Source organism: Zalophus californianus, chromosome 8, assembly GCF_009762305.2.
Source record: "Zalophus californianus isolate mZalCal1 chromosome 8, mZalCal1.pri.v2, whole genome shotgun sequence".
In the NCBI taxonomy this organism is placed as follows: Eukaryota; Metazoa; Chordata; class Mammalia; order Carnivora; family Otariidae; genus Zalophus; species Zalophus californianus.
Genome location: NC_045602.1, coordinates 92286152 through 92357971, shown reverse-complemented (window position 1 = coordinate 92357971; position 71820 = coordinate 92286152). Strand labels below are relative to the sequence as shown.

At 44.7% G+C, this 71820-nt stretch overlaps 1 protein-coding gene and 1 long non-coding RNA gene across 3 annotated transcripts; both read right to left on the bottom strand.

Annotated features, from left to right (window-relative positions):
• Positions 1–29466: 29466 nt before the first annotated feature.
• Positions 29467–61879, bottom strand: LOC118357266. Its single transcript, XR_004820251.1, has 4 exons — positions 61750–61879; positions 43443–43680; positions 32982–33061; positions 29467–31490 (listed from the first exon to the last, which is right to left on the bottom strand). It is a non-coding gene; the product is annotated as an uncharacterized LOC118357266 (long non-coding RNA).
• Positions 61880–64725: 2846 nt separating this feature from the next.
• FOXA2 (forkhead box A2) lies at positions 64726–69157 on the bottom strand. Of its 2 annotated transcripts, XM_027622406.2 has the most exons (3): positions 68901–69157; positions 67805–67874; positions 64726–66759 (listed from the first exon to the last, which is right to left on the bottom strand). In XM_027622406.2, the coding sequence occupies exons 2-3, from the start codon at positions 67871–67873 to the stop codon at positions 65452–65454; spliced, it is 1377 nt and encodes a 458-aa protein (XP_027478207.1). In that variant the 5' UTR covers position 67874; positions 68901–69157; the 3' UTR covers positions 64726–65451. The 2 variants fall into 2 exon arrangements, with proteins under 2 accessions (XP_027478207.1, XP_027478205.1); XM_027622404.2 differs by lacking the exon at positions 68901–69157 and having other exon boundaries at positions 67805–68250.
• Between the last annotated feature and the right edge of the window lie 2663 nt (positions 69158–71820).

The following is a 71820-nucleotide window of genomic DNA, read 5'->3' as shown; positions in this document are numbered from 1 at the left end:
CTGTCTTCTGACTTTCAAAAGCCTGCTGACCTCCACTCTGTGGACACCAGAACTCCACCCTATGGACACCAGGACCCCACTCCCTCTCAGCCTGGAGTGAAAACCTCTTTTCTATCCCCCTCATTGTCAGGTACATGCCACTCCCCCTCCTGGTGGCAATGATGTTCTTTGGGAAGGGGGGATCCTGTTGAGGTATCTGCACATGCAGCCTTTTGATGGTTTCGGGAAATGCCAGGAGGGCCTGTGGAGGGCTCCAAAGATCCTTCCAGATGACAAATACCAGAGGGTGCATACCCTTGTCCTTGAAGTTCTTCCAAGGGTCATGTGGACAAAGATGATTCCTGGAATGTGCAAATCAAAACCACAATGAGATATCACTTCACAACCCCTAAGAGGACCATAACTGTTTTTAGAAAAAAGAATATAAGTTTTGGCGAGGAGGTAGAGAAATTGCAGCTCTCATACATGGCTGGTGGGAAAATAAAACAGTATAGCTGCTCTGGAAGTCAGTTTTGTGGCTCCTCAAAAGTTTTAGCATAGAATTCCCATATGACTCAACAATTTCACTCCAAGGTATATACCCCCCAAAACTGAAAACAGCTACTCAAATACATGTATAGTCATGTCCATAGCAGCATTATTCACCACAGTCAAAAGGTAGAAACAGCCCAGATGTCAGATGAATGGATACATTCATGAATGAAATTATACATAATATAGGGGCGCCTGGGTGGCTCAGTCATTAAGTGTCTGCCTTTGGCTCAGGTCATGATCTCAGGGTCCTGGGATGGAGCCCCGCATCAGGCTCCCTGCTCAGCGGGAAGCCTGCTTCTCCCTCTCCCACTCCCCCTGCTTGTGTTCCCTCTCTTGCTTTCTCTCTCTGTGTCAAATAAATAAATAAATCTTTAAAAAAAATTATACGTAATATATATACATATTTATGTAGTTGTGTCACTATATATAAATATATGTAGTATAAATTATTCTATATTGCATAAATATATATAATTGTTTAGTGAATAATACATATATTATAATAAAATATATTAATTCAACAGGTACTTACTGTTAGATTACCTTACAAAACATAGAACAGACACCAAAATTGAAACTGAAGGATATGATTAAAAATATAAAGGAATTCCTCTTTCTTCAAGCCCCCAGTGGGGACCACCAATATGCTAGACAATTCCCACAATTGTTTCCCCTTGCCAAGATATTCTGGAAGTTAAAATCTGAAGAGATTTCCCAACTTCTATCTTTGCTTTCCTTTCTGGCTTCACTGAAGATTTAGATTTAAGGACAAGATGTGTTGTGCTGCTGTTTTTAAGGTAACTGTTTTGTTTTCCAAATTTCCTCTGGAAATACAGCATGGATGTTTGGATTCCTTCAATTCCATCTGTCTGCTCTGAAGACAAAACTGTGTTTTGGATGTGCCCATGAGCACAATGAAATAAAGGTGGGGAGCTCTGGTGCTAGAACATGAGTGCAGATACATATGTTTGAAGATCTCCAAACACAGAGCTATTTTCAACTTCTTGGAGCCCCCACGCATCTAACTCGTTGTTCGCCTCTTATCAAACCCAGTCCCCTTGATAGATAAGAAGCGTGTGTCCTGAGAGTCCAAGTGAAGGCTGGAGATAAGGTAGCTGGGCGGTGACTGGCATCCAGGCCTGAGGTCACACCCGCTGGTGTGAGGGCTTGAAGGGTGAGTTTCAAGGGCGGCATCACCCTGAAGCTGATTTCTACAGTTGCCATTGTGAAGATGTGCCTGAGACAGTTGTAGCTAACAGTTGACCCTTGAACTACATGGGGGTTAAGGGTGCCAGCCCCCCATTATGACTTGACTCCCCCAAAACTTAACTACTAATAGCCTCCTGTGACTGGAAGCTTTACCAATAACACAAACCATTGATTAACACATATTATGCATGTTGTGTGTATTATTACATTGTCTTCTTAAATAGAGTAAACTAGAGACAAAAGAATGTTAGTAAGGAAATCATAAGGAAGAGAAAATACATTTACAGTCCTATACTGGTTTTATAAAAAAAAAAAATCTGTGTATAAGTTTATCTGCACAGTTCAAATCATCTTGTCCAGGGGTCAACTGTGTGTCTCCAATATGACATGAGGAAAATGAACATGGGGACATATTACTTCTGAGCAGGGCAAGGCAGAGCAGGAGAAATCAATTCTGAAAAGAGAATTTTGCTTGATTAAAAAATTTTGTTTACAAAATAAAATCTATGAACTGCTTTAATTATCTTCTTACGCTTCTACTTGAAAACATAATGGGCAAGTTGACAAGGAAATCTATATATGTTGAACCATATGAAAATGCCAGTGTCTGACTGCTTTAGACCTATGAAAGCATAAAGTTCAAATAGTTCAACCTAACCCTTAGGTAACATAATCAGTAAGGTGTGATATTGAAGCAGAAAATCTCTTACTGGGGTATAAAAAATATATCAGGGAGGGTCTAATTTAAGAACAGTTATCCAAGAAAGAAAATTAAATCAGCAATAGTTATATTTGAACAAATACAGAAATGCCTCCTAAAAGAAGAAAAACCAGGGAAACATCAAATAGGCAAATAAGGCTTTTACACACATATCGGTATGTAAAGTAATAGATGGACAGCCAGAAAATCCATATCCCCTTTCAAAACTGTTTTCTGGCTGCAGCCACTCCATAGAAGGACAAACCATCATCGAGAGCGTTGAGAAATTGATCTAATGCAATGAGAAGGTGCAGTGTCCCTTGTCGGCAAGCCGACAGCAGGCAGGCTGGATGGGGCCAGGGTTCAGACAAAGGCTCCTGTTCGGTGGGAACAGGTACAAGACAGATGGTTGGTTAAACATTGCCAGCATACTTGAGCAGTGCCATTCGGCGGTCAGAGCCTGGATAATGGTCACAAGGACATTGTGTAGCAGCGCGTTGGCTAATTTCAACCCAGCTAAAGCTATTGCTTATCTTTGTTGGTTTTGCAAAGATTAAGGCCGTTTCTCCGCTTCGAATGCACCACAGCTACCTGGCAAAGCATTCCTGAAGTTTTGTCTGGATCCCTGCTGTTAAGAGGGGCTGAGCAAAACTTGGCACATGCAAAGACTTGTTTTGCTTGTCATTGGAGTTGCTTCTCCTCCAAAGACCTGGCTCAGTCTTTACACTTCTGTGGCGGGCCGGTGGGGGTGGGGGGCACTCTGGAGTCACGGTGGCCTCCTCAGTGAAATTTCCCCTGTGGGCTTCAAAATGCATCTGCTATGGATTTATATTTCCTATTAGGATTGATTCATTTGCTACTTTTGTGGAAAAGGGTAAACACCATCGTAAATTCCATCCGGTGAATCATGGGGAGGCGGTGGTTCAAATTAAACGTGTTTGCTTTCGGAAGGGGGCCCTTGGCTTCTTATCTTTATGTACAGAAGAAAATAGAGCTCACCCTGTCCCTGCAGCCAATAGAAACGCACCTGGCCCGGTCAGCTGGCGAGGCTAGGCCTCCAACCTGCAGCTCCTCTGTGCTGTTTGCAGACAGTGAGGACGTAATGCAGACGGGCTGGCCTGGTGGTTGTGCCCACAGCCCCAAAGCCAAGGGGTTACAGCCACTATCTGGGCATGTTAGGAAAAAGTGATGCCTTGATCAATTGGGTATTTCTGACAGCTCAGATGGCTTTATCTTCTTTTATAGGTGGTATGTGGGTACCCCAACCTCACTGAACAAGTGTCATGTTTACTTTATGCAGCCTCTTCAGACTAAATTAGATCGATTCCAGTTATAAAATTGAGATACTGTGCCCAGGGGATAAGCCCTAAAATTAGCCTTTTTGACTGCATCTATAGAATCCAAGAAAAAGCCAAGAAAAAGATATCCTCCCTCTCAATCTCTCTCTGTCTCTTTCTGTCTCTGTATCTGTCTCTGTCTCTCTCTCTCTCACACACACACATGCACATGCACACTCGGCTAGGCCTCAGTGTCTGCACTTAGTATCAGGTGCTGTCATGAAGAGTCAACCACCAGCGGCAAAGCACTACTGATTTTGTGATCAGGGTGATCAGGTACCCACTGTAGGACAGGAGACCCCAGTGGGAAACAATGTGCTAAATTTTGTGTTACCATATTTTTGGAATTCAAGAAAGGAGAAAAGCATGGGCAGGGAAGAGCACCCCAAAATTCTTTACAACATTTAAAGGGACTTTGTACATCTCCTCAAGTGCAAAGAATTGAAATAACACTCAGGCCATGGCACATGATGTTCACACAAGACCCCTCTTTTGATTTATTTTACTTTGTTATCTCCCCTTGACCCTCCCTCTGTATTCTGGTTCCCAAACCACTTGATCACAAAGGCACCACCCAAATGCATTTCATCCACAGGTTGGGGTCTGGGCAGACCCCTGCAGGTTGTGTGGGGCTCTCTATTCTGACAGTGCTTGTTTGAGAGTGGAAGGACTTCTGTCAATTTCATGTCAACTTCTTTCCTTGGATTCCTCCAGTAAAGGAACACTATTTTTCTCCATGCTATTGTTCACTCAGCCTGGTTTCAATATGCAGTGGTGTATAGAGTGTCATACCCATCCTTTTGTCATCTTACTTTTTAAAGATTTATTTATTTATTTGAGAGAGAAGGAGAGTGAGCACAGGAAGGGGCAGAGGGAGAGGAACTAAGTATGGAGCCTAAGGTGGGTCTTGATCCCACGACCCTGAGATCATGACTTCAACCAAGATCAAGAGCTGGACGCTCAACTGACTGAGCCACCCAGGTGCCCCTGTCATCTCACTTTTGAAAGAATCAGATTTTAGGGGCACCTGGGTGGCTCAGTTGGTTAAGGGTCTGCCTTTGGCTCGGGTCATGATCTCAGGGTCCTGGGATCGAACCCCATATCAGACTCCCTGAGCAGGGAGTCTGCTTCTCCCTCTCCCTCTGTTCCTCCCCACTGCTCGTGCTCTCTCTCTCAAATAAATAAATAAAATCTTAAAAAAAAATCAGATTTTAGTAAGGATTTGGGGCTGTCTTATTGATTTCTCTTCTTACCCCTTTTATGTTCTTCCTATTGTTTTGGCTTTACTGTATTTATTCTTTTCTCTTTTTTTCTAATATGTTTAGTGATGTCCTTAGGTCTTCGGTTTTTCATATATTTTGTTTGCTGTTAATGTATTCAAAATTGTGCAAAACTAAGTGCTACTTTAGCTATGGGCCACAATATTTGACATTTGACACTATCATTCTTGTTCCTTTCTAGATATATTGTAATACGTCTTAAAATTTCCTCTTAACCAATCGCTGTGTAGTATATGTTGTTTTATGGTCCAAGGAGATGTTTGAAGCTTTCTTGTTGTTACTGATTTCTTATTTACATCATTATAATCAGGCAGCACAATCTGTGTATAGTGATTATGTGGTACTTATTGAAGCTTCCTTTGTTCTGTGAGAACTTAAAATGAATAATCTGTGGATATATGTTTGATGTATATCTATTAGATTGGTGCTTCCCAATAGAAATAAAATGCAAGCCACATATATAATTTTATATATTTTCTAACAACCATATTAACAAAGTAAACATATATAGGTGAAATTCATATTAATTATATATTTTATTTAACCCAGTAGATCCAAAATAGCATAATTTCAGCATATAATTAATATAAAAGTATTAATGAGATATTTTACATTCTTTTTTCTGTATTAAGTATTAGAAATCTGGAGTGAATTTTACACTTAAGGTATATCTCAATATAAACACTAAATTCACATCAGATACAGATATATACTTAGGTTTCAATTTAAAATTGGAAGAGTGGGTTCACATACCCAAGTTTTTCCAAACATACTTAAAAGTTTTGTAATACTTCAGTCAAATATTTTTTTATTTAAATTTAAATTACTTAAAATTATGTGAGACCTAAAATCACAAAGCTCCTAAGAGAAAACATAGGCAATAATCTCTTGAACACTGGCCTTCACAATACATTTATGGATATGTCTCCTAAGACAAGGGAAACAAAAGCAAAAATGAGCTGTCAGCACTACACCAAAATAAAGCATCTTTTGTATGATAAAGAAAACCATCAATAAAACATAAAGGCAATGGGAGTAAATGGGAGAAGATATTTGTAAATGATATATCTGATAAATGGTTAATATCCAAAATGTATAAAGAACTCATACAACTCAATACCAAAAAAAAAAAAAAAAACTGATTTAAAAATGGGCAGAGGAGCTGAATAGACATTTTTTTCCAAAGAAGCCATACAGATGGCCAACAGACACACAAAAAGGTGCTCGACATCACTCATCATCAGGGAAATGCAAATCAAAACCACAGTGAGATATCACCTTATACCTGTCAGAATGGCTAGTATCAAAAAGAAAAGAAACAACAGGTATTGGTGAGGCTGTGAAGAAAAAGAAACCCTTGTGCACAGTTGGTGGGAATGTAAACTGGTGCAGCCACTGTGGAAAACAGTATGGAGGTTCCTCAAAAAATGAAAAATGGAAATGCTATATGATCCAATAATTCCACTACTGGATATTTACTCAAAGAAAATGAAAACACTTATTCAAAAAGATATATGGATCCCTATGTTTATTGTAACATTATTTACAATAACCAAGATATGGAAGCAACCCAAGCATCCATTGACAGACAAATGGATAAAAAAATCTATGATATATGTATACAATGGAATGATATCAGCCATAAAAAATAATGAAATTTTGCCATTTGAGACGTGGATGGACCTAGAGGGTATTATGCTAAGTGAAATAAGTCAAACAGAGAAAGACAATTACCATATGATTTCACTTATATGTGGAATCTGAAAAGAAAACAAAAGAACAAACAAACAAAAGACAGACTCAAATACAGAGAATAAACTGGTGGTTGCCAGTGGGGGGATGGGTGGGCAGTTGGGAGAAATAGGTAAAGGGGATTAAGATTAATTATAACTTCCAGTTATAAAATAAATAAGGGACAGAGGTGGAAAGTACAGCATAAAGAATATAGTCAGTAATATTGTTATAATGGTGTATGGTGACAGATGGTGACTACAATTACCATTGTGAGCCCTGCCTAATGTATAGAATGGTTGAATCTATATGTTGTACATCTGAAACTAATATAACATTGTATGTCAATTATACTTCAATTAAAAAAAGATTTTAAGAAATAGTTAAAATTAAATAGAATTAAAATTCAGTGCCTCACTTGCATTACCCACCTTTCAGATACTAAAGAGCCACATGTGGTTTTCTGCTACCATATTGGACAACACAGCCATAAATTATGCTTATAACTGCTTTTCACACATTTCAAATCTTTGCTATTTTTTGTCTCCTTGATTAGATAGTTTTTATTATTTTTTAAAGATTTTATTTATTATTTATTTGAAAGAGAGAGAGAGAGAGAGAACATGAGCAGGCAGAGGGAGAGGGAGAAACAGTCTCCCTACTGAGCAGGGAGCCTGATGTGGGGCTCGATCCCAGGACTCTGAGATGATGACCTGAGCCAAAGCCAGATGCTTAACCAACTGAGCCACCCAGGTGTTAGTTTTTTTTTAAAGATATATTGGCATCTCCTGCTAAACTGTCTATCTGTGAGAACTTGGTATCTGAAATTACATATATTTCCACCCCTGTTTATTTTGTCTCTTTTAGGTGTTGTTTTATGGATAGTGACACTTCCATTCTCCATATTTTTAACTTTTCTTTTGTATTTGTCATCCCTTTAACTTCCTGAGTTCTTCAGAGGTTCTTAATCTGATCTTCTGCTCCCTAATTTGTACTTCCACTGTATCCATCCAGCTATTCAGTCCCTCTACTGAGCTCTTTATTTCAACAATTTATTTTATGTCTATGTGTTCCTGTTTTGTGCTTCCTGATCTCTTTGAGGATATTTATTAAGCTTCTGACCTACCAGTGCTGTGTTATCAAGCAGGGGTAACTTAGTTATCAAGGATGCTCCCAATAAATATTTTTATTTTCCTGTGAGCCCACCTACACTTGGGAGCACCAGCTTCCTTGGTGGGTCAGATGTCCTTTGAAGATAGAACAAGGCCCAGGCCCAGACTTTCCTTGCTTCCTGGTGAGGACACAAGTCAGAAATGGTCTCAGAGAGGAAGACTTTGATGCCTATAATCAGCCAGAGCACTCCCAGAATGACCCACCCATGCCAGGAGACTGAGCTGCTCTAGAGAGGGGGCCCAATGCTTTTTCCACAACTACCTCCTTTGAAGTTATCACCCACCTGGCCCATGTGGGAGCTGGAGTGGAGAATGTGCTTAGGGACCATCCATGTGCTGCCTTCTGTTATGGCCTCTGCACCCCAGCTGGTGCTGTGCTAACACCAAGCTGGTGGGATTGGTTCCCCACCAAGATGATGGGGTAAGCAGTGATCCTCCCCAGGCAAGTGTGGGGAAAGAAAACCACATGATGGGGAAACCCCAACCAACCTCCCTTTGGTACGTGGCCCTCTGCCCCTAGGTTGCTGTTTCCTTGATTCACTGAGAGAACCAACAACCTTCTGCCTTCCATCTGTGGCTCACCATGTTTAAGATTGATCCCCATTTCATTAGTTCTCCATCTGGCCAGAATCTCAGAAAATGATATTTTAAAATACACATAAAAGTGTTGGCAAAAATGATCAACTTGATATTATTGTTATCATTTTGCTATATTTCCTTTCACTATGATTTTCAACAAATTCTGGGAATTGAAGTCAGTATCAGATCTTGCCAAGTTCTTTAACCTTCCCAAACCTCATCAGCAAAATGGGGAAAATAAGGGAATCTCCTTCTTTGGGCTGGGGGAGAGTCAATAAAATAATGCAGATAATAAGTCCTCATTAAATAAGGAAAACGGCCCCAACTGTCTAGGCCTCACATTCCTTTAACCCATTGACTTGTTGAAAGGATTAAAGATTAAATGCCTAGCACCATGGCCAGTTCAGTAATGCTTCCCTAAAAAAAAAAAAAACAACTCAGGTAATCAATGTATTAAGTTTTTAAAGCCATGATAACACATGTTGCTCACAATTTGACAATTAAGAGTAAATACAAAAAAGTGGTACGATTATTTGACCTAAAGCTATCAGGAAATTTCCCAGGTTAATACCAGCAATCCTTAATCAATGAACCATGCACACTTACAAATGGGTAGGAGGGAAGATTTATCAAGGAAAATCCTTCTCGTACATTGCTTCTCAACTTTGAAACAATGTATGAGTGATTAACAAAACTTACATAGGCTGCTCTAAAAACTACTCATTTATGGCACTAGAATTTAGGGTGTATTTCCCGTCACTTTTTCATTACAAAGGCAAATAAACAAAGTCAATCTTTCAGACAAGACCTTAACCTAATTGGGAACTGTTTAGACCTATGGTGTTCAATATGATAGCTGTGACCCACATGTGGCATTAAGCACTTGAAGGGTGATGGTCCAAATTGAGATGTGCTCTAAGTGTAAAATACACACTAGATTTTGATTATTTAATATGCCAAAAATAATGTAAAATATCTCATTAATATGTTTATACTGATTAACTGCTGACATAATGTTTGGATATATTAGGTCAAATAAAATATTATTAAAGTTAATTTTACATGTTTTTTTAATTTTCTAAAGGTATAATTATATTTTTAGAATTTGGCTCATTGTATAAATCTCTCTATACTTATCAAGTATGTATCAAATATTTACATTTATTTGTTCAATGAAAAGACCATTTTAACCAGGATTTTAACAAGGTACCATGTTTCTGAGGCATGTCATTTGCAATCAGTTCTTAGAAATCTGGGATGACATTCAAGTTATTTCAAAGAGATTGTACCCATTCATTGATTTATTCAGTTGGTAAAAGCTACTGACCACCTTCTGCATGACAGACCACTCCTGGCCCTCAGTTCTCTGCCACTATGAGTTTTATCTTCTCATGAGCAGAGGCAGTGAGTAAGCAATAAAAGTAAGAAATAAGTGAATTTTAGAGCATGCTCAAAGTTAGAGTACTACAGAAGAAAAAATAGAGTGAGGGAAGGAACCAGGAAGGTGCAGGCAAATGGATTACCATTGTAAATGTGGTGTTTTCAGTAAGCAAATCATATTGGAGTAAAGACATGAAGGGGGTCGAGGGTGTCAACCATGCTGGAAGAATATTCCAGATGGACTGGAGGCCTATGGAACAGGAGCAGATGACCAAGGGGAGAGTGGTAGATGGTCTCAGTGATGTAGTGGGGCTGAGCATGTCAGAACTTTTACTTTAATCTCAGGGAGATGGGGATGTCACTGGCAAGTGCTGAGGTGACATGTGGTTTTAAACCACTTTATACTTTTAGAGGATGACTCTTCCTGCTTTGTTGAAAATAGACTGTAGATGGGCCAGCGTGATATCAGTGAAGAAGTTCCTGCAATAATCCAGGAGCAAGGTTGTGGACAGTCACATTGGTAAAACTGTAAGTGGTGGGAAGTGGCAGGATTCTCAATGTACAGTCATGCACTTTTGAGGTGGAACTAACAGAATGTCTTGATGGATTGAATCTGTGGGGTATAAAAAAGAAGAGAAGAATCAAGGATGAGTCCCAGCTTTGGCCTAAGCACCTAGAAGGACACAACTACCGAGTTGTATCTTCCAAGTTGTAACTTCCACTGTATCCATCCAGCTATTCAGTCCCTCTACTGAGCTCTTTATTTCAACAATTGACTTTATGTCTATGTGTTCCTGTTTTGTGCTTCCTGATCTCTTTGAGGATATTTATTAAGCTTCTGACCTACCAGTGCTGTGTTATCCAGCAGGGGTAACTTAGTTATCAAGGATGCTCCCAATAAATATTTTTATTTTCCTGTGAGCCCACCTACACTTGGGAGCACTACCGCTCTTTGTGCCAGGTAGCAATTAATTCAGGGAATACAAGAATCCAAATGTTCCCTGCACTGAAGGAGCCCACAGCAGAGTAGCAAGACAGACACAGGCATATGAGGATTTACTGCCCTAAAGTGGTACTGCACATGTGAAAGGAAAGAGAGACGACCATTTCTATGTGGCTGTCAAGGGAAGGCAAGTGAGGTTTCAATTTGGTTATTCTGGGATGTATAAAAATTCATCAAACCAAAAAAAGATGTGAACAAGCGTTCTAAGGTCAGGAAATAGCATGTGCAAACCCCAATGTTGACAAAGAAGGTGGATTATTTGGGGACTTGCAAGTAGAATGTGGATGGTGGGCTGGCCATGGGAGGGGGACCAGCTTGGAGGAGACAGAGCTAGAACAGGGTCCTGATCATGAGGATGTGCGCAGAGCTTGGGAGCTTGGACCTTCTGCAGGCAGGGGTGAGAGAATCAGAATTTTCAACTCAGCATAGTACATGGTCACAGTACACCACTTTCCAAAGAATAAGTCATGTAAACCTATGAAGATATACAGAACAGTTAAGAAACTATGAAAATTGTCCAAGGTTTTGTGAAAGGTTTTAACTAGAGAGAATTGGAAGTAAAGGAAGGACTGACTAGGGAGATTTTTGGAGGTTTAATTCACAGGCATTGGTGACCAATTAAAAGGTGGGCTTTCCAATATGGAAGAATGAGAATAAAAATGAGCTCTTGGGGTGTTGTTATTAACTGGGATGGGAAAAACACAAGGAAGAGAAACATGTTTCAAGCATGCTGAGTTTGAAGTACGTCTTAGTTTGGGTTCCCCCAGAAACTGACCCAGAAAGAAGAATTCATTTGTAAGCAGTGTATTTGGAGGGTGACATGAAAAATTGTAGGGCATTTGGGGAAGCAAGCCAGGGAAGGAATGGCACCAATACAAGGTTGTGGATGTTCCAGCTGTGTCTGTTGGCGGCTCGTCCTTTTGGACCCTTGCAGAGAAGCAAAGAGCTTGCATCAGAATTCTCCACCTGGGAGAGAGGGAGCTGGAATATTTATTCACCAATTTTCAGAGAAGCCTTGATTCCTGATTTCCATGTGATGCCAGAGGCCAAGAAATCCCTGAGGCAGAAAGGAAGGTGCTCCCCACCCTGAAGGAAGCTCTGGTGCTTTGTGTATGTGAATGGGAAGGCAAGTGCCAAGGGGATGCTTGTGGGACAGACAGCAGTGAAAATGTGCCCCTTGAGATGTTGAGAGGGATCTGCATGAGGAGATGCCAATACATACCCCACAGAATACAAACATGAAATTCCAATGAGAAGTCAAATGAGAGAGTGATTTGGGGACTTCAACGTATTTGGCTAATATTAGCATAAGCCTTTTCAAAGTAGCTTCTTCTCCAAAAATCCCTTGTAGGGAAGACACGTATCTGTAAGACTTACTGGTGTGTACCCCATCTGCCGGGCCCCAGCAGCAGCAACTTGGGTGAGACTGGATTGAATTTGTGCCCCAACTCCCCTCCTGTGATAAAATTCCATTTTGTTGGACAAGCGGCCATGGGATTTTATTCCTAACTCTCTGAGAGGAGTATTTTTCCAAGATTTCATGTCTTAAAGGCAACTTCATTCTATTACACAAGTAGGTGTTCCAATGATTGAGTCCAGCAACTGTCTCATGGACCAGTGTTATGAGCACTCCTGAATTTGAGTTGGAATTTTCCTTTTTGAAGAAAAGCTACAGACTTGATTATAGAAAAACAAAGAATAGAGAAAGTTGAGAAACTCATCTTTTATAACAGGACAACAGTATTGAGTAGAAATAAACATGTCTGCACTTTCCTTTTGTGCCACCTCTATCTAGCCCCACCTATCAGCTGCTACCCTGGAGCAGGAAGCTTTCAAAGTGTTTGAAGCACACACATTGAATTCCCAGTCTGTCTTACATAGATGTAGGATCCATATGTCTAAGAAGTACCTTCTACAGATTAGAAGTAGAGCCTTGCAACCATCTTAGACTCTGGGCTCAGTTCAAATTCCATCTCTTTCCAGTTAATAGTGAGCACTTGGGTGGATCATTGGGTCTTTCAAAGTCTCAACTTCCTCATCTGTGCAGTGGCAATAGACCTACCTCACAAATTTTTCAGGATTGGATGGGATGGGGAATGGGAAATTCTCCAAAACACTAAAAAGCTCTCAATAGTATTTAAAATTTGGCCTAGAATAGCATTCATTGTTATCATAGCTCTGAATCATTCTTAGCCTTCCTATGGTGCTGGTTGGAGAGTATAGGCCATGGTCTAAAGGCCTGAACTGTGAAAGGCAGATATCCACCACTGGGGTCCCACAGCACCTGGTTCAGAGTGATTCAAACACTGGAGGCCCCACTGGATTCTCTCTTTCACGGAAAGCACTGGATTATTGAGAGACCCTGAGCTCTTGACCCATTTGGATCTCCCATTACGGTATGACCCTAGATGGATTACTCTGTCCCTCTGCATGAAGGAAAGGAATTAATTGGATGGGTCTAATTCTTCCAGCTCAAGGCTTCTAAGCCTACATTTAAGACTCTGACCTTGACTAACCCATATTCCCATTACTCTGGTTGACTAAGAAGCACAAGTGATGGGAGTTTCATGAGCTATTATTTTCCTAATAAGCAAAGCGCTAAGTGCCCATTCTCAGGAAGTTGTCAGTTTTCTCAGCTCCTGAGCAGGTGACTCTAAAACCCTCATCCTCAACCTTCCCCTTTAGGTTCTCCTCCCGGGCGGGGGCGGGGAGGGAGGCTCTGAAGGTGTTAGAAGGAAGGGGCATCCTGTTGGATGCCACTTCCAAATCTCACCAGGAGATCTTTAAACTAAACTAGGGTTGACTTCATTTTCAACTCAGGGTGAACTTGCAGACTGGTAAACAAAGAACACGAATTAGGAATGCAACCCTTTGATTCAGTTCACATCCCTGAGGGCCTGCAATGGCCAGTGTTGTGCTGGACCCTGGAAGAAGTGATTGGAGTAGAACACTATTGAAAACAAAGCACATTTTAAAAATAAATGTCATTTAGGATATTACTAACAGATTCACACTCACTATATATGTCTTTACGCTTTTAATCATTCTGCTTTCAACTGTAAAACAAGTTCCCTCTGACCAACCCCCACCTTGGCCCAGGAAAGCATATGTCTTGTAGAATGATGGTGATTCCAGCAAGCACGATGAGTCAGAGACATATGGTGTCCCCAAGATCTCTGTTTACTCTTGTACCTGGGGAGATTAGTCAGCCAGAGGCACAGAATCAGCCTGAACGCCATCTGGTCATTCCCTGGTGCAGGCTGAAGGTGACAAATCAGCTCTACATACCTGGATAGCTAGGTGAGGGCTTGGATCATTCCAAGTGGGAACTTGAAGGTGCAGCCCTGAACTGAAGGCAAGGCAGAGGTGATGTGCCCACCTCAGGCCATTATTTCTCACTGAGCAACGCAAGAGCTGCACTCTGGAGAAGGAAGACTAGCCCTCAGTGGTGGTTCCAGTTCATTCAGGGATCCGATGTAGACCTCTTCCCCACCCCAAGACACTAGGTGACTGCCATCACTCCTTTCCCTGCCTGTCTACAGGCTTTAGGAGTTGGTCTAAGAGTTATAGGTATTCTGTTTTCAAAGATGGTGCTTTGTAAGTGGAAAGATTCTAGACTTTGGTCCTGTGTCTGCCTGCTTTTAAGCTCTGGTCTTGAGGTCTTGGGTGACTTTTTCAACCCCCTTAAATCTCTCTTTCTTTGTTGAATGGCAATCCTTATAGGGCTGTTGGCTAGGATGAACTTATCTGAGATAAACTATGTAAAGTACCTGGATTTAAGAGGAGTGCAATAAAAGTGAGTGTCCTTCCCCCTTCCCCGGATTATCGGTTTTATGCCCCTCCACCAGAGATTCCTTGGTGAGCAGAAAGCTGTTATGTTATTTGCCTGTAATCCTAATGATGAAACAAAATTCTCATCAAAATGATGTTGATGTCTCATTGGCATGTCTGGGCCACAAAAATAACGATGTGGTGAAAACAAAGTTGAGGCCATTGGCTGAAGGAAGAGGTTAACAAGTCTAACAGATGCACAGTGTAAACAGAAATAGGCTGGCACTCGGGGCTCCTGGATCCTTCTTCGGAAAGAGTAAAGTTGCACCTCACTCTCTGGGGAGGTGCTGGAATTTCTGTGGGCCTCCATAACATTTGTTTTGGATAAAATTCTCCCTAGTTTCTAGTATTCCGGATTCATTTCTTGGGGATTCTTCAAACCTATCAGAATTGATGGCACTTTCCAGCCCACCAGCTCCAGAAGGAGGCCAACTTGGCAATGGATTTTATAACCAATCCTGTTTGGAGAACTTCTCCATCATTTAGCTTGGGACAAGATGATAAGTCACAAGTTATGAAGTTCCAAATTATGAAGGCACTGCCACTGGATTTCTACTGGCCTGATGGCTTTTGTTACAGGATTTGCATTTGTTTCTGAGAAGAGACATATTGTCTTAGAAAAAAAAAAATTCTCTGCCTGTAATAATTGTCCCATCTGCGGCCACTTATTGCCACGAGCTCCCAGGTGCTGTTCCTACTGCAGAACTTCCCCAGGCCTGTTATGGGGAAATTGTGAAACATCTGGCCAACTTTAGAGAAATCAATGAGGGCTGGAAGGGTGGACTTTGCTCACTCGTGGTGTTCCAATGAATATTTTCAGGCTTAAGGAACTGACCGTCCAAAAATCAAATTCATTGATTTTTCCAAAGGGCAAGTACAAGCAGATGGCCCCGTTAAAAAAAAAAAAAAAAAAAAAAGGTCTCCCCAATGGATTTCCAGCACTTGCACTTTATTCTTTACATTGAACAGATGTTCAGCTCTTATGGAGGCTGAAAAGAAATACACACACACAACCTAGGTTTGGCTACTGTGGAATATGCCCCGGGCAGAGGGCATTTTTCTACAGAAAAAAGCTGAGTGGTTATAGAGAGCCATTTCACAAAGCTCATGCCCTGAGTGTAGTCTCTCTGTGTACTCCTACTCCTTGTGGACCTTCTGGCTTTGACTTCTGGTATGTATTTCTGCACCAGCATGAGACTGCTGCAACCAGGATAGCTCTGTCCCCACAAAATGGGAGCAGCCCCAGAGTCCAAAACAGCGCAAAGCTAGAGGAATGCAAACTGCATAAGCATAGCCTCTCCTCATGTGCACAAAATGGGACCTGTGACCCATAAAAGAAGAAAGGGCTTCAGAGCAGGAGGAGTGGGTTCTGGCCTGGCTAGACCACTTCTGAAATGAGTCGGTCTCTCCTGAGATGGTCACATTCTTCGTTTTTCTCAGGCTTGGTTTCTTCATCCACAAAGTGGATTAATGTTGCCTCTGGTGGCAGTGGGCTCCCAGTGTGGGTGAAATGTGGTACTTGAGCAAGGATGAAGCAGCCTGTGAGATTCCATGAAGATTTCCCCCTGCTCCAAACCCAGGGGCACTTTTTAGTGTCAGATGGAAGCACCAGGTCCCCCCTCTGGTTGTGTTCTTAAACAATGAAGCCTGCATTCCCAAGGTGGGAAATGGAGAGCATTGAGCTGTCCTGGAGAAACCATCATTAATGGTGAAAATCCACATTTGAGCTGCAGGCAAGGATGTTGGTCATTGCTAGTCTCTGGCACAAAACTTGGAAGGATGATGGTGGTTATTTTTCCAGAATGAACCCTTTATTCCCAAACTATCCAGATTCTTTCTTGATTCTTCTCTCAAGGGAAAAACACAGCATATGCATACACTTGTTTTTTGGGTCTAATTATTGTGTTGGCATTAGGCAGAGCTTTTGAACTCCCTTTATAGCTGGTCGGTAATCCTCATGTTAGCATTTCTGGTGGCTGGACTACTTGGGACACATGCCCCTGTCTTTATAACCTAAAAAGATCCAAAGTGGATACCTGGGTGGCTCAGTCAGTTAAGCGTCTGCCTTCTGCTCAGGTCATGATCCCAGGGTCCTGGGATGGGCTCCCTGCTCAGCAGGGAGTCTGCTTCTCCCTTTATCTCTGCCCCTCCCCCCCACTTATGCTCTCTCTCTCTCTCAAATAAATAAATAAAATCTTAAAAAAATAAAATAAAAAGATCCAAAGTCACAGACAAGCAGAATCAGGGAGCTGAAAGGGCCATAGAAAACCTGTAATTAATTAATTTATTAATTAATTAAGGAGAGACATGTCTATAGGAGTATGGTTTGACTGAGAGCTCAGGACTGGTGTTGCAGTGGCACCTCTCCTGCTGTGTGATGTTAGGCAGTCCCCCTAACCTCTCTGATCCTCATTTATCGATACACAAACAACACCTGGTAACACCTGCCTTGGCTATATCTTGAGGATGTCAAGGATCCAGCAAGAAAATAAACTTGAACATATTTTGAAAATACTAAAGACTATAAAATATTATAATAAATTGCTATGGTTAGTATGTCCAAGGACAACTAGCTGGAAGTTGGCACACATTTCTCTATCTACTGGTTAATTTCTGCTTTATCTACTGGTTAATTTCTGCTCATCATCTTCAAATTCCTATCTTTGTGCTCAAAAGTCACCTGAATCAGTATATGGGTATCCACTACAAAATTCTTTTAATTTTTCTGTATGTTTCAAAATTTTCATAATAAAATGTTGACAGATTAAAAATTTAAAAAAAATTCTAACTGAAAGCTACAGTCTCACACATGTCTAAAGGCAATGAATTTAGAGTTTACATTTTGGGGAAAAGAAACAAGGAGGGAAGGGAGGAAGGAAGGAAGGAAGGAAGGAAGGAAGGAAGAAAAATTGGTGTCATTATTAAATGCAAAACAAAATAAAAAAGCCATAAATTCTGATCCAGCAAAACATGCTATAGTTCCTGGATATTCATTACAATCTTATTTATAATAGCACATCATTCTCCAAAACAAGTAAAATGTTTGAATTTGTTCTGGCACAGTACTTTGAGAAAATGCCCATCAAAACAATAAAAGATGATATAGCAGCTTTCTGCCTACTATAATGCTAAGTAAAACAAGCAACAGAAAGACAAACTCTTACATGCTCTTACACCAGGTGGAATAAAAAAAAAAAAAAAAAAAAAACAGAAAGACTAGAAGTAGAGGCACCCAAAAGATCACCGTGATTGGATAAGGGGGCTAAGAATTCCAGGGAGACTTTTCGTTTTATGATTTTTTTTTCCTTTGATGTGGTGATACAACATTTATTTTTAAAAGAAGAATAAAAGAAATGCTTTTATTAATGTCATTTAGTATAATTCTTTTTGAAAAAAAAAAAAGAAATGGAAGCTTTTATACCAGGACCCTCCAGTTTGGCACTGTTGGCAAGAGTAACTTTGTTTTGAAAGAAGACCTCATTGGGTTGCCAAATGCATTGTTCACCTGTAGCTACATAAATGACTTTGAACACAATAGTTGCCAGGTTAAGGGGCGCCCGCTAGGTAGCCCTACCCAGTCCTGGTTCAAGTCCATTGTTGCTTCCAGTACTTCTGCAAGGAGCCCATGTCGACAAGCTTTGAAGTTGGGTTCACAGAGCCTGTTTTCTCAGAGCTTGAAGTTTATGTTGGAGCCAGATTTAGGGGTGGGGAACAAGATGTTCCAAAATGATCCCCCGAATCAACAGGATCCCCCAGAAATGTGTCAGGGAATGTTGGGGACCATGGGCTGGGGTATTACTGATCAGGACATTGGGCAAAGGCAGGACCTTTATTTTAGAAATCAAGCCCATGATCAGGCTAGCCTTTGGTGAACCAGCCTCTTGGCTTCCACTTAAACTGCCTTTCACAAAAGAGCCATAATTGCCCTTTGTTCTTAGGCAGCAAGAATCAGGGTCACATCTCAGAAGATCACATCTAAAGCTCCTGGTTTCCCAACCAGGGCTGGGCAAGGCTGAAAGGTCATAATTCAAGGGCACCATTGTGCTGTGACTTTGTCTGGTCGCAGACCTAGAATTCCACCTCTGCCCTTCTCCCTGGTGCGTTTCCAGTGGCCTCAAATTCCCAGAGTTGGCTCCAGCCCCAGTCATTTTGTGGAAAGGTCCCAGGTGCCCATTTTGTTTTAGAGAACCTTAGATTTTTTTCAGGCCATTCAGCTCAATGAGACAACAACAATATTTCTTGAGGAACTTCTATATATAAGGAGCTAAGGTGGTAAATATAAAACAGGATCCATTCTGGCCCTAAAGGAATTCATAGAGATATATAGGCTATGCAATAATAATAGCTAATGTTTTAAAAATAATAATAACTAATATTTGTTGGGCTTTACTACTTACCAAGCACTCTTCTAGGGACTTTGCCTATATTAACTCATTTAATCCCCACAACAGCTCTGTGACATTGTTATGAGATCTCCATGGTATCATGATTATGTGCATTTCACAAAGAAGGAAACAGAGGCACAGGGAAGCAAGCACAGGCAGTCTGGCTCCAGAGACTGGGGTCCTAGCCACCTCTACCCCCAAGGCTGTCTCTCATGCCACAGGTATCATTAACTTTGGACAGGGAAGCAAGTGTACCTTTCCAGGTGTTTGGGAAGTTTGCTACTCCAATATGAGCTTTTCAGTATTGTCAGATCAAGGGTTCAGAGAATAAAAGTCTTTATTTATTTATTTCAAATTTTCTGATTAAATATATATATTTATATGTATTTTATTTTAAACGTATATAAATATTTCTTCATCATTTTAAAAACAGTATAAACAAATGACAGAATGTTCTTAATTCAAGAAAAGGCATATTCCTGTAACTTCAGTGCCCTAACCTATGCAGAGTGATGTTTTGGGTGCTTTACCTTTGCCTTCTCCCCACCATTTAGCAGGTGCAATAATACAACATATTCCAATTTGCCTCCTTTATGTTCATGTCACTTAAATACGTAACAGGTACAAAGTTGCTACATCATTTTTATATTCATCACTTTAACATATTCCTTCCAGTGGATGGTCATTAATTGACCAATATCCTATTTTTTAGAACATTCTTTGTTTTAAATACATTGTGGTGGGCATCTCTAGGTCTAAAGCATGTTTCACATATTATTTCCCTAGCCTGAGTTCTCAGAGGTGGATTTACAGAATCAAAAGGTAGGAACAGTTTTGTTTTTTGGTTTTTTTTTATACAGACTGCATATTATCCACCAAATTGTACTACAAAGCTGAATGTTTTGTCAACATTTGACCACTTGTGAGGCAGAATTTTGAAGAATGAATAAAGTATATGTGTGGACAAGAATATAGGAGAGTCCAGGCTGAAGGAAGGGAGATTTTGAAGTCCCTGGAACCACTGGCATATGGTCAGGTTGGCCTGGAAGAGGAAGCAAGGGGAGGCAGAGGTGGGCTTGATTCTGGAGATAATAGGGAGCCCCTCCAAAGCCTGTAGGGTCAGATTTGAAGGTGTGAAGGTCTCTGTTGGTAGCAGTGGGGAAGATGGGTAAGATGGTGGGTGATGAGAAAGCAGAGCTCACAGAAGGCAGACAGAGGATCGGGTGTGCTATCTAATAAAAGAAAGGGAAGGCTTGAGGAAGGGTCTGGAAGAAGGTGATCAGTGTAGCTTGAATATGAGGCCCTGAGTATCCACGGAGGGCTACTGAAGAAGAACTGTACACAGGGATCTGAGCCCGGGCGAGGGGCCTGGGGAAGAGAGCTGCACTTGAATGTCCCCACTGCTCAGGGTAAGCTGAAGCTCTCTGAGCGAGGTGACAGATGTCAAAGTGGGTGAAAGGGAGAAGATCAGCAGAAATGCTGACATTCTAAGACAAGATGGATGATAAGGATTCAGAGGAGGATGAGAATGAGGAGTGTTCTAGGAAGAGAACATGACATGGTGCAGCCAGGTCAAAGGAGGATTTGTTTTATTATTTTATTTTATTTTTTAAAGATTTATTTATTTATTTATTTTAGAGAGAGAGAGAGAGAGCACAAGCGTGGGGCAGGGAGCGGGAGAGAGAGTACACTGAGCGTGGAGCCCTATATGGGGCCTTATGCAGGCCTCACGACCCTGAAATCACAACCTGAGCCAAAACCAAGAGTTTGATGCTTAACCGATTGCACCACCCAGGTGACCTTATTTTATTTTATTTTTAATAATTTAAAAATACATATCTCCTCTGATCCCAGGAGAAATAAAAGGAAAAGGGAAGGAAGGAAGGAAGGAAGGAAGGAAGGAAGAATGGAAGGACTGGTTAACCACATCAAATATTGCAGAGATCAGCCACCACCCAAGGATAAATACCGTTTGATGATGATTTCACAACTCCTTGACTCTCAGTCTTCCTATCTGTAAAATGGAAAATGTTACTCTGTCGTTACAAAATTGTTGTGAGGTATGATTTGAAAAAATGCAAGTGTGACACTTCCTTTAAACCAACATTTCCCAAGGTGTATTTTGTGGAATGTTCCTCAGGTTGCAAGCGGTGAGATAGGTTAGTGTGTCCATGGTCTGATGGGATTAGGACACATGATGTTAGAAAACATTCAGCAGGCTTCCCTGGTGCAATTCCTCTCTACCTTAATGGACTCATGTGCATAGTGAGTGTCTAAGACAGGGGTACAGTTTTCTCAAACATGGAATACTTTACACAGAGCTCCTTGAGGGATCAGTGCCTGCAAAACCCACTGTGGAAAAGCCAATACCTTGGGTACAGGGATACCAACTCTACCACGCTGGGAGGATTGGGTATGCTAATGTGTGCAGAGTTCCTGGCAAGTTGGAAGTCAGTAAGCATCAGTTCCTTCCCTACATCAGGAAATGAAAGCAGGGAAATCATTCTTGAAAACTGGAGCTAAAATGGATAAAGGAAATTATAGAGGCAGTCTGGGACACTACATTCTGTAACCTCTTCTGAGAAGTAATGATGATGTGGGTTCAAGGACTAGGTCTACCACTTCGTAGCTTTGGGATCTGCCAGGTGTTATTTCACCTTTCTGAGAAATGATGCAAATTTGAAATCAGATAATCTGGTGTGTGTTATTCCTTACCTCCTGCTGTGTAATGAATTATCCCAAAATTTAGTGGTTTAATCAATACACATTTACCCACAGTTTCTGCTGGTAGGAAAGCAGGCATGGTGTAGCTGGATTCTCTGCTTCAGGGTTTCTCATAAGACTACAGTTGAGACATTGGCTAAACTTGGGGTCTCATCTGAAAGCTCAACAGGGAAAAGATCTGCTTCCAATCTCACATGTATGGTGGTTGGTGGGATTCAGTTTCTTTAGGGTCTTGGTTTCTCTCTGGCTGGTGGCCCAGAGGCTACCCTCAGTTCCTTACCATGAGGCCCTCTCCAACATGGTACCCCACCAAAGCAACAACACGGAGAGACCACTGGCAAGATGGAGTCATAGTCTGGTGTAACTTAGTCATGGAAGAGACATGCCCTCCCTGTGCCCACACTCTGTCAGAGGCAAGTTACTCAAGGGGAAAAGATTACACAGGACCATGAATACCAGGAAGTGGGTCAGTGGGGGTCATCTTAGAGACTACATGCTACATAGAAGCATCTTTAAGTTCCTATATAATGTTTGGTTATTTTTACTCTTAAAAAAAAATCTTGTTAAAATTGAATAGTCAGTGATATTAGCTGATCATCACCTTAGAGAGACAAAACATCTAGGAAACATGCCAGTGGGGAAAGAAAAAGGAAAAACAAATAAAACAGAACACGAGATTCACACGTGGCCAGTAATTGTACATAGCACCTTGAAATGATCTTCAACCACTTTCCCACTGCTGCTCTACAGTTTTTCCTGACAGGGACAAAAGTTCTTGGATTTTTACCACTAACATCCTTTTTGTTTGGTTCCTTTTTGAAAGGCAAAGATAATGAAAATTCATTATTTTACACTTTTTATTTTTTTTAAAGATTTTATTTATTTTGTTTGAGAGAGAGATAGCATGAGAGAGGGGAGGTCAGAGGGAGAAGCAGACTCCCCGCCGAGCAGGGAGCCCAATGTGGGACTCGATCCTGGGACTCCAGGATCATGACCTGAGCCGAAGGCAGTCGCCCAACCAACTGAGCCACCCAGGTGCCCTATTTTACACATAATAACTCATTTAATCTGCAGGGCAACTGTGCAAATTAGGTTCTTTTATCTCCATTTATAGATGAAGAAACTGAGGCACAAACAGGTCACGGATGGAGCCAATCATCCTGCATCTAGTGAGTGGTAAATAGGGGCTCCCAGCCTTCTGTGTGACCCCACACCTCCATCTTAACTTTCACAGTTTATGGCCTTGTAAGAGTGGGGTGTGGTGTCTCTGGTCACTCAGTGCAAATTAATTTAGGAGAAACCAAGCTCCAGACAAACACTAGGGATTTGGGAAAAGGGGTGGAGGATGAGAGGTGGGTAGGCAACACTAGGTTTGCCTAAGGTTCTTGCATCTACTCTGCATATCAGCAGGCGTCAGCTGGCCAAGGCTAGCTGGGTGCCTGCCACAAATCATAGGGGATCAGGGTCCTAGTTACTCTGCTGTGAGCTCCGATGAATTTCTTAGCCTTCCTGAACCTCAAGGTAAGAAAGGATGATACTTAAACTAAACAATCTCTAAGAGCCTTTCCTATTATCAAGAGTCCACAAATAAACAGGCCTGGGTGACCTACAGAGGCAGTGCTGGGGAAGGGGCCATGCCCCAGCTGGTAAAGATCACAATGGACCTTTTTAAGATTGATGATTTGTGTGAGTGTAGCACAAAACTTGGAAATCTGACAACATGAGAGCATGTTCCTGCACTTGGACAAGTCCAGGCCCCACCACACCAGCTTTTAGGGACATTATGAGATAGAAGATGTTATCATGGGGTATCTGGTAGACCCCGCTGGCCCCTTCCCTCTTCCATCCCCACAGAAAAAGGCAGTTCCTCTCCCAGGAAAAAAGAAGAAAAAACTTTAGCTTTCTCACAGAGGAATCCTGGTGGTGACAGGGACAGTCCATGGTTGTGCTGAGGCTGTCACAGCACTAACAGGTAAGTTTAGAAGGAGCAGTTAACACACCATGTGACTAAGGAAATTGCTTGGAAGAGCAGCTGAGAATGTGAGACCCCCAGCCACAATTACCCACCACCTAATAAATGAGAAGCTGGGGTGGAGGGGGCTGGCTAGAAACCACCAGTACCTCTGCCATTGTTCTCCTTAACTTTGGGAACTGCTAATCAACCACTGAGCCAAATTAGCTGGGCCAGGAACAAAGATCTATGAGGGCAGGGACTAAAGAACAAAGCACTCTCCAGGGACTTGAGTTCATTCTTCAGGCCCAATGCTTAGAAAGCTAACCAGAGAGATGCCTGCAGCCTGCAGCACTGGCATCCAGCTCCTTTGAGGATCCTGCCTTTTGATTCTCTCCAAACTCACCCCAGGAGGAGTTCTCCACAATACCCTTTGAGAATAATGCGGCCAACACACACACACTCACATGTACATACACACATCACCTTCACCACCATCCCACCATTGTGAGACATGTTCCGATGATTCCTAACATTGACATCTGGGAGTAATTCCAATCATACCCAGAGATGCGGTGGGGTTATTAGAATCTGGAATCAAGGAACAAGATCCATTAGACAAAATCTTTCTTCCCCTCCAAATGAGTTCCCCTGCAACAAAAAGATTGCCTTGATTATGAATCAATGTCTTTTCTCTGGTGTTGATATCTCTAGAGAAGATGGGAATTTTAAGTTTTATGACCTAAGAAATTCTCTTCCCTTTTCCTACCCCTAGGAGGGCTTCATGCAAGCTCCCCATTTCCTCGCTGTGTGATCCTAGACTAGATGCTCAACCTCTCGGGATTTCCAATTATTTCCATGTAAGTCAGGATCATTGAACAGATTTGGTTTATTGGCTGTGAGCAAAGTCATATAATGTATAAGACAAGCCTTGTTTCTGACCCTTCATTTCCAAAGCATTTCTGAGATGATTCTCAAAGGTACTCTTGCCTTGTCTTGTCCAGGCAGATAAGTAAGGGTCTTTCACTTCCTTCTCAGCATCCCCAGGCAACCAGTACTTTTGATCACTCGGGATTCTTGAGGGTAACTGCCAACATGGCACAGCCCCTTGTAGTCCAAACCACTGACCAGCTTATCCCACAAAGCAGAGACTAAGAACTTGATTGATTCAAGGTCAACCATCCTCTGTGTACTGTGTACTATGACTCTGCTCCATTTTGGGACCTGCTGTTAAGGTAGATGTTTCTAGTAAACCCTTTTTGTGCTGAGTCTCTACGTCCCCCCGCCCCTACATTTCCCTCTGGTTTTTGTCCCTGAACTAGACTTCTGGATTTGGGTCTCTACCTAGTTCCTTCTTATCTTGCTGGTGACTGCTTGGCTCCCATTTCCAGGCTCCAGTGCTCAGAGCTGACTCCCATTGGAGATTTCATAATTGCAGCTCAGAGAATTCAGAGACTTAGACCAGGGAAGGGTCTCAGAGCATAGATATTGTGTCTAACCTCTTAGTATGAGAAGTCCTTCTACAGCCAGCTGGCCAGCAAACCTTACTGAGTTCCCATTATATCCCAGGCTTTATAGTATGTCAGGATATTTTTAAAAAATTAATAGAATCTCAAGAAACTCATCCTCCAGTGAGGAACACAAGCACATAGACATATACACACAGCATGAAGTCATCATTCCTCCTGGGGGCTATTTATCCAGGCTATGACTGAACATCCCCATGACAGGGGACTCCATTTATGACAGGGTTTAGTCCATCATCAGGTGTTTGTAACTCCTAAAATGTCCTTTCTAATTTTGAGTCCATGTGTCCTCCCTTCTACCTCCACCCATTGGATTTTGAGTTTGAGCCCAAGTCAGTCTGAGATCAGACTCCATTCTTACCAGCTGTGTGAACTTGAACAAAATTTTCAACCTCTCTGAGCCTCAGTTTTCCCAGCTATAAAGTGAGGATGATACCCATCTGGATGTGCTATATCACATGACATGGTGTGTTTTGCCATATGTCATTGTTTTAAATAGTTATCAGTACAGATATCATCTTCTCTGTCTTGTCTAAGCTAAGCATTCATTTGACTTTATTCCCTTAGTTCTCCCTTCCCCCTCCAGCTTCTGTCACCAGCCTTCCTCTCCCACCAAAGATGCCAATGGCCTCTTGGCTCTCTAATCCAGTGGACTCTTCTCAGCTTCTCTTTGGAAATTTGGACATCGTTCGGCTCCTTCTCTTTCATCAAAGAGTCTGCTCACATGGCTTCAATATCACCATGTTCTGGAGAGTCTCTTTTTTTTTTTTTTTATGGAAGACTCTTCTTAGTATCTGCCATGTCCTCTCTTCCTCAGCCTTTCCTTCATCACCTGTGGCTGCCCCCCTGGTGCTTCCCTCAGCCCTCAGTCTTTCTTGTAAAAATGCAGTGAAGACTTATCAAATACTCTGTGTCAGACACTACTCTGAGCACATGTATACATTTCATTCCCAGGTAAGGCCACATGTACTTGACTTTTAGTTTGCAGATGAGGAAACTGAGGCTCAGAATAGTTAAGAAATGTGCCCAAGTCAGGTCAATCTGAGAAAGCATGCTAACATAGACGGACTGGCTGTCTCATGACTAGTCTGTCTCTGAGTGATTCTGTCCCTGCTGAAGGTTCTCTCTGCCAATCTGTTGGCATCGATCATGTGGACGTCTCCAGGAAAGATCCTTCTTTTAGGCTCTAGACCCAAACGTTAACTCTTCACAGGGTCTCTCCAGCTGATGGCCTGCAGCTACCTCAAAATGACTGTGAACTAATTTTCTTTCCCTACAAGCCCATTCCATCCTGTCTTCTCTCATCTCACCCAAGTCAGACACTGGGAAGTCATCTGCCTCTTGCAGTGAACTAGGTGCTGGCGCTACCTCTTGAATGCTCCTCACCTCTGCCCTCTACTCTATCCCCCGTGCCATTGCCTCACTTCCTGCTGCCTTCATTCCTTCTCTAGATTTCTGCAAATCTCCTAACTCCTCTCCCTGTCTCCAGTTGGACCTCCTCCAATTTGTTGTCCTGTCCGATGTTCTAAAATTCCATACTCCTGGCTTAGGACCCTTCCCTGGCTAATCATTACCTTAGAGATAACATCCACATTCCTCAGCATGAAATCCCAGCCAATTTATCCTCTGTTCTGCTGCCTCCCCAGTCTCGTCCTCCACCATCCCTTGCTTCACCTTCTGTTCTGGACTAACCAGATGGCTTGAAGTATGAGGAGAACTGTGAAAACTATGCAGAGTAGCAGTGCTCACCAGGGGCTACACAAATGTTTCTTGTAATCTTTACAACTACCTGGGATGAAGAAATTATTGATGCCTCACGAGTGAAGCAACTAGAGTTCAAGAAGGCTGTCACTTGCCCAGAATTTTCAAAATTAAGTCTGTCTATGTTCTTCACCACCATGCTCTAGTGAACTGGCTGACTGCTCAGTGTGGACCACCTTCTATATTCACCTCCACCCCCACTCTAGGTTGGCTGATTCCTTTAGGTCTTAATTCAAGGGTCAGCTTTCTGGAAACCCATGGTTGGCCTCTGGCCTCCACGCTGACTCATTATTCCTTTACGTATCATGCTTCTTTCAGATAAAGATTCCATCATTTATAGGATCCATCCTTGGCTTAATATTATCTCTTCAAGAAGACAAAAATCCTACCATGGTAAATGTATACATCTTCAATCACGTCTCACACAGTATACACCATATACATACACACAAGATAACTCCCATACAAACAACTAGGTTCATCTCTATTAGCCTGGCTACATTGGTCCAATTTCCAAATCTACTAGGCTAAGCCTCTTGAGGGCTTGTTTTCTCATTTTGATACCCCAATGATTGATACACAGTAGGAGTTCAGTGAATGAAACCTGAGTAGATAAATAATACGCGGCAAGAAAAATAGCTAGCATTTTCTGAACACATATAACACCAAGCATTGAGCTAGGTATTTGGCATGGATTATCTCCTTTTATTTGCTCACAATAAAAATTATGATATAAGGAGTTTTCTCATCTACATTTTATGTATGTGGAAACAAAAATCAGAAAAGTTAAGCAAGTCACTTGACGTCCACAGCTAGAAATGATAAAAGATAGAGATTATAAACCAGATTGGCTGATGTCAGAGTTTGAGTTCTGAACCCTGCCTTTCCAAAGACAAAAGACTATTACTGCCCCTTGGAAATGATGTTCATTCCGTTTCTTACTTCTCTCACCTTCTTGTCCCTCCTACCTGGGGCCGAACCCACCAAGATCTTGCTCATTCTTCATTCTTATATCAGTACCTCTCTTTCAAAAACTACACAAAATCTTTTTTTTTAAGATTTTTTATTTATTTATTTGAGAGAGAATGAGAGAGATAGAGAGCACGAGAGGGAAGAGGGTCAGAGGGAGAAGCAGACTCCCCGCCGAGCAGGGAGCCCGATGCGGGACTCGATCCCGGGACTCCAGGATCATGACCTGAGCTGAAGGCAGTCGCTTAACCAACTGAGCCACCCAGGCGCCCAAAAACTACAGAAAATCTTAAGAGCAATGCAAACATAGCTTGGGCAGTATGGAAAACAATACGACTAGTGCCTCCTTTTACCTGGATGCCATGATTTTGACCTATCTTAACAGCTGAGATACACTGTCCATTTAGGGTAACATGTGATTCACCTTCACATCTAGGTTTTTCTCACAAAAATTAAGTTAGGCTGCATTAGTCTTACATTTTTTTCAGTTGAAGTCTCTATTACTGAAGATATATATCTTTGATTCAATATTATCTTTGCAAGAAACCAAACAAACAGAAAAGTCATCATGGCAAATGTACACTTCAATCCATACCTCATGCCATATATAAAAATAAATTCAAAATGGATCATAGACCTAAATGTAAAATTCTAACACTTCTAGAAAAAAACATAGCAGAAAATCATTGTCACCTTGGATTAGAAACATATTTCTTACCTATGACACCAAAAATACAACACATGAAAGAAAAAATTGATAAAATGGACTTCACCAAAATGAAAAACTCTTCTTAAAAGGTACTGTTAAGAAAATAAAGAGAAGCCACAAATTGGGGGTCAATATTTGCAAAACACATAAGGAACTTACTCAGAATATGTAAAAAAATATTCTAATTTAATAAAAAGAAAACAAATAATCCAATAAAAAGATTTGAGACACATTTCACCAAAGAAGATGATTTATGGACAAATTAGCATCTGATAAGATGCTCAGCATCATTTGTCACTAAAGAAATACAAATTTAAACCACCATGAGATACTAATATGCTTACATTTGAATTTGTAAAATATGCTGGCAATATCAAAATGCAGAATTCTCATGCATTGCTGCTGGAGTGCAAACCAGTACAGCAACTTAAGAAAACAGATGGGCAGTTTCCTAAAACATTAAACATATACGATATGGCTAACTATTTACCCAGGAGAAATGAAAACGTGTTCACACGAAAACTTGTACTTGAATGTTCATAATGGCTTTATTCATAATAGCCAAAACCTGAAAACAGCCTAAATGTTCATTAAATGTTGAATGGGTGAACATTGTACAAGATGTCCATGCTGTGGAATACAACTCAACAATAAAAAAGGAGCAGTCTATTAATACGTACAACAACATGGGTTTATTTCAAATGCATCTCCAAAAGAATCCAGACTCAGAAATTCTAAATAAAATATAATTAAGTATTTACATTTTACATTTATATGGCATTCTGGCAAAGACAAAACTATATGGATACAAAACAAGTTGCTGGGGGGAGGTGTGACTACAAAGGTTTGACTACAGGGGAAGCTTTTGGGGATAAAACTGTTCTGTACATTGATTTTGGTATCAGTTATATGACTATGTATATTTGTTAAAACTCCTGGAACTGTATAATAAGAAGGAAACACTTTAGTGTACATAATTATACCTCAAAGAAAATTTATTCCACCAATGGTGGAGAAAACCAGATGGCAATTAGTTGGACCTTCATCTGCATACAGACAGGTAGGTTTTCTACTTACAACTCCCTTTACTATTACAGCTAGTTGCCTTTGACATAGATTTTAGGGGGCATCTAAAGTTCAAAAACAATAAAAGATAGAGAAAAGTCTCTTAGAACCTAGGAAATAATACAGTAGTAATTTTGTGCTTATACAATGTACACTTTATTTTTTTTAAGATTTTATTTATTTACTTGAGAGAGAGCTAGAGAGAGAGAGCAGAGAGGGAGAGGGAGAAGCAGACTCCTTACTGAGCAAGGAGCCCAGCTGGGGTTCGATCCCAGGACTCCAAGATCATGACCTGAGTGGAAGGCAGACACTTAACTGACTGAGCCACTCAGGTTCCCCTATAATGTACACTTTATATTTAATCTGGTAAAGGTCCAGTCTATGAAGATCTTTTCTGACCCAGAGACTATGTTAGCCACCCGTTCCCAATCAGTATCCCTGAAGGTGGTGGGGCGGGGGGGGAGTGGAGGGGGTAAACATCCCTTCTGTTTCTTCATCCAATCAGAACATGAAAATATTAGACAGGGCAGCACCCATGGCAAGAGAGCAGACGTCTCCCTATGTCCTTCTATGTGGGAATCTTTCAGCCAACATTCCTCTTCAGGAATATCCTAAATGCTGGAGAATAAAGGCAGAACCTGGGCTTCCATTTCCCAAAGCTTAGTGCCAGATATTCGGCCTCGCTCTGTGTCTAAGACCCCAGTTTGGGATACATTTAGGAGGAAATAGGAAATATTTAGGAGTAAAAAGCCATGATGTGTGCACCTACCTTACTCTCAAAAGGTTCAGGAAATAAATATTACTTTTTGAAATGATCATTATTATTGTCAAAATTATTTCCAAATAGAAAGTTTCCTAAAATGTAGTCCTCAAAGCATGTCATTTTAAATATACATTTAACACTGTAAGCATCATTTAATTACAGGAGATGGGGAGAAGGAAGAATGAAAAATGTGGTTTTCCAAGCCCTGCAAAAACCCTCTATAGACTGGGTCCTTATGAAAATGTCAGTTCCAAATATCACTTGACAGATGTTTTTCCCAGGCTTTTTATTGGGAAGGATGTCAGGCACACCTTCTTCTCCAGACAGTCTTCCGTGATGTGGGAGGCCCCTGCAGACATCCACCTGCCAGTCATTTCCAACACAACACTCTCCTTTTTCCCCCCAAAGAAGGACTGAATATTTACTGCATTCATGTTAACATTTCACCTTTTCCACTGTTTGGCTTGGCTTAGACCTTTTTGGACACAGTCAGTGATCCTGCTGCTCAATGATTTAGGCAGTCCCATGACCTCCTTCTTCTCCTTCCCAGTCATTTTACTGCACACTACAACTTGGAGTGGGGGGAGGTGCACACATAACAATAAAGAAGAAGAAACTAACCCCAGTTCCTTGCTTTCATCATAGGTGTGTAGTCCTGATAGATGTGCTGATGAGACAGGAAGAAGAATCTAGTGGCTCAGATGAAGTTTGAGGATATGGATAAAATTCTTGTAGCAATCACCAAATCTCAGAGGATTAACACACTAAATGCTTAGTTATCACACTTACAAAGGTTGATATGGGTTGGGTCGTCCTTCTTGACTTTTGTGTCACTGTCATCTTCAAAAAAAAAAAAAAAGATGCATCCTGCACAGTTGTCACTGAATGGGAAGAAAGAGTGGGTGGAATATGGGTATGTATGCATAGGTCCAGAAGTGGTTTACAACACTTCAGTCCACATCATACCATCGACAATCAATTTCAGACATTGACACTCCTCCACTAAGATATGGGGCTGTATTTCCTCCCCGTGAAACTGGGTGGACCTTTATAACTACTTCTACCAGTGGAAAATGGTGGAAGTGACATGCAGGACTTCCAAGGCTGGGTTGTAAAGGACAATATGGCTTTGGCTTGGCTCACTCTCTGTCTCTGAATGTTAATGCTTGGACTCCAGCCACCATGTTGTGAGGAAGCCCAAGCCACATGGAGAAGATACATGTGTATAGTCCAGCTGACAGCCCCAAATAATTCCCCAGCCAACAGCCAGGAGCAACTGCCAGGCCTATAAGTGAGTGAGCCTTCAGCTTTCTAGGGCAGGCCTTAGGCATAATAGAGTAGAAATAAGCCATCCTACTGTAACTGGGTGAATTCATGACCCACAAAAATGATAAATAATAAATCTTTGTTATTGCTTCAAGCCACTAAGTTTGGGGGTAACCTGTGCAGCAATACAGTGAACATCATGCTAGTCTCTGCCATGATTCTCCAGCTTCTCTGCATGCAGTTGTTTGTCAGGATGCTCAGACCACCAGCTGGGAGAAAAAAATCACCCCAACCACTATTACTACTGCCATTCTCAACAGTTATTGTACGAGTCAGGGTCTTGGCAAGAAGCGCAGGTGCCACACTGAAAAGAGGAAATCATGGAGAGTTTTTAAAGGTGGATAGGGTAGGGTTAAGCAAACTTATTAGTGACACACCTGGGACTGACAACAATGGGAGGTCACTACCATTCTAGGCCTCAAAGGGCAAGGTGGGGAGTGGTGACTGGAGTCCAGCAGGAGCTCTAAGTACAGGGTGCGAGGACTAGCTGAAAGGAATTATGATCTCTACAATGCAACCACTGTCAGACTGAAGCCCAGCAAAGACAGCTGGTGGAATAAATACCCAAACTCTCTTCTCTGATTTTCTACTCATACTTCCTATTGGCCGAATGCAACAGGAAAGCAAAATGCAAGGGATCCTGGCTGATGCAGTCCATAGAGATCAGTCTCCCTGGGGGCAGAGTGGGAGGACAAGGGTGAAGAATAGACCTGGAGAGGGAATACAAATATCCTTCACAGTCGCCATCATCAACACCATCTTCATCATCATCTTTATACTATTCAAATGTGTATACTACTTCTGGGTTTACAGAATGATTCCTCATGCTTTCTCTTGTATCACCTTCAGAAGGTCACTTTTGCAGTATCACCTGAATCTAAGAGAGGGCTTGATACATAACTAGTACTGAGTTTAATCCCATACTTACTCTATTCAAGGCTCCAGGCTAGAAACATGGGTTCAGAGAATAAAATTCCAAGATAAATATGTTAAATATCATAAGAAGGATACAAAGTGTCAGGAAGGCTTGATCTAAAAAGACTCACGGATGTGGTGGTGTTCAAGGTTGACCTTCGGCGATGGGCAGATCTCAACAAGTGCCCTTGGAAAGAAGAGTTTTCACGTCCTAGGAACCACATGAAGAAAAAGTTAAGGTGGAGAAATAGAAAGTGTGCTCTGGCAACAGGAAATATTTCCATTTTGCCAGAGCATAGAATTTATAGAGATTAAGATGTAAGTTATGAAGTTGAAGCGTTGAGTGGCTATATTGTGGTAAGTCCAGAAAACCGAGACACATTGGTACCAGCATATTAGGCACAGGGGATTCACTGATGGCTTTTGAGGAGAGAAAGAAAGTATTCTAACAGCTTCTCAGGAATACCAAGTTTACAGCAGTGGGTGGGAAAATGAAGCAAGCACACACATGACGCGGAGAGATTACTTATGAGGCTACTGCCCTAGTTTCAGTAATGAGAATCTTGCCTGAGGGGATGGCAGCAGAAGCAGAAAAAGAAGGTGTGGCATCAGGTTGACAATGTGAAAACCAAGATTAGATAATGGCTCTTCCTACAGCCAGTCCCACCTGGGCTCAAGGATGCCATTTGCTCAATATTCACAAGTATTTACTGAGTGACTACTTTGTGCCAAGCACTGCTCTGGACTTTATGAACACAGCAGAAAGCAAGATGGATAAACCAGTCTCACTATCTACATGGATTCAAGAAGAGATGGTAGTACCACCGACAAAAGCAAGTGTCCAGATATGTTTTATAAAAACATGTAATGTTTTATAAAAAATGTTGGCATATTGAAAGTTTTCTCTTTTCTTTCTTTCTTTCTTTTCTTTCTTTCTTTCTTTCTTTCTTTCTTTCTTTCTTTCTTTCTTTCTTTCTTTCTTTCTTTCTTTCTTTCTCTCTTTCTTTCTTTCTCTTTCTTTCTTTCTTTCTTTCTTTCTTTCTTTCTTTCCTTCTTTCTTTCTTTCTCTTTCTTTCTTTCTTTCTTTCTTTCTTTCTTTCTTTCTTTCTTTCTTTCTTTCTTTCTTTCTTTCATTCTACATAAAGTAAGTTTAAAAATTATCTTTCAGGGGCACCAGGGTGACTCGGCAATTAAGCAGACTTCTCTTGGTTTCTGCTCAGGCCGTGATCTTGGGGTCATGAGATCAAGCCTCCAGTCTGGCTCTGCACCAATCATGGAGTTTGCTGGAGATTTTGTCTCTACCTCTCCCTCTGCCCCTCTCCCTGTTCACTCGCTCGTGCACTCTCTCAAAATAAATAAATAAATCTTAAAAAAAAAGAAAAGAAATTACCTTTCAGAGCGCATTTAGAAAGGGGGAAGGCAGCTTAAGTGAGATGTGTTGGAGAAGTGAGGGGTAGAGAGCTTAGACTTGGGTGTTTATATGCAAAGATCCACACATCTTCCCAGCACCCACCTGGTCAGTCCTCCCAATGGGCCTCTGCACTCACCCCAAGTTGCCTAGGCCAGTGAGGGATGTCATCTAGACAGTTCCAGTGTATGCAAACCAAAATTGTATCCCATTTAGTGATATTTTTTAAACAGAGAAATACAAGTACATAGCACACAAAAAGATTCTGAACATCACTAATTACCAGGGAAAGGCAAATCAAAACCATAATGAGATATCACCTTACAACTGTCAGATAGGCCATTATCAAAAAGACAAAAAATGACAAGTGTTGGCAAGGATGTAGAGAAAAGGGGACCCTCATGCACTGCTGGTGGGAATGTACATTGGTGCAGCAGCTATGGAAGCCAATCTGGATGTTCCTCAAAAAATTGAAAATAGCATGACCATACTATCTAGCAATTCCACTTCTGAGTATTTATCCAAAGAAAACAAAAATGCCAATCCAAAGAGATATATACATGCCTATGTTCACTGTAGCATTATTTACAAAAGCCAAGATATGGAAGCAACTAAAGTGTCCATCAACAGACAAATGGATAAAGGAGATGTGGTGGGTATACCATGGAATATTACTCAGCCATACAAAAGAGGGTTTTAAGCTAAGTGAAATTAGTCAGACAGGGAAAGAAAAATACCATATGATTTCACTTTTATATGGAATCTGAAAACAAAACAAACAGACCAAACAAGCAGAAACAGACTCGTAGATAAAGGGAACAAACAGGTGGTTACCAAAAGGGAGAAGGGGGAGGGGCAGGTGAAGTAGGCTAAGGGCATTAATAGGTACAAACTTCTAGTTATAAAAGGAAAAGAAAGGAAAGAAATACAAGTACATGATCTTACAAGTATACTTATTAGGGAAAAAATGGCAGACCATTTAAAAGTGGGCATCTCCCAGAAAATCTGCTAACATGTGCAAGTATGTAGGCATATTTATATCTGTGCCTGTGAGGAGGGGGTTGGGTTTAGGATTGGGTGAGGGGAAGAAGGTCATGAATGATTCATTTACTCAACCATCTTTATTGAACACTTTCTGTTCTCCACACTGTGCTGAGGACTGATGGCCATGAGATGAGTGAGACAGCCTCAACTCTAAAATGTTTGTATTTTCTTCCAAGAAAGGGAAAAATACTTATAGATGAAATTAACAAGTTAGTTCTTATAGGTTCTAAGGCCCATATCCTAAAGTGCTCAATTTTATTCAGGAAGGTGGGCATCCAAGTTGGGTTTATCTTCATATTTAAATGGATAAGAGAGGTTGAACACTGGTTTAAGGCTGAAAGCATTAGAGGACTGGCCATCTTAGAGTGGTCTTTCCATTACATGCCACGTTAAGGTCAGGTAAGCCAAGCTAACAATTTCAGACTATGGACACCTCATCTACGGCTTCCAGCAGGCTAAGTCTTGAAACATAGGTGGCACTCACACTTCAGAACTTCAGGTTCAGAACTGGGGAAGATGTTGTTTCTGAGGAGGTTAGTGTAGAGTCTGGTAATTGAACTAGCAATTGAGATCAGATAGAGGATATTGAAGAAATAGAATTTCATCTTGTAAGAGACAGGAACTCCATGATGGCCTTGGTGAGTGCAAGAAGAGAGAGGTTTGGGGATACTTTCCAGATGCCAGGCCACAGAGTGAAAGATGCTGGGAAACCAAGAAAGGAGGAAAAACAGAGGGGCCTGGACATGAGTCTTGGAGGTAAGTATGGAAGAGGAGATGAACGGGGGAGATGAGACATTACAAAGAAGAGCTGACAGTAGATATGGTGCCTGAAGAAACATGGAAGGGAAAGATGAGAGGAGGCATTCATTTTGTGGAAATGCTGGGTATGAGGGAATGATGTCTAGGGATATCAGAAAAAATGTCTGACAAGCATCTGAAGAGGTGAGACTAAAGAACTCAGGAAGGAGGTGAGACCAGAGGCTGGGTGGAGGGTTCTCTCCACAAAAGTGATGGGGAGCAGGTGTATCTTCTTAAATGGAAGAGTGAAGAGAAAGAAAAAGCAGAGAGCTGAACCCTGGAGCCCCAGAGGAGCTTCTGTGAATGAATAGCAGGATGATGAGCAGTTAGTTAAGAGGAAAATCAGTAGCTGCATCATCATGGAAAGCAAGGAAAAGAGTTTCAAGAAGGAAACGTGGATTACCACTGCCATGCTCACAGAGAGATGCCCGTTGGGTTTATGATTCCATAGTTGAAATGTGGTGTGTGTTCTGGTAGCAAACTAAACAGTGGGGAGTTGAAAAGGACATAAGGAGTAAGCTAGTCGCAGCATCATCTACAGATGACTTCTTCCACTAGGTCAGCAGTCACCACTAGGAGGGGCCTTGACAAGAGTCTAGGAGAAGATAATGTGGCTTCAGTGGACAGGAAGATGGCCACCCAGACTCCAGTCTATCTCTAATATGAAACTGCTGAGAGATTTTGGGGGCAAATAGTTTAACAAATGTGAGCCCTAATTTTTTTTTCACTTTTTATCTTGGAAATTTTCAAACACATTAGAGACAATAGTATATAACATCACTCCACTCCCAGAATTACCAACCCATGGTCAATCCTGATTTACCTTTACTCCACTCACAGTGTACCCCAGCTGTTCCATTTGAAAGTTAATTCTACATATTAAGTCACTCTTTCCTTAAATAATTTTTTGAAAGTTACTTTAAAAGATACAGACTTTAAAAAGTATAGTCACATTCCATTGCTACATCTAAAAAGTTGACAATAATTCCTGAATAGTTCATACATGTTTAGATTTCTCTAATTATCTAATACTATTACAGGGACCGGGGAAGATAAAGGAGGGAATTCTTCTATTGAAATCAAGATCCAAATAAAGTCCACACGTGGCAACTGGCTAACATAGGTTTTCTGTATCTTTGAATCTCTAAGTTCTCCCTGTCTCTTTTTCTTAATGATTATTTGTTGAAGAAACAAGGTATTATGTCTAATATATCCTGTTTCCCACCACCTGGATTTTACGGATAACACCCAAATGATGCTATTCAGTATCTTCAGTTCTCTATATTTCTGGGAGTTAGATCCAGAGATTTTATGTGGTTCATATTTTATTTTTGTCAAAAAATGTGTGTTTTCTATTGTATCATATCGGTAGGTACAAATGTTTTGTGACCTCCCTTTTTGTGATGTCCAGATTGATGTGTGGGTCCAGAGCCATCTACCCCCTCCATCTATGGTGAATTCCCAATACCTTTCACTATGTTAGAGGGGAAATAGGAGTTCTTACTTTCTTACAGAAAATCTAATCTCTTTTGAACAGCAAAAAATTCAAGGTTCTATACAAAGTTGGTCCAATACATATAAAAATCAATATTTCTTAAATTAAAAAATAGGTATGCCCATATCCATGACAAACTATAGTTGATTTTTTTTAAGATGAAAGCAATGTTCAGAATGTGGTCTGTCACTGACATTGAAATAATAGGTATAGAATGCCTCTTAAAAAGTCCAATGATAACTGGATGTAAGCTGCATGTTCAAACTTTCCCCCTTTGTGGGTCTGGGCACAAACTTCTAGAAACCAACTATTGGTAACAACACAGGTGGTGCAGGAAGCTGATTTTCCTTGTCATAAATGGCCTATATGAAGGTGTTGGCAGGGAGAATGGAAAAGCAGTGATAAATGTGACATTACGAAAGAAGAATTAACAGGATTTGGTAAATAATTAAAGAAAGGGAGAGTTGAGATGTTGCCAATACCTTGACCAACTGACTCTCAAGTAACAAAGGAATGTGATTTGGAAATTTCACAAGAGCCTGAAAACTGTCCTGCTGGTTTAAGCCAATGGACATCCCAACTGGTATTGCTCTAACTTCACAGATTAACTGGTGTGCTCAGATAACCCCAGAAATTTCCCTAAGCCATCAGAATCCACCCTCTCATCTCTAGATATTTCTTAGAAAACTGCTAATAAATAACAACTAGACCCATTCCTCAGAGATATCCTAAAATGCTGAGTCATGTGCATTTTAAAGAAATAAAATATTAACCTATTTATCTGGAAAATACTCAAATGCTTCAGTCCCTATGTGATAAATTGGTTAAGCAAATACACAGGGTTTGGGGGAGCAGGCAACTCTCCTGTGCATATAAAGAATTCTGTAGAATAAGTCAGAATTATGCTTTCTGCTATGTGATCAATGTTATTAATGATCCAGTGCATTGCAAAGCCTGGGGGGCCAGAAGCTTGAGCCCTGACAAGAATCAGGAGACACACCAGGAGCCCACACCTGGGTCCTGGAGGTGAGGAAGAAAGAAAGAGGAGAACAGACAGTGAATCCTAGAAAAAAGTTCTGAGAGACACCACTCAAGCCTGGAACTAGCCCCCAAAATGCTTATTAGAAGCAGTACATTATAATAAATATCAGCAGTTTAGTTTAGACTTCCATGGAGAATTCCCCCAGCCTGTCACTCAACCTATTTGTCAGTGGACATTCCCAGACCCAAAAAAGCCTGTCTGCCAGCCCACTCATACCCATGCTGGTGCAAAATTACCTTTGATGTGGGGCAAGGGTCTCACCCTTCCCAGCTACCTCACTAAGAAGTGATCCAACACAGACACTGGCATTTGACAAGGAATAGTCCACACAAGCATGCAGAATTAGGTGTCCATTGGGATGGCTGTGTAGGCCTGCTGGTACTGGGAAAGAAACTACTACAGACAACCAGGGCCTCTCAGGGGCCTGCTTGCTAAGAGGGGGACATGGGCTCCATCCACAGGGTCCCATGGAAGGAGTCAGTGTTTCTTGGGAACAGAGACTGCTTTAAAGGTGATGAGAAGAACTTTGTCATCTTTTTTTCTGTTTAAGAGGAGATCAGTGGAGGACTTTGGGGCCAGAATCACATGGCAGAGTATGGTTCTTGGAAGAAAGCAAGCTTTGTGGGGCCAGAGGTGGCGTTTGCCGTGCAAGAGACAGGAAGGAAGAAAGTGGGGAATGCGTGCTGAGTTGAATGTGATCTCAGCACCTTCCCCGGGCAGTACTCGAGCCTCACTTGAGACGAATTCTTAAGATAATCATAAAAAAACCATAGCAACCTTGTTGATGTTGGGATTTGCACTGGGATTCCAAATCGAGAGGTAGGGCAGGAGAAACAGGTTTGGATTTCTTTCACAGAGCAGGCAAAAGAATGTGAGTACTTCTCAGTGAAGGTTGAGAGTGGACTGCTGACAGCCAGTTGGCCTTGCCCACACCCAATTATGCCCCATGTTTCCATAATAAGAAATGAGTCCAAAATGCATCACCAGCATTGTTTATGTCCAGGGAATTTTGTGAAGCCAACTTTTTTTTTTTTTTTTAACAATGGTCTGTGAAATTGTTTGTTTTATCCTCTGACAGAGAGTGAGAGACTGAGGACAAAAGAGATGGGTTGGCATTTACAAGCCTTCACCCATGTTACCTCCCAGGAACTGAGGGTGAAATGCAACCACCCCAGTCAATTCTGCATCAGTGTATCAGTGCAAAAAAGAGTAAGATGCTTCCAAGAGTGTGTGGCAAGTGAGCTCCGAGGCATCAAGTCTCCAGATGTATGGTTAGAAGGATAAAGTGAAGGGGATAGTGAAATGGTTCTCCCACATTGCTCCTCCAACATGGACTGACTGGCCAGCCCCAGTGAGCACGGGGAGATAAGTGGAGGACAACTTTTTCAGCTGGAAGCGGGAGGTGTGTGCATTTGGCTTCCTGGGAACGGGACCTCAGGAAGCAGGGGTGAGGGGACAGGAGAAGAGGGGGCAGGGAGGAGGAGAAGCACCATGGGGCTGCTCACTGCCATCCCCATGAAGGACTTATCAGAACTGTCCCCAGAGGAGCAGCACCTACCTCTGTCCCCTGAAGCTTGCAACTGCCATGAGCAGTGACTTTGCTACATAGGCCAGGCAGGGTCGTGCCTCCCAAGGGCAGAAATCAACATTCTGTGTCAATGCCAAATGCATCACAGCCCTTAGGGACTGCTCTCCACAGAGCAGGCATCAAAGATGAGGTGAAGAGTCTGTGAATCAGGGCCCAAAAGAAACTCAATATGTCTCCAAACCTGAGAGGCTCCCAAAGACATCGCCCAACAAATTGTTTTCCTTACATTATTCTGGAAGGCACTCTGACATGCCGTGTTGGTCCTGCACACTTCCCTCCTCCCCTCCCACCAGCGCACTCTGCTCTTTGCAGCTTCTCCTCTAGCAGAAGGGAGAAAGAGCCTGCAGGCTGCGTGCCCAGTGTGTGGGCCTCAGCCTTGTGGCTTCTGAATCACCTCCTGGTCCCTGGGAGTGAGGAGTCTCCTCTCCCCTCTCCCTCTGAGCTCCCAACATCAGGATGCCAAAGAGTCAGTCTGTTTGGGACACAGAAAATACAGACCCCGTTACTTTCAGAATCCCCATCTTTGCAGCTGTGACGTGCACCAATGCATTTTCAGTCCCTTTACTCTGACCCAGAGGGATGAAGATGATCAGAGGCCCCTTCTCTCTTAAACATATTTGGAGGAAGGGACTCTGAGCCATTGATTTTCCTCAGGCAACACACCTGAAGTGGAGTCTTTGCAAAGCAGGGCTGACCGTCCACAGAACCACCACAGAGGAAGGGGTAGTGGAGAAAGGGTCAGTGGCTCCTTCTCAAGAGGACACGTCCCTCGTGGGGCTGAGGCCGAAGCAAGGGATGCAGGCTCTGGGATCAGAGTGGACTGGCCCTACCCTTACTGCCCAAGTGACCTTAGGAGCATGATTTATTCACCACGTACAAGAGCTGCTGCCATGTAGATGGTGGCCAGGGTCAAGGTAAATGCTCAGCTGTTCCCCCCAAAATTTGAGTATCCAGTTTTCCCCTCAACTTCTGCCCTTGACTAAGTTCCATAAGGTGGGTGACCTTGAAAATTACTGCTAGGAGCATTTCAGAACACTTTAGATTTAGCACATTTTTTTCTAAATTGTTTTGGGCCTTTTCAATGGAATAAGTATTAAAAAAACACACCTCTATACAAATTCTTCCCCAGAAGATACATCATTAACATGATCTGGAACAGATCACAATTTAGGGTGTCCTCACTTTCCTACTCCATTGCCAACAGTAAAGTCCCGAGAGCTTGGGATATGTTGTTTCTAGCCTTCACTGGTTTTTCCTTCCAGGAGCTGTGACAGAGTAAACTGCTATTTTGTTTTGTTTTGTTTCTGATACACAAGACCTCCCAGGCCCTGGAATGTGGGTGGCTGGCATTTTAATTAATGTTAATGCCTAGGCTGACCACCTTCCTCCCCTAATGATTTTTAGTAAGGGAAATAAGCTAGCAAACCAGAGAAAAGACATGTATGAGTGTGTGGGTTCCTCCTGGAAAAGGTACCCTTCTGGGTAGGCAGGCCAGCTTTCTTACCAGACCTGCCTCTATCCTCACCACCCCCAGTCAATTTGGAAAATTTCAGTTCAAATACAAATCGGTTGTGGGGCTGGTGGGGGGTGATATTCCTCCTTTTAATAAATAAAATAAATACTTCTGCATATTCTGAATCCATATGGAGTCTCCATTTCCCCATTACCAGGATCATTTTCATTCTGAGATCAATAGTACCAGAATGTGTTAAGCCATAATTTCACAACAACAAAAAAGATACATGGCAAATGCCTTCAAATTCCTAGAATCTGGTCCTGGAATCAACCTGATATTTAAATCAGAATGGATAACCCTCTGTTGGGTCAAAGTATAGTCACAGTTTTGCCAGAGATACTGTGTTCCTTTTATCTTTTCTAGTAAATTTCTATTTTTCTCCCCAACCTTCATGGTTAAGCATTTTATCCAGTTTAAACGATGGGGATTTAAATTGCTATTTTAGTGTAAGAGGCTTGATTAAAACCTGTGTCCTCATCAAATTATTGGACAGTGGTTCTTGGGCTCTGTTTACATTAGTGTCAACCTTAATTTAAATTCTGCATAACTATATTTGCTTCGCTAAATGCATTCACCAGGAACACACCACAAATTACTTTGCATTATGAGCAGAGTCTCTTTGTCTATTGCAAAGTGTTTTGAAATTAGCACCATAAGTAACTAGCTGTAAGTGTCACTCGATCTCCTTAATGCCTCATTAATCAAACCCCGTGGCAGCTGGTGTGATGTCCAAGCCTGTCTCATATAAGATCAGTATCACTTGCTCCTTGCTTCTGACCACAGTCTTTTAAACTTGATTCATTGTTTGTGCCTTTGCCCTCCACTGTGGCTGGCATTCCTTCTCCCTCAGAGGCCTCCCAGCCCGTGCAGCTTTGTGCTGCATACCAGTAGCATGTGCATTCTTTGCAGAAATTGGCAATAAAAAACCATTTCCCCTCTTGTGGAAATCCATGATCTCAAAGGAGAAGTCATTTCCACAATGGTTCAATGTGATTTTCAGATCACTCTTAAAATGCCATGTGAGAAAAATTTTCCCTGGACAAGTTTCTCTTTATGTCAAGAGTTAGGGAGGAGAAAAGAAATGCATTTACTCAAGCAGACTAGGATTCCTTCACCTGGCCTCAGTTTTTATAAAGGTGGTATACATTTAATCTAGCACCTAATCAGGAAAGAAGGTATGTTTGTCCTTTATTATGTGGTAATATTTCTGTACTAAATACAAAATATTAAAATCTGTGCTTGCAAAAGAAATGCATAACATCTTGTACTTAATAGTTTTATTACAATCCTTATAGGGGGAAAAAAAGGCTATTCCACCCATACATGTTTACACAAAAGCATAGCAAAAATGACATATTTTAAGGAATCTTTTTTCATGGTTCCATCACACATTTGCCCCCACCCCCCATATTCTCTCCCTTCTTCCCTGCAAGGCAGAACACACACACACACACACGCACACACATACACACTTTTTTAAACAAATTTAATATTCACTGGCATTAAAACTACTTAGCAGCTCTACTGGACAATGGCCACAGGACATTTTGCAGGATGTCTTGAGCCTGGTGTGGGCACATGGAGTGGGCGTTTCCCAGCGGGGGGGGGGTCCCCTGTCCCCTCCATGGGGATGGTGCGTGGCTGTCCCCCCAACCCCCCCCCCCCCCCCCCCCCCCCCCCCGCCACACGCGCAGAGCTCACCAAGGAGTGGCGGAGACCCCCGACAGGTGCTCTCATCTCCTGCAGCGGCGGCACGTGAGGTCGACTCTCCGCAGAGCACTGTCTCAATGGGAGGCCTTTGGCTTCGTGGCCTTTCCTTCTGACCACCCAGCAGGAAAAATATACAGAAGGTTTTTTTTTTTTCCTGTGAGTTTTGTCAGTGTGAAAAAAAAACAAAACAGCATTGAAACTTTGTACTTCCCGCAGGTGGGCTTCTGGCCTGTGAACAATTAATACAATCATAGTAAGCCATGAATTTTCTTCCGTGTTCAAGTTTTTTGCCTTTTCACCTTATAAAACCATTCAGGCTAAATAAACCTTATTACAATAGAATTAAGCATTGTGGCCTGACTCCCAAAACCAACACTGGTGGCAAAACCCACTGAGTTGGAACACACACCCACACACGACAGTGCAAACTCATGTTAGATTTTGACTTTTAAATGAATTTAATGTAAACCGTACTTTGTGCTTATTTTTGTATTATTACCATGTCTACTGTCTCTTATGGCATTTAAAATAGGCTCTGACTTTAAAAGAGCAAATGTGAAAGAACATTTGATTATATTTTAGGTGACATTTACTCTGATTAGAGGTGTAATTTATGGCAATTACAAAAGTACATCTTATGTTCATCTCCAGATCATCCTATTTTTAACTCTGATTCCAGGAACCTCTACCCATTACTATTCTGAACAAAATAAATAAGTTTGGAAAGGAGGAGTTCAAAATGATTTTCAGAAGTGACAGATCATCATTGAATGCAGTTTTTAAATTGCCAATTCAAAACTTTCCCCTGTTTCCAGCAACCAGAGAAGCCTGATTATTTAAACCAAAAATTCTGCCGCAAAACCCCCCACTTCTCTTCACTGTACACACACCTCCTTTTGCTCCTTTCCCCAAAAAACAACATTTTGGTCTAGCAACCAGTACAAATCACTGAGCCCTTCCATTTACATGCCCCACAAAGATTGTATCTGATCACTGCCCGGATTTAAGAAAGAAAGGAAAAAAAATCACGAATCACATACAAGCCATGTTACAGTCCTAGTCCCCCCTCCTCTCCCCCACTCCATTCTTCCATTCCCCCCCTTACCAACCCCTTGTAAAATAAAAGAGAGCCGAGCCTAACCCATTACAGTAAAGGCACCCCGAGGTTTAGGGGGATAAGTACAGCCCTCCTTAGCTGCAGCACTGCAGCTGTGCTCTCATCTGGCCAAAGGAGACAGGGGACAACAAAAGACCCCAAAGAAGGGACGGTGGATGCATGGGAAAACCACTACCCCAGCATTGTGGTGCCCTTCTGCTGAGCAAATAGTTCAAACTGTTCATTCCCATCTTCTATTCTCTCCCTGGTACATTGTTTGTGCCCTTGCATTTCATTCTGCAAGGAAGGTTGCTCTCTGGGCCTATAAGCAAACAGTCCAGAAAAGAGCTAGCCAGGCTCTTCTCTTCCCGGGAGAACTAGCATTTTTATTTCGGCTCCAAGCTGTCAAAGACCTGGAGAGTTTATGTCAGTGTCCTGAATTAATTGCTTTAAGCTGGAGCAAGCTCCACGGGCTACCAAATGTCCAGAAGATGTTTATTAATAACGTTTCCTCCAGGATTCTGGCTCCAAGCTGTCCCTTGGTGGTGGCTTTATTCGGCTACCACCCTCTCGCCCCCGGCCTCTTGGTACTCATTTGGGGGGGGCGGTGGGGGGGGGGCGGCAACTCGCCTTTTTCAGTCATCGTGACAAAATTTAGAATTGCCTGGGGTGGAAAAAATATCCACTTATGGAAAAGGACATGTATGATGAACATCTTTGTTCAGAGCCAGAAATGTCCCGGAGTTACGGAAACTGTGCATGAGCCTGAAGTAGGCTGGGGGAGAGAATCTGCAAGGATACTCCGTTTTGGAAGCTCATTTAGCCAATACAGTTAGCAAAGGGAGCAGAATAAATTGTTTCCCTCTGCTCCCCTTCCCTACCTCCTCCCCCAGAAGAAAATTCAGTGAGGCTGACAACATGATGCATTTTGAAGTTTTCCTGGTGTAAAAAAAAAAAAAAAAAAAAAGCCTCTTTAATAGAATGAAATAATAAACCAATTTATATACCGATATAAGACTAGGATTGTGAGTGCCATTGTGTAATTTTCCACTTGACTTTTCATTATCTACCTGAACAAAATCAATCTATATGTATGGGATCAACATACAATTCCAGAGATAAAAGCTGAAAATAAATGTGCTTTGCATATCCCTCTGATAAAAGACACAGTCTTTCCTACTGCCTTTTCTTCTCTAGCAGATGCATTTATAAAATAAATTGTGTGTTAAGGAAAAAAACAAGATGTACGTAGTGGTGTATCCTGAGTGTTGACTCCTTTGCTGGCAATATTGATCCCACAAATGAGCAGTGGTTAATAAGTACCCAGCAGACGGTATTAGGTCTTTTGCCCTAGTTTACCCAGAGTGCAGTCTGGGTCAATGTTTCTCCCAACCAAATCTCCCCACCTAAAAAAAAAAAAAAAAAAGGACTTCCCCTATTAACATGGATTTAAGGCTGAGGACTTCAAGGGCTTTCTGAAGACTCTCCACGGAGACAAAGCACACTAAAAAATCACATTATGTTAGAAACCCCCGTGCAGCAAATGGCCAGCTTGTGAAAGACACTCAGTCTTCCAAAGGAAAGGAGAGGTGCTCTGTGGGCCTTGGGTTTGACATTTTTTCACTTGAAACAGGTTGAACTCTGTCCCTTTGATGCCCTACCTCACCCCAATAATATTTTCCCCTCAATAATGGAAAATGGCACAACTGTCCCCACGCTGACCAGCGCCGAGACCCGTGAGTCCCTTCCTTTTGGAATGTGTCATCATCAGCACGGCATCTGTGTGCCGTGGTGGGCAGACGGCAGAGACATTGGTGTGTGTGCCCCTGGGCTGTTCGTGGGCCCCATCAGGGTCAGGGTTCCTTGGGGAGAGTGAGCCTACTTTGCCTACTCTGGGGGGCTCACCGGGCCTGTGTACATGCTGGCCCCACTCTGCTTTCTATGAGGCAGGTGCCACAACATTTTATCAGCCAGCAAAGAAAGGCCCACGAGGGACAGGTACTGGAGCACCTTTCACCCCAAGCAATCACTCTGAGTCTGTGGATTTTTTTCCCCTGTCATTGAAAAGTAATGACATTTTAAGATAAGTCCCTCACTTTTAGGCCAGGAATTTATAAAAATTGGCCACTCATCATTATTTACTCACAGTAAGCTTTAGTGACTTCATGGAAGGTTAAATGTCTACTTGGGCAACTTGATCATCACAACTTCAATTTGCACTGCAGGGCAAATCAACACTTTCATATTTTAACGTCTTTGTGTTGATGTATTCTGATGCTTTGTGGGTCTGGTGGTTTGGTCCAAGGCTGCAAGTCTCGATTTTCATGTGCCCCCTTCCCTTTATTCTGAGAGCTCCAGATGCATACACAAAACCCATCTAGACTTGGACCATCACCTCTCTATTAACAGTCTGCTTTTGTGACTCATTCCTCAGTTGCTATTCACTGAAAACTCAGAGGAAAGCATTCAGGAGCAATCTGAATCTGACAGCAAAGTTATGGCCTTTTGGGGATGCTCTTATGATGGTCAAAGTTCAGCTTGGGGAGAAGCTCATGTACTTTCCATCACGTGGGACTCTTAGAAAAGCAGCATGCTTCCTCCATCTCATCTTTTTGTTCTGGTAGCTGGGAATAAGCAAATTTAGAGAAAACATAAGAATGTGGTCAAGGAGAGTCAGGCAGTCTTTCGAATTTTGTTTTGAAAAGTGAACTACATCCTGATGGTATGTTTTGAAAAGTCTCTATATTCTCATTAGAAAATTGATGCCTTCCATGCCTGAATGTTTGGCCTCAGTGAAGATATATTTTGTACATGCTTTAATTACTCCATGATTCAAACACTTAATTGGCAACATAGAGAACCTGTGTAACACATGAGCTTCACCTATCCTATGGAAAATCCTTTCAGAGTTTTGTACCTCCTGAACTCCATGAGAGAACACACCAGAACCAAGTATTCCTACTTCCATAACCACACTTGCTCATGCTGGAAAATGCTATTGCTGAGTGACTTTATAACCACCTTCTTAGTCAGGGGCAAGTCTCCATGCAAAAGCAGAATCTTGACACGAAGTCAGACCACAATCCATGTTTATAAGATAAATATTTACTAAACAGAAGAAATGGAGTTGTTTTAAAAGGTATTTTTAGTAACTGTGTCAGAGTTGAGCTATCTTGATGTTATTTCCCGGGGGAAGAAGAATGGATAGTCAGAAGTCAAATAAACATATGTAAGTGCATACATTCAGATAAATAGAATAAGCAAGTTATCGACTTTTGTTCGCTCTGGTGTTTTAAAAACCATGTATCAACAGTTAAAAGTCTTTAAAGGAGGAGACAAAGGGTGTAAGCAAATTCAGGAATGAGGGTGAAAACACAGGTACATTGGTCTTCCTGGCTGGGGGTAAAAATGGAAAAAGACAAGCCCCCCAGGCTGTTGGCACACCACAGCTGTTAAAAGACTAACGGGGCCTGGAAAACTGAAGCAATTACATATGCATAAGGGCAGCCTGGCTTGATGATATATCTGCCTTGGTATCATAAGCTACCTTATTTTCCCCTCAATAATTGCCTCATTTTTCCCTTCCAGTGTGTGCACAGCATCTTGAAAAATAACCAAAGCGCACCGTGTTGTTAATCTCCATCAATGCCGAGAGACACAACCGCAAAGCCCCACTGTGTCCCTTCACTCCAGGTTTGAGGGAGAAAGAAGGAACCCATTTTACAGATGAGGGAATAAAATGTCATTCCTACCCCATAGGAAAGGCATTTAGTTTACCCTTCATAAAAGTCAAACTGGGAATGTTTTTCAAAGCAGTTGTTTTGCTTTTGGTTTTTGGCCAGCAGGGGGAGGTGAGGAAGGGAACTGGGTGAAATAAGGCCCTCAATCAGAATCTCTTGCACACCCCTCTAGAACCATCCATTCAAGCTCAGTGAAGATAAAATCCCTCCTCCCAGCTCTCTGAACCGTCAACACAGAAATCCATTCCGAAGAAGGAGTGATCTAGAAAGAGAGCCAGGAGAGGGCTTTGCTGTGCTCTAAAGATGCCATAAACTTTCCACAGTACTTAACAGTTTCCTTCAAGTGGTCCTAGATCAAGAACATTGTTTTTTAAGATCAAAAAAAAAAAAATCACTGTAATTTATTCACAGTGACAGTTTGGACGGTGAATCAAATTTTCATTTTGAACACATACTGTCACTGTACTGGATTATAATACTGTAGAATGCTAGATAGAATCTAGACATGCTGCGAGAGACCCATATAATTGCTTCTCTGTCTTCTCATCTAAACCTAAGTTGTTCAAAATATTTTTAAATGTGGAGAACTAAATAAAAATCAGTAAAATGAAATTAACATTTGACGCATCACAAGCCGCTTTTTGCACAGGAAACTTGCCAGGAGGTGGATCTCTGTTCATTCTGTATCTGTTGCAACTTTTCTTGATTTAAAAATGTTTCAAACTTTATTCCTTAAGGATGTCCTTATTTTTTTTAATATTTTATTTATTTATTTGAGAGAGAGAATGAGATAGAGAGAGTACATGAGAGGGGGGAGGGTCAGAGGAAGAAGCAGACTCCCTGCTCAGCAGGGAGCCCGATGCGGGACTCGATCCCGGGACTCCAGGATCATGACCTGAGCCCAAGGCAGTTGCTTATGTCCTTATTATTTAGCATTAGTAACTCATTTTTTCTGCCATGTTACTGTATACAAAGAAGACATAATACCAAGGAAAGAAACAAGTTTCTTTTGAAGAAATATGAAAGCAGTTGTTTTGTTACACAACGTAATAACAGCTTTATGACAAACTCCTTTAAAATAATATTCTTCCACAGATGGAGTGTCGGACTCTCTGTTTTGCACATGACTCCAGGCTGCAATGGCAACAATGGTGTCAAATAGGTTGATATAATGGGGGATCCATTAGAATCGAGTTAGGTGTTCAAATGTACTTTATTTTCTTTTCCACAAATTCTACAAAATAGAGACAAAGCCTCACAGAGAGAAGTTACTTAGTTCTCAATGAAGCCAGGCTGTATTTATTAAAAAGGAACTGTCTGTTCTCTACCCAAATGATGATTCCTTGTTGAAAGCATCACTTTAAAGTTCAAAAGAAGTATTTGCAGCCCGGCCCAGGGAATGTGTTTTACTTCCCAATTTACTCACCCTTTTAAAACGGTTAACATTGGCTGTGGACTTACTAGATAGATCAGGAAAAGCATCAAAGCATCTTTGCACACTGATTGTGAAATTATGAAGCCAAAGAACATTTTCTCTCTTTTTGCTTTCCTCTAGGAGTTAGGAAAAGAGTGAAAGGACAGTAGGAAATACACTGGAGTCTTTTGACTTTGAGGAAAGAGAAGCATCCATTTTCAAGGAATTTGAAGAGTGAGAATCCTGGTCCTGAAGTATTTCAATGCCGGCTTTCCTGGAAACTTAAGCCTGATTCAAATAGCAAATACTGAGGTGCAATTTCTTTACAGTTGTGAGTTTCTTTTTCCTATTGAATAAAAAAAATAATAATAATGAAATTAAGAAAGGCTGGGGGGGCGAAGGGGAGCAGATTATTAGATATTTTGTTTGACATCACACAAAGTAGTTTCCCATTAATGAAGACATACTAGATTTCACAAATTCAAATGTTACTGTCTTAGCTAAAAAGTCACGCCATGCCCAAAAAACAGGCCTGAGTTGGTGTGAGATTTTACAAAGATTTAGGTAAGGTAAGAGAACTTTCTGTTAAACTATGTCATGGCTTGAGGTAGAATTAAATAATGTGGTTAATTCCATGTCCATTTGGAGCTCATTTATGTTTACATCTTTCTTCTATTTTTGCCTGCTTTCTGCAGCTTCTGTATGCACATACAGATGGTTACATTCTCATACTGGGCACCCAGAGAAGGTCACATGCTTTACATCCATGGCAATTAGTTCCCTTTTTAAAATGGAAAATGTCATTAAGTTCTTGAATAATTCAAGAGTAGAGGTCACAATACAGTGTCCCTTTTGGGGGTCTTTATGGTGCAAATGGCAAAACAAGCCGATCCTATCAGTAAGAGTAGATCTAAGGTTTACAATGTAGCTCTATTTAGTGTGACAGGAAAATTAAATTACAGGAGGCACTCATTCATTGTCACCCGTTAACAGGCTTGGGAAAATTGTGGATCCCTGGGGGCAAATCACTGACAACGTTGGAGGCAAATAAAAATATTTCATTTTACTTGGCTGCTCTTTCCTTTGCTTGGTTTTGAAAATAACAAACATAAACAGCCCCCCACAACTCTCCTTGGAAATAGGATCCTGAATCTCCAAAACAGGACCACAATTTATGGGTAGGTTTAAAACTCTGGGGAACATGGGTTGTTTACTCAGCCATAGTTGAGCTAGTCTTGATCCAGGGGTTCCTGGAAAGGAAATAAAGTGGCAAGTTTCAAATAAAAATTGGCATCCACTACTCCCCACCTCGCCCCTATCAGGGTTCCTGGGACTGGACTTAACTGCGTTTCTGGAACAAGGTCTGCCCCTCAAATCTACAAGGATTGAGGAGGAAGCCCAGAGGGAGGACGGAGTGCCGCGGGGGCCACCAGTTGTCTCCCCTCCCCAGGGGACAAAAAGTCAGACGGCCCTTGGCCATCCCCGGCCTGATCACGCTTGGGTGTTCCAACTGCGGGGCGCATTGAACATCCTTAGGGTCACCGAATGAGAGGAAAGTTTTTCCAAGGCCTCACCAGCACATCCTAGTTGTTGCTGGCATCCCCAGCCTCCCCACAGTCCCAATTAACGGGGCTGGGCTTGGCTGCCTGGGTCCTGCTCCCACCCCAGCTGGGTCCCGCTGCCACCCTTGACTCCAGGCCAGGTCCACGCAGAGCGCCGCCGGCGGTTCCACCTGCACGTCCTGCCACGCTACGCGGGCCCTGTGGGCTCTCTCCGAACGTGGCCGCCCTTGGCACCTGCTGGAGAGTGGCGGGAGCGCTGGTTTCCTCCCAGGCTACAGGGAGATGGGGGAGGGGCGGGAGAGGAATAAAATTTGCAGGCAACTTGGGGTGGGATTGGCCCCATCTGGTGGGTTGGCCACATAGGGTTTGTTCCCTGCGCTTTAGAACTTGGAAAAAGGCAAGAATGACCCACCCCCGTCTCCCCACCCCGCCGCCTATTGCTTCTTAGATCTCTCTCTTTCTCTTCTAAAAAAATAGATTTTTGACACTTCTCCTTTTCTGCCTCCTCCACCAAGACCCTGGGAAGTCCTGCGTTAACGAAGTGAGCACACAGAGGGGGCGAAGCAAAGAGCCACGTTTCCCTGTTGCAGGCTTCCCAGACGTGGGAAAGCGTGCCCGAAGCGGGAGGAGGTTTCCGGGGCTTGGCCGGCTGCTCCGCGGACCTAGTGGCCTGGCCGCCCGCGCGGCGCTGACCCGGGGGTGCAGCAGGGGCCCCCAGCACCGCCGCTCGCTACCCTCCCGGACCCGCGCCAGGAGCGTGCGGCTTGTTTGGCTTCCGCCGAGCAGCGGCACAGGGTTCCCGCGTCACTCGCTCATTTCGGAATTGAGGAAAGCGGGTGCCGCTCGGTTTCTGAAACACGCCCGATTTTAGTAACACTAAGTAAAAGGAGACAATTAATTTTTAAGAAGAAGTTCTATTCCAACGTGATCTTGATGCCTAGGACGAACGATTGATACCTGAACCTCAATGCATTTCTAGGAGAATTAAAGAATAAATTTCATATGGCGGGGGCGTGGGGGGGGACGGAGGGAGCAATTTAGGGTTTTTCATTTTCTAAACGCTTCAATTTAAGCAAACACTTGGGAGCTCCAGGCCGCTGTAATTCCAAAGACAATTTTCCCGGTTTTAATTTGATTTGCATTTTTCAACTTTGATAATATTCAATTTCATGGCTGAATACACATGTAAACACTGTTAGGTCGTGTTTTTTCGCCCCTTCCACCAAACAGAATGTCGCTTGTTTCAGAGAGCCGTGGTAGGTTACACTCTGCGTCTCAATATCTGCGAGCTTCTCCTGAATTATTTTTCAAAACTTAGCATGGCTTTTCCTGGGCTCCAGAGATGGCGAACTATTACAAAATATCTAAGCTACTCCCCAGGTGTGCAGGGATCTGCACAAACATTGCACAAAGGAAAGAGGTAAATAGAACAAATTCCTCTTTTACATAGAATCTATTCCATTTTTACCCGGAGACATTTAAAAATATATTTTATTCACGGTCTTAATCCAAAAATGAGCAATCTATTTGCTACCCACAGAAATATTTTCAGTATAAATTTCATAGCTAGAAAGACAAACCTTGAGAAATACAAAGAAATCGTCTTTGAAAAGAGAGATTTAATTAGCATCACCGAGCTATTTTATTAAGCATAAAATTTAGAGACAAATATGAAGTGAAATTGGGCAATTAGCTTTAGTCATAGACAAGCTGGTATTTAACAAAATAGCACTATCAATAACAATGAAGCTAGAATGCTGTGAGCTGCCTGTGAACAGCTACGCCCAAGACCCAAGACCTAACACAAGTGGTCACGTCACTCTGTTATTCTTCCGTTTCTTCACGACACAGCATAGACTGTACATGGTGCAGAGAAATAGTTGAGCCTCATCAAATATGCAGATGGCTTGGCGCATAATAAATACATCAAAACCCCAAGTGCATTTTATTCTCCTTCACAAAACTGTACTAGGAAAAGGGAAGGGGTTCAAAGAAATGGCATACGTAATTGCTTTGTATCTTATATAATAAAATAGCAATTATTTGCAAAAACTATCCCTCATTAAAAAAATATTTGCTTAATGTGCTTAATGTGGAACACTCGATACTGTGAAATATACCTTTATCTGAAGTCCTAAGAATTTACACACTACAATATCTGTTTTCGTTTTTTTATTATTATTTTTCTAAAATTGGAGAGCTCATGGACAAGGTTAGAGACTTAAAAATAATAAAAGGTATTAGAGTTTTGGCATTTTGGGAAGATTAGAACCAGGAATTAGATCTGCAAGCCTTTTAAAAAAGCTTTCTGCTCGAGGCTGGCTGATATTGAAGAACTGTATGTGAAGCTGAAGTGATCTAATTTGAAATGATTTTTTCATGTGAAAGGCATTTAAACAAACAAAAAAGAATTCCATTTGAAATAGGACCGATTTGGAAGAGAAAGTTCCTTAATTTTGAAAAACACACTTATTGCAAGCTATATCTAACACCTTCAGGGAAACTGGGCTTTATTTATCATTTGATTCCTTTTTCTAAGAATTATTGAATTTTAAATGATCATTGTTTAGGATTTGCACTAATCTTTTATATTGTGATGACTGACAATTATGTCTATTTATTTTACACAAATAGATGGCAGAGTGCGCATGTTCAACACAATCACTTCAGAGCAAACCTGTTCCAACAGATAGAGCTAAATGAAGGGGACCTAATTAAAACAAATGGTCTATTCAGAGAATTGCAAATTGTGGACAATAGGAAGCATCTTTCTCTTTTGCTACTAGTAAATGAGGAACAAAAGGGGATCTTGCTAAGAACCTTAAAAGTTTGATCATCAGAGTGAGTTTGCCAATTTAATTTGCCTTCCCCCCCACCCAAGAGATCTGCGTCCAGGACCCTGCTGCCCAGTGCAGCATTGCAGACAGGGAATCAGCCCCTCACCCCCAACTTTGTTCAGCTGGGTCTAAGCTGCAACAAGCTTATCAAAGACATCCCGGATCTCAGGCAGCACAGGGGTGGGGGAAGGGAAGCCAAGGAGGAATAGCCCAAGCAAGTCCCTGGCAAATATTTTAGCCAGGTGGGGACTTTCAGAGGGGGCAGCATAAAGGACCCAAAGGCACAACCCTTTCTCAAGAGCTTTCCCTACAGATTTAGGAATTTGGGAGGCTATGTCCTTTGGGAGAGATGTGAGTTCTTGGAGGAAGGTGTAGCCCTACCACCCTGAAAGACCCAGACACTGGGGGTGGGGAGGGAAGTTAGCTGAGGGTGTTTGTTATAAAGGGACAGTGGTCTGACTATCCCTTCCTGATTAACAGGAGTCTGATGGAGGGGAGGAGTGTATGTGGCCTCTGTGTGTGGGAGTATGCGTGCGCGCGCACGCGACTGTGTATGAGACAGAGAGAGAAAGAGAGAGGGATTCAGCTGAATGTAAGGAAGAAATCCCGCAGTTACTTTTAGTTGTTTACTGAGCAAGGACAAAATCTAAACAGCGCTTTTCACAATCAATGAAGGGATCGCCTTGGGTTCCAGAGTTGAGCTGCCTAAATGAGTCTGGCATTCTGATAACTGCAGGTTAACACCTGAGATCAGCTCCTTCCCACTGCTCGATGCTGGCAAGAGATAGGGAAGCATCTTGTTCACAAGCTCTGGGAAGGGAGAGGCGAGAGGGGGATTTAATTGTTTGGCTGGGTGAATCGAAATGTCCTTTTAAAACAAAGAAATCAAGAGAGATTGGCCTTTAATTGGCAAACTGTTGGTGGGAGGGAAGTGGTCATTAAAAGGAGGGTGGGCAAATTATAGATTGGATGTCTGCCCCCTGCTTGCCCCCATAAACAACCAGAAGATTGCATTCGCCCCTTTCCGTCAGTCTTTAGGAGGCTCCGCGCTCAACCTGACTGGGTGACTGTCACTCTGGATGCATTCTCCCCACCTCAACCTAATACCGAAAGTATCCAGTTTGGAGTGGAAATATGGTTTAATCTAGAACTGCATGCACTTCCAAGAGTCGTTTATTCCCATGCCCTAGACATCATTGTGTGTGGTACTAGCCTTAGAATCCAGTTGCCCAGAGCTTCCCCACAAATCCCAAAATGGAAGATGCTAAGTCTGCAGGAAACCCCACACCATTAAAAACCCTGGAAACCCAGAGAACTCATCTTCCATTAAGCTGAAAAGGAAAAAGGAGGCCTCCACTCCAAGCCCGTTTTCAGGAGGGCCCTCCTCATTCCACACTGGATCCCCAGGGCCTAGCTCAAGCAGGTGTCAGCCACCGGTTCCTGCACACCCATGGGCCCACGGGCAGCTGCGACGTGAACACTCTCTTCTCTCAGATGGCAGGTCTACTGAATGCTGGGCCACATCCTATCCTCCCTCTGTGACGGAAGCAGGCCAGTCCTCCTGGGCCAATATCCTATTCAGGGGCAAACCTCTGAGGCCGGTGTTTATCCCGATCTGCATTTGTATATATGTGAAGGGGAGGCAAGCTGTGGGGGCTGGGGCCTTGCTGTTCTTGCAGCTGGGGCAGGGGAGAGGGCAGTGCTGAAGCCCAGCTGTGGGTGGTGCGTGCATTCCAGCTGTGCTGTCACCTGTGCGGTCAGGCCACCAGGTGTGGGTCAGGGGGAGGTCAGAGGCAAGAGTCTCTCAGAACATTCCTGGCCCCTGCTCCAGAATCCCCAGTAAGGAATATCACTGGCAGCTACATCTTAAGAAATAACTTGGCTATGTGCATTGTTTAAGCCCATGTCAGGTCACTGTTTCTGCCCCTGACCTTGTTTTCTCTTCCTTGGCATGTTCTCTTTCTATTCACACCATGTAAGAGCCACCTAGCTGCCGATTCCTTTCCTGTCTCCTTCCCTCCAGCATTAGCCAGTCAGAGCCCCTACAGCTTCCATGGGGTGCAGTCCTGATTGAACCTCTCTGGCCAACTTTGAGAAACCGTGGTCACATAGGAATACTGGGTTGCTCTGAAAGAGAAAATAAGAATCTAGCCTGATCCCAGATATAATGCATCCTAATCTTTTGTAGGACAGCAGGTGGGGTCTCTGCCATCCTAGCAAGGAGGACCCACGCCTCATTCTTCTGGAGAGCTTCCTGTTTCTTTCCAGCTTTCTCCTAACATTTCAGCCTTCCTCTCTACCAACAGCAGCTCACTGTATTCTGAAGAAAGCAGTTTTCCTACTACGTTGGAATCAGAGAAGTCTGTGCCCAGGGTCAGAGGAGGCCACTAGAAGTTGAAAGAACATACAGTTGCAAGACTTGAGTTCAATGCTGAGCTCTGAAATAGGAACAGGTTCCCTAACTTCTCTCTGCCCCAGGTCCATTACCCATAAATTCTGGCATCTACCGGTGGGGCCTGGGGAAGCTTAAATGAGGTCATGTTCATGAAGCCACCTTGCACTGTGTCTGGCACGGGGGGACCCTACTCATTGGTGGCCGAAGTGAATACAATTGTGATAAAGAAAAGTGAGGGAGGGATGTGTGGTGGGTGGCAGGAGCTGAGAAACACCAAGAAGGTAGGACAAAGGGCACAAGTTTTGCCAAGAAGTTGACTCGCTTTTCTGCAGAGGGTGAATTTTCTCAGCTAATAAGCAGTTGAAGTTACAACTCCTTTCTGTGTGTGAACGGCTCAGTTTAACATAATTCAGAGTTGCAGGCTAAATGAAAAATATATAATGGATTGGTCTTTTTCATTTTAAATTTCTTAGATAGGGTTTTAGAAGACAAAGCAAGTAGAGAGCTTGAGCAGAGGGTTGTATGTTTTTACCAAGGAGTCCACATGTTGACACCTGATTTCTTTGCTAAAGATGCCTCTGGCTTCCATACAGAACTCCCTATGACCCAGGTTCTGCCCTGGCTGACACATCACCCTATTCCTTCACGGAAAATGACGTATAATCATTCTCTGCCCTTTCCAGTTCTCCAGCCACCCATGTCATGCCTTAACTCCTCTCAAGCCTTCTCCTCCAAACACTTCTCAGTATTATGTGTCCATTTCCGAGTAATGTGCTTTTAACAACCATGTCTTCAAATTAGCAGTGTGTGTTCTTTTTTAAGTGAGCAAAAAATTTCCAATAAAATTCATTATATAAATATGTCTGCATTGTGAGGAAAAAAGGGATAATGAATTGAGATCATCTTTCTAATGAAATAACAAGTCAAAATTCACACGCACACAGTCCTGTTTTGATTTGCTGGGGTCATTACCAACCCTGGTCCAAAAACATCCCTGCTTATTCTTGAACCCTGTGGTTTTATTCTTTTCAGATGAATGAAACAATAGAAAAGCTGATTTACCTATGCAGGAAGTCTAGTTCTCAACCACTGAAGCAAGCAGAAGCAGAATCCTTTCTTCAAGGAGAACTGAACCACAGCAAACAATTTCTCACTCTGAAGTTCTAATGGCAAGAAATACTCCAGGATTTCTTCCTCACACATGTTGGTGATGCTGAAATTTTCCCTCTCAGTTAATTTGATACGTTAAAGTTAAATAAATATGATATCGCGGCATGTTGTCCTGACATCAGAGGGAATGTTACTGCCTCTAATTAGCTTCAAGAAGGGAGTAAACCCAAAGCCCTTACTCCAATGAGAACGTGAGACCTCTAGTTTTGCATGAATGAAAACAACTTAATTTGTGTTGCTTCTTTTAGCAATTCAGCTATCAGTTGTGTTATCTGACAATAAAATACCCCCCCTCCTTTGGTGGGTGGGGGCGGAGAGATAAGAAAAGGAGGAGGAAAAGAAGGAGGAGGAGGAGAAGAGGAAGAAGAAGGAGGAGGAGGAAGGGGAGGAGGAAGATGAGGAGGAGGAGGAGAAGAAGAGGAAGAGGAAGAGGAAGGAGGAGGAGGAAGGGGAGGAGGAAGATGAGGAGGAGGAGGAGGGGAAGAAGAGGAAGGGGAAGAGGAAGAGGAAGAAGGGAGAAATGTAAAGAGTAAGTCCTCAAAGCATTTTAATGGGAACCTGGTGAGGAGGATGGGGGCATGTGTGACCAGTTCACGTCTTGCTGGCAGTGAGCTCAGAGCTCTGAGGAACAGCCACTGATGTGAAAAATAAGAAAACTATTGGGAGGATGTGCTTGTAAAACACCCTTGTTCTACCTGGGCAGGAGAGGGACTCTGGTGGCCGCTTCTTCTGCAGGGGATACAAAGAATCTGGAATGAGCCCCATGGGTGCAGGGGCTGAGGGGAGGGGAGAATAAGAATCACCTCCAATCTGGCAATAGGGACCACGATGGAATGACAGCTTGTAAAATAAGCCTCCATCAGTCTCCCAGGAGACAGCCGGCCTCAACTTGGGTGTTCCCCGCTTGTTAGCCTCAATCATAATTGGTCTCTCCTCCCATCCCACGTTGTTGGTTTTCTGTGTGTGGCTTTTGGTGTGAGCGTGTTAGGTCATCAACAAATACAATGGCGGGAGGGGGTGAGGGGGGACACACATGATTGTTTTAAAGAAGAAAGGAGAAAAAGGATAAGAGAGTGGGCAGGAAGGCTGTGAACAGAATGGGGAAGATGCCCCAGGATTTAGGCTTCTGAGGCAACCCCTGGAGAGCTCCAGGGTAGGGCGCTCCCTGGGAGTTTTGTCAAAGGGAGAAGAAGCCCCCTGGAGGTGGGGACCCCGCAGAGCTCCATTGGGGATGAGCATCTATTCTGTGCAATTTTTGTTGGCTTGTCTCTAGAGGTGCCTGCAACGTCCTGCCCATACCTGGTGAATCTCATCAAAAAAGAGTTTTTCAAAAGCTCCCAATTGTTATGGCATGCCATAGAAGGGATGTGAGTCTGAAGCTGAAGGCCTAAGGCTCAGCCCGGGGCCCTCTGGGGGCAAGCAGGCACACAAGCATGTTCCAGTGACCCTTTCTCCATCCATTTCTTTTTAAAGTTTCTCCCACTCTCCTCATGATGTTTTTTTTTCTCCATCCCTCATGTTTTCTTTTCTCCTCTTCTCAGAGGAAAACCAGTCCTGGGGGTAGAGGGTATGAGAAACTTGTGATCTGAACTCTGTAAAGCTGAGAGCGGCACAGATACAGCACATTGGTTTTGCTCAAAGGGTAAAGCCTGTAAGGCTCTGAGAGCCTCAGATATTCACAGATATTGCTTTAAGAAGAACTTTTGAGGGGGAGGAGGAAGCAGCAGAAATGTAAGGAAAATCAAGTCACAAACGTTGGAAGTTTTTTCTTGTGTTTGTGTTTTTGTTTTAATTTCATTCCATCGCCTCTTGGCTTGCCATGGTGCTGTGGCCAAGGCTGGTCTCCACAGTGTCCCTAGCCCAGCAAAGGCATTTGGGGTCTCAAATCTTGCTCTTCTGATACAGCAGGGACAGCAAATTGGGGTTGGAGTCTCTAAGGTGTGTGTGGGTGTCCTGGGGCCTCTTTTGTGGGTCAGGACTTGGTGCCTACAAGTCTGTGGCCATTGGTGGGCACCGACTGCCCTGCAATGTCCAGGCCCATGGTGGGTAGGGGACTCTGAGAATATTCCCTGTCCTATCGCCTCTGGCAGGGTGACGGTTCACAGACAGAAAAGGCCCTGCCGCTTCCTCTGGACGGTTCTGGTTTATACATTTATACATTCCGTTAAGACTTGTCTCCGCGCACCCCGCCTTCAGAGCCAGCGGTACCTCCAGGCCCGGACGCTTAGGAGAATGCGCTGCCCCTGAGAAAACCAGTCACCCGGAGGTACCTCCAGGTACCTTCTTGAACAAACACCTGCCCTATGCCCTATTAAGCCTCATCTGTCGCTTCTCCCCGCCCCACCCCCACGTTAAAAGGCCCCCAAAGCACTGAGGACCTGCTTTTCTTTATAAAGCCGGGAGAAGGCAGGCGATAAAGATCAGGCGTTTAAATTGGCCATTTGGAAGATTACATCTCTTCAGCGACGGTCTTTCTTTCAAAACTCGCACTGAATTGAGGGCCGCTGCTACTCCGCACCCGGCTCTCAAAGGCCGGGCACCTTTTCATTCGGCCGTGAGTGGGCTGGGCTGGGTGACCGGGCGCCATCAAAGGCCCGAGGGAAGGCCGTGGGGCGACACTCGTCTAATGACAAGTAATTGACGGATCCGAGGCCGCGCATTACCAGAGGAACGGGGAGGCATTAATTATTCAAAAACGATTAGCCTAGTTGTATGTCCTGCAGGCGTTCCATCTTGTTTAGGGAAGACAACCAGCCACGAGCAGGAACCGTGGCTTTGGAGCGCGGCGGGTTCTCTCCCCAGCCCGCCAAGGGTGAGGGGGACAAAGGTGAGCGGCCCGGGGCGCCAGGGAAGGCGGGGAGGGGGACCCGTGCTCTCCACACAGAAGTACCCACATAACTGACCCTGACAATCACAGGGACCTATTTCTGCCCTTTTGTGTTCGGGATCTGGTGATTCTGGGGCAGACGGGAAGAGCGCTTGTCTCCCTGCTTGGCGAAATACCTAGAAGTCTGCGCGGGCTTCAAACAAGGCCGGATGTCTAGCCCTTTAAAACAAACACCCTAGAGGAAATGCAAATTTCAGGCGACATCTGGTAGACCCCAGAGGAAAGACACCTTTTCAGTATCCTATACCCTGTCCTGGAAACCCGGAGTTCCTGCAGTTTCAACTGGTAGCTTTGGAACTTCTAGCTTTCCGAGCCGGCGTCTTTCCGCCGGCGCAGAAAGATGCGATTGGTTCTGTTCTGCCCTCCAAACTCCCGTCCTCCCGCACCGCAGCGCGCCCCTGCGCCGGGCCAGCTTCTGGGAAAATGAGGATAAAAGGCCTAGTGGCTTATTTCTGTCTCCGCCTGCCCCCCACCCGGGGTCCCGCTTGTAACACCCGAGGCTCCCGAACCTGTCTGCAGCGGTGCGCGCCTGTGCGTAAAGGGCACCCGCCGCTTCTTGCAGCGAGAACGAAAGTTTACTCCTTTCTTGGGAAGGCCTTGTCCCTCCCCTGATGGCCTCATGGCGTCGACCCCCACTACTGCCCGATTTAGGGATTTGGGGCAAAAGCCTAGACCAGACTAGAACCCGTACGCGCAGGGATTGGGGGGACGGCTTCGCCACTCTCGGGCCTCTGCCCCCGCAGCCACCCGGTACCAGCACGCCGTTTTCCGCGGCACCCACCCCAGACTCTGAGGACAAGGGCGTTTCCCCCACCCCCACCCTTTCACTGTCCTTAGGAAACGCGAGGCCGTCGGATCGAATCTCCAGCCCAGAGGCGCTGCAGGAACCTGGCTTCCCGTAGCTTCGGGGCCCCACCAAACTATGCTCAGAATCCAGACTGAGTCTGTTTGCAACTCTTCGCTCCCTTATCCACCCACACCGTGCATTCGCAGAAATCCCCGAAAAAAAGGCCACCTCCCAAACTCCAAGTTTCTTCACTGACTTAGCTTCTCCACTCCCTACCTTCCAACCCCTCGCGTTGGAGCCCTTCGAACGGAAAGGGACTGGCTGGGGGAGGGGAGGCGCGCTGACCGGAATGGGGGGCGGACGCTGCCCAGGGGACCTGGTTATGGCCCCAGAGTGGGCGCGCTCCCTACCTGCGGTGCGGCGGGCGGGCGGCAGAGCGTCCAGCGCGCGGAGGGAGGCGGCCGACTGCTCAGAGCCGAGGCATCTCCGCATTTATTTGAGCTCAAACCGAGCGACTGTTGACTTTAGCACACAAAGCAAAGATTTCACTGCCCGCTAGTTTAAAAATGAATATTTTACCAAGATATCGATCAGCGTTATAAAATTCAGTTAAGTACAATGGGATCCTAGCAAAAAAAAAAAAAAAAAGAATAATAAAGGAGGGGGAGGCAATATAATATCTGTGTAAATTTGCTGAAGTGTGACGTGGCATGGAAAGTTTACCCTCCTGGAATTCGGATCTAGAATGTTTTTTTCGGTTGTTTACTGACTTTGTTTATTCACAGATCAGGGTTGCTTAAACCGACGCGCGGACGGCGCGGGGGAAAAGGAAGAAAAAGAGAGAGAGGGAGGAAAAAAGAAACGCCGCACCCTACAATACTTAAGAGTTGGGGAAAGCGGGCGGAGGACGATCTGTGAGCTAGGGAGCTTGGAGCCCGGCTGGGGGAGGGGGCTGAGGCGGGCGGGGGGGGGGCGGTGTGTGTGAAAGACACAAGAAGCGCAGAAAAGCCTCCGAAAGCGCCCGGCTCCCCGACATCCTTTTTATGTATTCGGACAGAACTATATCTTATCGGCCGGGATCAGTGGAGGGGGGGAGCGCTAAGTAGTTTAAAACGACCCTCGCACAATGGGCGTGCGATACGAAACATAGCAGGTTAGGGCAGCGCTTTCAGTCTCCATTGTCCCCCACTCGGCCCCCGGCCCTGCCTCTCGGCTCCTTCGCCACGGGAGCCTTTTATGTGATAATGAAACACATTTCAGGCCGGGCTCACGACGTGTGTGTCCTTGCCAGGAGGAGAGACGGGCCTGATTGCTGGCTGCGGCCTCCGGATCCCCCCCACCCCCACCCCGCCCCAATTTCTCTTCCCTGTGTTCCTGGGACAATGTGGCATGTTAAAAAGGGATTTGGAGACGGGGGGGGGGTGGTGACGCGAGGGGAGGGCAAACCCCCTCAAGCGCGTGGGAAGGCCTGGGCTTGAGGAGGCAGAGACCCCGCAAGGTGGCAGAGGGCGAAGCGGGGCGGGGGGGGGGTCTCCAGGGTTGGGACGAACCTGGGACACTCCTGGTTTGGATGGTCAATAAGCCCAAAACTCTAGTCCCTGAAAACAGAGTCCTGAGCTGTGAAACTTTGAGACAAAAAGTCCCGGCTTCAGAAGCCTGCGGAGAATAACCGCCCACCTTAAGATAGCTGTGCACGGTTCATCCCTAAATCTGCCGGGGACAGTGGCTCTTGCCCTCGCCCCGCCAGATTGTAGGCCTGCACATGCCCCAGGCAAAGTCAAAACCGGGCCCCCTTTGCGCTCCCAGGCCCCGCTTCGCCTGTGGGGTCTCCAGTTCGGTTGGCTGCCTATTTAGGGAGGCTACGCCATCTGTAGGGAGATACAGCAAGATTTGTAAAAATCTATTCTGGGTCTTTCTTTATGCTTTTGGATTTTTCTTTTAAGGCTCACAAAATACCTCCTCATACCCTTTGGCCCTGCAATCCTGGCTCCCCAACTTGGGCTAACTGAACGCTGTCCAAAGGCGGCGGTGTTTGTGGGGAGGCGGAGTAAGCACATCTGCAGACCCTGGGCTCTCACTACTGGCCAGGGTCACTGGACAAGCAGCGCAAGATACCCCCTTATCTCCACCTCATCCCCAAATATACCTTATTTTTTAAAAAAGAGATTTGGACCATCACCCTGAGCGATCCCTTTAAACACCACCAGAAGAAGGTCTGTTTCTCCAGATCAGGTGCTGGAGTGGGAGGAGGTGGTCCCAGAAGCCTCACTGCTCTCTGGCTACAGCTAGGACTGCCGAGGCAAACACCTAAGTAAAGGAGGAGGGTAGGATAGGGTGGTGGAGTGTAGACAGAGACCTGAGGCTGTAGGATCCAGGCAAGAGTTCTGATTCCACAGGAGGGTAAAGGGGTGCCAGAGAAGCAGAGATGAAAGTGCTGTACCAGGAATTTGCAAATCCAGTCTGGGCTCACTGACTTGAAGGGAGGCCTAAGATTGGAAAATACAGTAAATCCAGGCTTCTCCCCAGAGAAGTCAGCCCCCTGGGGCCCAAGAGACATCAACTACATTGTAACTTCACATGACCCAGATTGGAAATTAAGATATATAGTTTTCTCCCTACTTTAAAGCTAAACCTGCATCAAACCCAGGGAATGGTCCACCTTGGATGTGTGTTTCATTGTGTGTAAAGATAAATTCAAAACTCCAAAAGTGGGGTGCCTGGGTGGCTCAGTCATTAAGTGTCTGCTTTCCGCTCAGGTCATGGTCCCAGGGTCCTGGGATCGAGCCCCACATCGGGCTCCCTGCTCCGCGGGAAGCCTGCTTCTCCCTCTCCTGCTCCCCTGCTTGTGTTTCCTCTCTCTGTGTCTCTCTCTGTCAAATAAATAAATAAAAATCTTTTAAAAAAACCTCCAAAAGTAATCATAAATAATATCAATTTCTATTTAATGATGCGCTTGCTGAAGTGTTTAGGGGGAAGTGTACTGATGTCTGAAATTTACTTTGAAATGCGTTTAGGTCTATGGCCACACCACTCTGAATGCGCTTGATAGCATCTGAAATGCATTTAGAAAAAATAACCTGAATTGATGAACAGAGGTGTAAATAGCTGGACAGATATGTGATATAACAAGTATAGTGAAACAATAACTGTTGGATCTGGGCAATGGGTACATCTGTGTTTTCTGTAAAATCTGTTCAACTTCAGTGTGTCTGAAAGTTTTAATAATAAAATGTTAAAACAACAACCATCATGCCTCCCCTTCACCAAAATAAAATGAAATCAGCAACCGGCCAGGATCCCCTTCCCCACACTTTTAAATACTTTCTGGACCTGTTTATTTTTCAAGTCAGGCAAAGGGAAAAAAAAAATCTTGAAGATTCAAGGGGTAAAACTGGCAATAACACTTTAATATAGATTTGTGGAACTCTGGCCCTTTCAGCCAGAACACACATTTATAAGCCATAAATAAAACACGCAGAAACCATAAATTAATCAGACCCGAGACCTGGATTTCACCGTGTCAAGAATGGGAATGCATTTTTTTTTCTTTTCTTGGTCATTTACAACAGACCCTTACATCTTTTTTTTCTTTTTAAACAATAGTACAACTCTGCTTCTCTGTTAAAACTACATGGTTTTACACTGAGTCACTCACAAAAGTTTGTGGGTTTTTTTTGTTTTTGTTTTTTTTTTTTGTTTTTGTTGGTTTTTTTTTTTTTTTTTTTTAATAAAGTAAGACTTCTCTGCAACAGCAGCACTGGAGGAGAAAGACAACAACAAAAAATCAGAACTCTCAAATGCTTAAAGAAGCAGGCGTCTACACAGTAGTGGAAACAGGAGGCTTTTTGCTCTTTTCTTCCTCTTTTCTGTGTTTGTTTGTTTTTGACTATTTCTCTTTTTGCCTTCCCTCCTTATATAGAATAACAGATATCAGTGTGGCCCCTCTGTTTGGGAGGGAGAGCTGCCGAAGGTGAGGGGAGACTGCTGTCCTGGGGGTGGGGATGTAATGGATATCTTCTCCCTTGGATCCCGCTAACACCCCTTCCTCAAACTCTCCGCCCCACTTCCTCTCTCTTGTCCTTGTCCCAGGCTAGCCCGCTCCAGCCGTCTTCTTAAGAGGAGTTCATTATGGGCCGGGAGTATACTCCCTGGTAGTAGGAGGTGTCTGCCGCCAGAGGCGAGGGGTCCAGGCCCGCTTTGTTCGTGACCGGGCCCATGGCCAGGCTACCCGGCATTGGGGAACCGTAGCCAGGGTAGTGCATCACCTGTTCGTAGGCCTTGAGGTCCATTTTGTGGGGCTGGTGGTGGTGGTGGCTGTGGTGGTGTTGCTGCTCCGAGGACATGAGGTTGTTGATGGAGAAAGGGTGGTTGAAGGCGTAGTGGTGCTCCGGCTTAAGGTGGGCCTCGGGCGGCAGGCCTGGGTGATGGGGGGGGGCCAGCAGGTGGGCCGCCGCCTGCTGCTGCTGCTGCCCCGGCGACGGCGCCGGCTCCGGGGGGCTCAGGGCCGCGGCTGGCGTTCCCTTCAGCTCCCCCAGGGCCCCTCGCTTGTGCTCCTGGCACGGAGAGGCGCTCGAGTGGGGCGACTCAGTGCCCGCCGGAGTCTCGGAGGCCGGCCCGGCGGCCTCCCCGAGCTGGCCTTGCGAGGTCTGGGCCCCCGCGGCCGCCTTCTTGCCACCGCCCGTGGCGCCTGAGGCTTCCTTCAGGGCCAGCTGCTTCTCACACTTGAAGCGCTTCTGGCGGCGCAAGTAGCACCCGTTCTCGAACATGTTGCCCGAGTCGGGGTGCAGGGTCCAGAAGGAGCCCTTGCCGGGCTTGTCGGGCGAGCGGGGCACCTTGAGGAAGCAGTCGTTGAAAGATAGCGAGTGGCGGATAGAGTTCTGCCAGCGCTGCTGGTTCTGCCGGTAGAAGGGGAAGAGGTCCATGATCCACTGGTAGATCTCGCTCAGCGTCAGCATCTTGTTGGGGCTCTGCTGGATGGCCATGGTGATGAGCGAGATGTAGGAGTAGGGCGGCTTGGCGTGCGTGTAGCTGCGCCGGTACGTCTTGGGGTCGCGCGCGCGGCTCAGGCCTGCCTGCCCGTACATCGGGCTCATGGAGTTCATGTTGGCATAGGGGGTCAGGCCGCCCATGGCCCCGGCCGCCTGTCCCCCGAGCGGGCTGAGGCTGGGACTCAGGTGCGGCCCCATGCCCGCCACGCCGGCCGCCCCGGCTGAGCCGCCCATGCTCGCCATGGCGCCCGCGCCGGGGGACATGCCGGCCAGGGACGGGCTCATGCCCGCGCCCACGTACGAGGACATGTTCATGGAGCCGGCGCTCATGTTGCCGGAGCCGCTGCCCATGGCAGCCGCGGACATGCTCATGTACGTGTTCATGCCATTCATCCCCAGGCCGGCGTTCATGTTGCTCACGGAGGAGTAGCCCTGCGGACAGAGCCCAGGGAGGGAGGCGCACAGGGTTAGCACCGAAACTAGAGCGTGCCCTGACCTCCTACCCACCGGGCTAGCCCAGCCCCCGCCTGCGGGGAGGTCTCTGGAGAGTCCTTCCCTCGCCTGCTCCCCCCGCCCCCCGCCCCGGCCCCGGACACCAAGTCAGTTTCACCCGGAGCGCGCCGGGATAGCCCTCGAGGAGGTGGCAAGCTGGCTGCGGCAGTTTGCATGGAGCCGGATCCTAGCCCTTCTGTTCCGTGCTCAGATTCTAAAGTAAGGGTCCCCCGGAGTACCCCTAAGCCAGGCACCCCAAATGCGTCTCCTTTCCCCAACTCTCAGGTCAGCACACCGAGTCCGCGCCGCGGCCTCGGATGCCACCTCCGACCCAAGTGAACAACCTGTGGGTCACAGCCTAGGGCGCCCTGGCGGCCTTAAGCGGAGATTGTCCCAGGGTCCTCTCTGTTCATCTTTTCTCTCGGGACCCCATCCTTGGCCCCAGGGGAACCAAAACCCAGTGCCTGCTTAGAGTCCGGGGCCAGCTGGAGGCATTGAGTGGAGGGGCAGGGAGGAGACCGAGAACTGAACTACGCGGAGACCGAGAACTGAACTACACGCGGCTGGGCTTTGCAGCCACAAACTTCCTTTCTCTTTGTCCCTAGTTTTTGAATCTGCCTCTACCTCAGCCCCCAACTCCTACCCACCTTCTCTCCAGCTCCCCACCCCCTCGCCGGCCGACCTCCCACCCCTCCCCAGCCGCGCGCTGCCAAACATAACTCTGTTAGGATAGTGCGTGGCTCGGCCACGAAGAGGATTTGGAGGCGCCGCAAGTCAATATTTGATCACAAAGTTAATATTATCTCAAGGCTAACAGTGTGTCGTATAAAAAAGAGACCCATTTGAGTCGAAGGAGGGTGGAAAAGGCGGCTGCCCAGAGCGGCTGGGGGTGGGGGGCGGGTGCCGGCGAGGGAAGCGGTCCTGAGGTTGGGGAACAGTGCGAACGCCACCACCCCACTTCCCCCTGGAAAAGGCGAGTGCCTACCTCCGGCTCGGCATAGTAGCTGCTCCAGTCGGACGGCTCGTGCCCTTCCATCTTCACCGCTCCCAGCATACTGGAAGCCGAGTGCATGGCAGTTTAAAATTTAACAGCCACAACAAACGACCAGCAATCACCCCCCACCCCCACCCTCTTTAAAAAAAAAAAAAAGTCAGCCAAGGCACGGTCCCCTCCCTCCCTCTCTCGCACTCCCTCTCTCCGGTTCCACTCCCTCTTTCTTCCTTGGCCGGCCGGAGGCGGTAGTTGGAATGGGCGGGAGGGGTCAGCCACAGGAGGAGGGGGCCAAGAATGGGAGGAGGCCCGGACCCGAGCCCCGCTGCAGGGAGCGCCCGCCGCCCGCCGCCGCCGCCGCCGCCGCCGCCGCGCTTGCGGGCTGCCGGGCGGAGGCAGAGGTTGGCAGTGCGAGCTGCCGGGAGGCGGCGGGAAGCGCGCGGCGCGGGGGCGGGTGGGGGGGTGGAAAGAGGGAGGAGGAGAGGAGGAGGAGGTGGAGGAGGAGGAGGAGGAGGAGAGGAGGAGGAGGAGGAGGTGTAGACCGCGGAGCGGACAAGTGCCGCAGTGACGTGGGCGGCTGGTGATATAGCGCGGCGCGCCGGCGCGGGCCTCCAATCCCCAGACCCGGGGCAGCCCATTTGAATAATCAGCTCACACCTAGGTGAGAGGGAGCCTCGGCAGGCGCCCGGCACCTGCCCCTCGGCGCCCGGCGCCCGCCCCACTGCCGCCGCGCCCCAGACCAGTACCAGGCCAGGCAAGCGGGGCGAGTGGGCGCGCAGGCTTCCTGCTCCAGCCCCCTTTCCCCCCGCGCGCGCGGGGAGGGCCCGTGGGAGGAGCGACCTGGGAGGAAGCCACCCCGGGAGCGGCCCAAGGCTCTGACCCCCGCCCGGTCCCCTAGCGCCCGGCGCCTGGTGCGCCTGTCCGAGGGCGCGCCCGGCCTCGGCGCCAGGTTGCCCCTCCGCAGAGCCTTAGAAACGCCGCATTTACTCATCCCGGGTTTCTTCGCTCTCAGTGCTCATTCCCTGTCAAAACAAGACGGTGACAGAGCCAATTTGCAAAGCGCTGTCATATTTAGAAAAACTGTACACACCTTGAACTCGCCTGCCGCTGCTCCTGGGAGGCCCCTCCCTGTTATAATTAAGATCCGGAGAGCCTCCGGAAGGCGTTCGGGGAGCGCCTGGTCCGGCCGTCGCGGCTTTCGCCTCCTCTGAGCCCAGCCTCCGACGACGGGCAGAGGGGTGGCTGTCGGGCAAGAGCACTGTCCGATCGCCAAGCGCAGGGCGCACGCGGCCCCGCCAGCTGCAGTCGACGGTTGGGAGACTGCTATTTGTCTCTGACATTCAGGACGCCGTGTTTCAAGGTTACTTTGCAGTCACAACCGAGGTGCCCACAGCATTTCGTAACTAAAACAAACAGGACAGGAGGTGGGGGGTGAGGCGGGAGGAGAGAGGGGAATAAAGGAATCAATAATGGGACACATGGAATTTACTTCAGGAGGGTCTCTGTTCTCTGCTTTTTTGAGGGGTTCTTTTATAAGAATTAGAAGCCCCGCAATCATATACTTCCTTTTTATTTTTGCTCCAGCTTCTGGGTTCAGATTATCATCTTTCCTGGGCCAGCTATCAACACCCTAATGAGCCCAGATTGCAGGGTTTTGGGGTATTTCAGGTGTTTGATGTGGACTTCTTTTCTTGGTTCTAAAAACAGGCTGGGCCATGAGGATCCAGCCCTGTGCCCGCATCTCAGAGATAAAGAACAAATAGGAAATCGTGGGTATCTGGCGCACCTGTCCGACGTGATGGGTAATGGTGCCAGAAGACAGGGGCTAGGTGGCAGGCCCTGAGCTGAGCACCGAGAATGGAAAGACTGTACGAGGGTCAGTCCAGAAGGACAGCAAGAAGAGCAGTCTATGCAGGGAAACCACCCCTTCCCGCTTCCCCAGGTATCTCAGGCCTGCATCACTTTGAACCAGATGCAGTCACTGGCACCACCTTTTGTGCTGAACCTCAAACGGTTTGACCCACTTATAGGATTTGACCCATTCATAGTGAGGGGGTTAATGAACCCCACCTAGACAGTGCCAGGGCAGGATCCCCCAAATCTAAAATCTGCGTGGCTTTGAAAGTCACTTGCATCGCGGAGGGCTCCCGGGAGAGGCCGGCAGGCCCAGTGCACCTGGGAAGTGTGTTGTGGGGTGTATACACCTTGTGCTGGGGAGTGTGTGCTGGGGAGCCAAAGGGACCAGATTCCCTGCATCTCTCACCGGGTCTCAGAGCATGAGGGGAGCAAGTTAACTGTTCTCCCCAGGGCTTGGGGAAGAGGGGTGCGCACTGGTGCTGAAAAGGTAAGTTACTTGTTTTTTTAAAGCTTTCTGCAGAGGCCCAGGACCAGTTACCTACATACACACACACCTCAAAACACACTGTCAATCCCACCCGCCAAGGAGCTCTTCTCAAATTCAGTAAAAAAAGAGAGAGAGAGAGAGAGACGTCCAAACAGACAAACCTGCGAAACAAGGACAGAGAGCTTTCTGGTGCGTATGGAATCGCACATTCTGGTTAACCTAATCTGTGCATATATGTATGTGTTCCACTGCCTTTTCTTTTTGTTCCAGATCGAAACTATGGTTCTAGAAATTATTCCACGAGCAAAAGGAGCGAGAGGGACCTGGAGAGGAGGTCCGCGGGAGGAAGAAGTGCTACCTTCCTAAAGAGCGAACCTTGCAAGTTCTCGCCAGAGTTGGTGGTCGGTATCCGGACGCACCCGGGAGCGCTCGCCACCGGCTTCCGCAGTGACAGGACGCCCCCTATCGGCCGCGCGGTCCTCGGGCCCGACCTGAGCCCTCTACCCCTGCGCTCCTAACCCCGAAACCCAGGCGCCTGGGCACCTTTTCCCCGCCTCTCAGATATGGGGTTAGCATTTCTTTGGAGTCTCCCGAAGTTCTACGCAAACCCAAACCGCCTCCTGCTTCCTCGGAGCGCCGAGGGCTCGGGTAGGGTTCAAGCCGCCAGTACGCGACCCTCCCGAGCGCGCGCGGCCGCTCCCAGGAAGGGGAGGGTGGCCTGCAGTGCGCTGTAGGCGCGGGTTGCTGCGAGGAAGCAGGAACGTTCACACAGCCTGAGGTTCGCTTTCTGTCGCCGGCGCGGAGGTCTTTGGAGGCGCTACCTCCCCTGCACACTCCCGGTGCTCCCCGGCAGCTTCGGTTTCTAAAGGTTTATTCAGAGCGTCTGGCACGAAAGCCTCAGGCTGGAATGCTGTAAATTGCTCTGGGAGCTTCTCTCCAGGAAAAAGTTCGCGGGTAACTTGGGTTGAAAACAGATGTTTCCCCTAATGCCTCCTTAGTTTAAACCTACCTAGGACCGAGACCTGCAAAGCTTTCCTTTGACCGTGTCCTCCCTGTTTTCCTTTCTTTTCGTTCGGTGCTGCCCCGTTTCCGTATAAGGCCGCTTTATAACTGCCGACTGTGCTTGGTGTTAGCACGCTGTTTTTATTCCGGATGCTGCCCCAGCGGATTTGACTTGGGCTCAAATCTGGGCCTCCTCTGCTCTTGCTGGGGAGAAGACGCTACTATCCTGCATTCCCCTAGCAAAACTCTTTTCACCTGGGAGCTCTCTCTGTGATATGACACTAGCCCGTGGAGAAGGGGATATCAATAAACAGAGCTCAGCTTCCCTAAGAAATAACCTGTAAAATACCAAGGGCGGGGGTCGGGGGTGAGGGTGGCTTTTGGCTCATCAATCCTCCAATTCCTGAAGCCCTTCAGAGAATAAATGTCCAGGGCAGGCCTTGCTCTCGGACATTATCAGGCAGGTTTGCAAGTGAGATTAAGACAGAGGAGATGGAAAGGTGACAGCAAAGTCTTGTGAAAATACACGTTTTACTTTGATTTTTTTAAAAGATTTTATTTATTTATTTATTTATTTATTTATTTATTTATTTATTTATTTATTTATTTATCAGAGAAAGAGCACAAGCAGGGGGAGTGGCAGGCAGAGGGAGAAGCAGGGTCC

Bases quoted from the DNA above. Each gene is read 5' to 3' on its own strand.
- FOXA2 (XM_027622404.2), bottom strand. From the start codon at position 67,891: ATGCACTCGGCTTCCAGTATGCTGGGAGCGGTGAAGATGGAAGGGCAC. The intron at 66,760-67,804 runs GTAGGCACTCGC...CTCTGTCCGCAG, and splicing joins GCTACTATGCCGAGCCGGAG to GGCTACTCCTCCGTGAGCAA.